Below are 65,090 nucleotides of genomic sequence, written 5' to 3'. Positions count from 1 at the left end.
TGAGTAATCTTTTTAGTTCACAAGACTCAAATTATTAAAAACAAAATTATAAAACATTCATTTTCATTTTCCCTACCTCTGAACTGTTGATTTGATGCACTGCTCGATTGCTACTAGCAGTTCATCTCATTTCACGCCGTTGTTTTCCACTCAATTTCAAGCTAAAACGAATGAATCCTTCAAAATACACTTCACAACACATAGAGCACATCACAATTTCACTTTAAATATGATCATATTTGAAAAACTAACGCGATTTCCTATAGTTTGATATAGGTTTACTTCGAACAACGTCTAAATTATTTTTGTCCGTATTCCAAACTATTTACATGGCTTGCAGCATCAGCAAGGGTTGCGACCTAGATTTTTATTTCAAAAATGCTTGAATGAACTTTTACTGTGAAATTCAACTCTTATGTTTTAAAAAAGGTATATCGAAGAGATAAGCTATGACAAACATAAAATTAAACTGATAAGTTAGGAAACTTCGCAAAACTGGAATTTTGTATATATTTCAACTCAAACACAAAACATTGAAGAATTCGGCATCACTGCAATCATATCGTTACGTATACACACAAGTAATAGTGTATTTTATGTTGGAAACAGTATTATTGATATAGGTACTGGCATAGGATTAACTTTTTTTTGAATGTTATTGAAATAGGTGCATGGAGTGATGATGTTTTGCTTTCTCGTATACTAAGTATACGTAAAGGCTATAATTTCACTCAAAACCAAACTTTTGATAAGCTCGGAGACCCATAGTGTTATCCAATCGACTCAGCTCGACAGTGAGGTGATGTCTGTTTGTGTGTATGATGTATGTGTGTGTGTGTGTATGTGTGTATGTGTACAAATTTGTAGACACACTTTTGGAACTTAGCATTACCCGATTTACTCGCAACAAGTTGCATTCGACGAGAATGCGGTCCCATTTTGCTATGAAATTGGCCTGATTAGACATTGCATTTCGGAATTATTGAAAATCATTGTTTTTCCCAAGGTCCCCCTGGAAAAAATTTCAAAACCGAAAAAAAATTTTTTTCAAGAATGGTGAAATGCATAGTAATTAATGCAAAACATGCAAAATGATAGAAAATATGCCATCTATCCCCTAAAGTGCTTTTTGACCTTTCCTATGTGATTTTTCAGTACATTTTACGATGCACAGAAAGCATCATCGCCGCTATTGGATTAATCTGGGTTTTAGCTAAATACTTCTATAATGTGATAACAATTTCATTTCTGAAGTTACCAAAGTGTTATCAATTAAAAATGACGTGGCCGAGCATATATTCTCATGTTTCTTGATTGGGTGAGGAATAAATGATTTCATATGCGCATTGCTTATTATTATTGATATAGAACAGATACCCTATTTTAATGAAAATTTGGTTTCACTTTTCTGCAAGTTGAATTTTTGAGATAATAAAATGATTTTCAAAATGAATTTTGAAGGATGCATTAAACTGTTGTATATTATTTAGCATGTTTATATTTTGTGAAAATGGAATTGAACTCACAATAGTACGTATTTTAATAGAAATTTTGTTTCTCTGCTCTGCAATGCTGAATTTCGGCTTCTTACTTTGGAAATGTAACTTGAATTTCATAGACTGGGCAGAATACAATAGTCAGTGAATTTTATTCAGCATGTACATTTGTTAAAAAACGAATTATATTCGTAAAAGTATCGTATATATAAAACACTTCGCTGAATTTTGTTTGGCACTTACGTTTGTTTTGAATTTATTTCAGTATTTCTCACGTGCTTATTAAAAATCCTCGTTTGCATTCAGCAAGGCTCAGTTTATGAAACTATTTGTTGTATGGCTCAAATGGCTGGAGCGAAATGCGATGACAATAGCTCCCGTCGGTGCGTGTGCACGCCACGGAGATCTGACACGAAAGGCCGAGTCATGGCTAGCTGATCACCGATTGACACGCTCAGCTGGTAATGCATGATCACACGCCGATAGTAACCTCAAATGCCACAATTGTCTAAATGAGAAACCGAAATTCAGCTTTGCAGAACAGAGATCCCAAATTTCCATGAAAATACGTAGTTTTTCATATGAAATGTACGTGCTAAATAAAATCAAACAACTCATATCCATTTTTGGTCAGTTTTATAAATTCGTTCTTTCATTATCGCAGAGCAAAAAAAAGATAAGATATTTTAATGATACTTTACCGATTTTGGTGCAAATCATAACCTGTTTTCTTTGAAAATACTAATGCCAAAGGGATATTTTGAATTATTTTTTTCATTTTAAATGAAATCATAGCCACTCGAAAATAACTCTGTTTTAGAAAAAAACAAACTTATCCAAGCTGAGTCATATCTCGGAAGTACGATGCTGACATCCCAGACACTCCTTCGCCAGGCATGCGACTCTCAAATAACATCTAACCATAATTTATCGCATTTTCGCCACTAAAGCCGTCATATCAATCGCGGTAAGCAATATCCGAAGGATTATCCCCAAATTGGAGCCACACCAGGATTGATCGACTGAATGATTACAAATGACACACTCTCGTTGTCGGTATAGACCCGCGTATGCAAACGATTGCTACTAATCCTCCTGAATGACTCACTCGTCTGGCACACGCAGGAGCGAAGTTTATCCAGCACCGACCTCCTCCACCGCCCCGTGTGGCATTAAAGGTGAGATATGCTTCCATCGCAGCGCTTTGTGTCGCATAATTTCCAATCTATTCTTAACCACTTCGCCGAGCAAACGGTCAACAGCGCGCAAACAGTCCATCCGTCTTGGATGATTTGGGAAGACAAAAGCAAACAAGCCATCCGTTGACGGTCGCTGGGGAAAAAATGCGCGATTTTGACAAGCCCCATCAGTTTAGAAATAAAAGTTTCAAGTCGCAATATCCGCATCATCTTCCATCAATCGAGATTGAGAAGCTGCTGCGCACGGGAACTACCCCGGTAGTCATCCAGCAAAGCGCTGCTACGATTCGCACCGCCATGCGCCAGAGACTGCGCTGGGAACCTCGGCCGGCACATTAATTTCCAATCTCAAAACGCAAAACAGAGAAAAAAGTTTCGAAATGTCATAAAAAATCGATAAAACTCGTGAAATTTGAGCGCCCTGGCGGTACCGGTGATGTGACGGGCGTTTTAGTTAACTTTTGCAAGCGCGCGACCGACCTCAACTTTGGCACCAGCCAGCAGGCGCGGCCGATTACAAACGATGACAACAGCCACGGCAGGGTTGAGAGTTGGTGCGCCACCGCTGCTGGTGGCACTAATGATGTCAACCCTCTGGTGATGAGTCGTGTTGTCTTGTCTACCTTTGCTTTGCTCAACCCAGCGACGACGGCTACAGTCTCCGGAGTAAGCAGATGACTTAGTAGAATGTTACCTAAAGTTTATGAAAATATCCTTACTTACTCTTGAGGAGTACTTAAGGATAAAATTGAAATAACTGAAACCGGATTCGGATTAGACTCTACCTGTCACTTGATGCCTCACCTAAACTGCCGCTAACGCTAGTCAGGCACATCTGTATATGTATGGAGGCCCATATCAGATGTGCTCGACTGTAATAGCAACGTAAACTAAAGCAGGCCATTATCACCGCTAATGTAACGAACGTCCATAAATCGTACCTATATTTTTGCCAAATTTAAAACCAACCACTTTTTTTTTTCGTCACATTTCATTTCTCACAAATTCGGATAAATTACGTACTTTTGGTATGCATCTCCCCTGCATCCATCTGTTGATTTAAACGAAAACTTAGTAACTCGAATTTCAATTCATTTTTTAAAATCATGGCTTCTTTGTCCGAAGAGGCTTATTAAAAAAACAGTATTATGCATCTGAGATAAAATAGAATACTGTGGCTTCCTGCTGGTTGCTTCTCAGGTAATCGCAACGGTCACTAAACACAACAGAGTCAATGAAAATCACCCACCATGTACTTGCCATGATAAACACTCCCATGTCTCAGTGACTCGTTGCCTCTCACTAATCATCGAACACTGCTGTCATTTCGAAAAGCACGTGATTTGTTTTTAGCGGAAAATTCGGCTATCTTTTAACAAAGCGCTATTGCTTTTCTCACCGAAGAATAGACTACCGTGCAAATTTTTAAAGTACCAAACAAATGCTCACACGTCCAATTCTATAGTAATTGAAGCACAATCCAAAACATCATTCTTGCACATTATCTCAAACAGCTCTTTCTTGCAGTGGAGACGTCATCCATATATGGAGAAACTGGTGGACAATATTTTTGCATGGAGTCGAACACGGTACAAAATTTGCAATATCTCGACGTTTACCTTTGCAGTCGAGCCTGCGAGTGTAAGAACGCGCATACTAAGAAAAAGATAAGCGCGACAATATCTCTAAAACACCCACTACACGAAAGTATAGGCTTTCCTAAAAGATAGGGCAAAATGCCCGATAGTGGACCCCTAGTAGCGAAATTTTGCTCTTTTTGTCATAAGGAATAGACATTTTCAACATATTAATTCTGCTTGACATCTAATCAAGTTCTGCATCTCCTCTTTACGATACATAGCACTCAAATACACGACGTTATTCGTTGAAAATCACATTTTAAAGTCTGACTGAATTCGCCCTATAGTGATACCAGGTCCATAATAGAATTTCTTCCTATAGTCGACACTTCATTGGATTTTATGTTCCGTTTCGGACGTTCTTCTTCCCTATTATGGACCCCAAAAAATTCCTATAATGAACACTCGTGTTTTTTATAGAGTGTAAAAATCATTTATTTTTATTTCACGCATTTCCAATCATGTAATCAAATCATATGACTGTAAGGTTCTCCGATGGAATTTTATAGCAAAATGTTTACATTGTGCTGTAATACTACAAAATGGCTGGAGGGTCCACTTGGGCACTTTACCCTATTTTTGCATCTCGAGATAAATAGAATACTGCGACTTCCTGCTGGTTGCTTCTCAGGTAATCCCAACGGTCACTAAACACGACAGAGTTGATGAAAATCTTACCCACATATGCACTTGTCATGATAAACACTCTCCATGTACTCAGTGACTCGGTTGCATCTGACTAATAAATCAACACTGCTGTCATTTTGAAAAAAACACGTGGTTTTTTTTGAGCCAAAATTCTGCCTATCTTTTAACGGCGGCTATCTTGACGTTTACCTTCTGCAGTCGAGCCTGCAGGCGTAAGACTCCAGGCATTCTAAAAAGATAAGCGCGACAATAGTTACCAGATAAAGATTGTCGCTGTCCGGAACATCTTTGCTGGCGAGGATAGGGATCTAAATGTCAATGAAGGAAAAATACATAAGATTTGACAGTTTTGTACCACATGTTTCGAACAGTAGAACAAAGGGAACCGAAGCGATTATCTTTATCTGGTAACTAAAATATTTTTGCCTTCCTCTTCACGTAAATGCATTTTTAAAATGTTTATCATTTTGTTCTCACGTTATGAAAAGGAGATCATATACTTTTCGTGGTGGGTGTTTCAAAGGTATTGATTTTTGAAAATAATATTTCCTCTTGAGAACCGTGTGATAAAAATAAAACATTGATAACAAAAGTATGTACTTGATATGTATTTAAATTTTAATAAAAAACTAAAAGTGTCTTAAAATCCATCGTTCAACTGTTGTTCATAATTATTATGCTAAGACATAATTATTATGCTAAGTAAAAATTTCAGCTCACTTGGATTAGGTGTTGCTTCGAAGAATTAATTTAGTGTTTTGATATGATCTTGCTCTTGAAGAAGCATGACTCTGGATGGGGTGAATGAAATCCATTAAAACTAGATATGGAATATATAGATGAGCGAAGATAAATCCTCTGTCTCCAAACGAACTGTCAAACGTGTCTCCAAACGAGCATGACGTCACGATTTCAATGGAAACGTTAAGGGCTGTGACGTCATATGCGCAGTGCACGGGCAAAAAATCGACTCAGCCATGCTTTCGCTCATCTATAGATTCTACTATCTATAATTAAAACTACATCTAAATGAAACCTATTAAGAGCCAGTGTGGACTCCCACCCTTGGCGAAACTTTTATTGACTTCCTTACTTTCTTGGGTATCTTTGTAGAAAAGATAAAAAGTAAAAGATTAGTCAAGGGCCACAACTTTATAGAAATCCTTTTCTAGAATACGATTTCAAACAGCGCAAATAAAAAGTTCAATTAGTGCGTATTTATGACAACAAACCAGGTCGGTGACTGGGTCGCTTCTGACCAGTTGCATCAAGAAGAACCCTACTTTGGAGTGGAAACAAGACCATCGGAATCGCCATTAGACCTATTGATGAACAAACTCAACTGTAGAGGTGGCGTAGTCTATGATTTGAAAGAACTACTTTAATTAAATTCAACTTTGAAGTGAATTTGTAGAAGGTATTAAGCTGATTGGAAAAGTCGAATCAATAAAAAATCGAACTTATTCGGATCAAGATATATAAATTTCTAAAATGGGTCTGTCGTGCTTTGTTGATTTGGTTGGACAAATAAATTTCCACTATGAAGTTAATCAGTTGCCATCATTACAGAATACGGGCCAATTTTCATATTAATCATGCCGTTAGGTCAGTCCGTCATTTCAAAAATCATCATCGTTTAAAGCTTTGCATTGCCTTTCTTTTGCGTTTTAGACCGAATTTGTAAGGAGGTCGGAAGCTACCATTCGTTTGTCCAGTCTAACGGTTCAAATAATCCAGATTAATCCACCTAGCGGTGATGGCGCCTTTCTCGGCAAAAGGTAATAAATGTAAAAAGGTAATAAATGTACTTACACCTCTCGATGATGTACAAGAAAAAAAAACAGTTACACTGTCTAATGTTATGATAGAAAATTTACACTAGTAGACGACAGATGGAGCTGCCAAAGTTTATCGAATTTCCTATGTTCGAATTTTGACTTTCGGACAACTTCATAGTATTATGAAACTGAACGAAGAGCATACCTACGCCTAAATGCGTACACTGAGCATCTTTATAGTACGATGAAACTCTTAATGGGAGAAATATTCATAGATGCAAGGCATTTTCATAACACATTATTGTTCTAAGTGATATTCTCATCACTATTTTAATATTATCTATTTTTGCAATTTTCAATTATTATGAAATTCAATAGTGATCAACAGCGTTAATCTCTGTCGGATGTAAATTGTTGCAAGAAAATCGGTTAAGATTTCTATGTGAAATTTGCTAATGTTTTATGCATTTGTGCACACACACATACACACACACGCACACACGGACAGACAGACATTTGTTCAGCTCTGAGCTGAGTCGATGGTATATAACTATGGGTCTCGAGACTTCTAAAAGTTCGAATTTGGGTGAAATGATAGCCTTTCGGTACAACAGTTGTACGAGAAGGCAAAGAAGGATAAACTTATGGTCACTCTGACGGAATAAGTTTAAAGTGCTCGCGTTTTCGGGACACCAATCGACTCAGAGGCGCGCACAGCTGTCATTTTGTTGATTTAGCTTTGCTGCGTCGCAGCATGCGTAAAAATAAAAATGACGGTTGTGCGTCTCATGTCGAGTGGTGTGCCCCGAAACACTGGCTGCTATGAATTTCGTCAGGAGAATGAATAAGGAGTGAATATAAACTTTTATTTGCGCTATTGAGCGGCATATGACAAGCAAAACACTGGCACACTTGGAATCGACTGGATTACCTTTGCTTTTCATATCGTCATCAAATATTTTGGTTGGAATCTGAAATGTTGAGGCAGGTCCCCGTAACGCTGGGTAAACACCTTTGCGTGGTTGTTACGTTCTACACGGTCACATTGTCAACTATGTACTATGAAAGAGTTTATTCGTAACAGTCTTGTGTTTGACCCTTCAATCTTTCCATTAGCATTTACTGCAAAATAATTATCTTGAAATCGAAAAAGATAGAAAAAACAGTTATTTTCAGTTTTTGTTCAATAGGTACCTCAAACAGCATAATCATACTCCCTATCGTCACACTTCATCACAAAATCAAGACTCCCCTTAAAAAAACTATGTCAATTATGGACGTTCCTATAATCCATTTAACGTTCGTCAGCTGCAATCGTTGTTTTAATTGCTATATAGAATCTCTTATTTTCGGAAACGTAACTTCAACACACATAACAAACAAGAACAACAATCTAATCACTGTTATTATAAAGAACATAGGTTAGTTTAGAACTGTAAATCTAAACCCATGAGAACGCAACCACCTTTGCTTGAGAGGACAAAATGTGTATTAAAGTAATTTTACAAAGCCATGCTTCAGATAGAAATGAAATGAATATTTTGTATCAGAATTCATAAATTAGTAATTTAAAATCAATATCCAATAACCAACGAACAGAAAAAAAGGATCTGAATGAATTTCGTGACTAGAAAGAAAAAAATCGAAGTCCAAGCCTGAGATTAACGAAGTTAAGGAACCATTAGAATAACCAATTAATACGAAAGTAAACAAATAGTAGTAATTCAGGTACCATGCCATACCCATCTAGCTTTGGAACAAGAACGAATGCTTTAAATTAATTGTTTGCCACTTCTCTCTTTTAGTTTAGATTAAGCGCTTCATTGTGTAGCATTTGATTTATGAAATTCAATAAAAATGTATGTGTAGCTGACATAGAGAAAGTTTTGTAGGACCCAAGTGGTGCCAAGCTCTTATTGTTATTTATTAAACGTGAAAAGCTCTAAAACAAATGTTCCTATTAAAATGTAATACGTAAGTCAAGATGAAACCAGATAGGCTCCAGATGGTACCTAATGTAATTTATTTATAGTAAACATTGTTTTCTTGTTAATACGACCAGTGATGCATTGAACATTCTTTATCCACCTTTGTTTTCTTCTCTCCATGTCAATTTCTTCTAGTGAAGGAAACAAATTTCCAACTACAAAAATTCAATTACAGAAATGTGTGATCTATCAGAAGTGAGACCAGGAAGAGCTTGAACCAATTTCTGTAGAAGTTTTTTATAAGGAGCTATTATTATCGTATTTACTCTACTCCTCTTCTGTATTTCTGCGTAGAATTAGTCTTTAGAGTGGTTCTCGAAGAAGGCCACAAAATGTACGATCCAAAATGAAACAAGTCTAATAAAAGCTCTCCGTGCTAAACACATGTTCGGAGAAAGTTCAAAAGTACCACACTGCGTTTTGATTACAGTTCACCAATGGTCCCTACAATAAGTGTTTTATAAGTTCTAAGTTGCTGCCATGTGATGACTAATTCGTCGTCCACAAAATCTTTCACTATCTTGAATAGGATCAGATTAAACAATCAGTCTGTGCAATTTATAAATTGAAGACGGTATTCAGTAAGTAATAAATAATATTGCTGCGATTGGTTTTTACTTTATTTGGTGAGTTTTAATTTTATAAAAGCACAATCATCGTTTTTATGAAGAAAATCTATCAACTACATCAAGCCTAAATTCCCATTTGCAATCTCTATTCCCTATGTCTTTTTATGTTTCAACTGCTTGTGTTTGGATTTTCAAACTTCATAAGATCTCTCTCTAAGTGAAACATGCAGTCAAGTCAAGCATATTTTACAAACGGTTTTGATCTGGAGACCCGATCAAGAATGCAACGAACGAAAGGGCCTTGCTCAGATACCTTCGAGCATTGTATGGCCAATTCTGAGATGATGGGTTCGATTCTCGGTCCGGTTTAGGATGTTTTCGTGGGAAACATTCTCGACGCCCTGGAGCATAGTGTATCGTTTGTCACGTTATGATTCAAGTCAAGTGTTTGAATTTAAAAAAAAATGCAATTTGAGTGGTAATATTAATAGTATTTACTCATAAAGATTCAAGGATCCAACTGTTTTGATAATTCGTGTGACTAACCGTCAACTTTTCCACGTGCCTTTCCCTCGAATTATTTTCTCGAAAACATTTCCAGGCTCAAATAGGGTATTTCTTTTCATGTTGCCTCAAACCTTTTACATTCGAGGACCACGGGCAGTCTCCTCGACGGTCTAACACACTGAAAAAAAAAAAGGCAGTAGTGCTCGATCTGATGCAGATACTTCCGGAACCAATCTTTCTTCGTACTGTCCACTCCTAATTAGGGACGTTCCGATCTTCAAATATCGATATTTGATTCGATGCGATAATCGAATCAAAGTATCGATATCACCTATATTGAATGAAAATATCGATATATCGGAAAATCATATGATATTTCAAAATGAGAATATTTAGAATACATTTATTGTGGTTATTAATTTCTATCGTATAGTATAACCCTTCACAATAATTATTAGAAATGACTCTCTCAATAATTGATCAATTTGTTTCTAGAGTGTACCAGTCCAAAAATCATCGGCGGCGTCGTACGTGATAGTTTTAACTATTTCACTATTTCCGTTAGCTCGTATTTCTCCTCAGGTTATTCTAATTCTTGACAACCTAAATTCTCTTAAAAAATTCACGGAAGTATTTTAAGTTTAAATTTAATTTTCATTCAAAAAATCAGAATTTTCACAAGAAAATGCATTAAAATATTCTTAACTAAAAACTCGCTAGGACTTTCACGGAAATTATCTTTTTGTTTCACATGGAATTTCCTTGAATTTCCAGGAAATTCTCTTCGAAGTTACGGGCATTCTTCAAAATTTACGCAAAAAGTTTCAGAAAAAAATAAAATTTTCATCGAAAACCATAGAAATATTTTAAGAAAATTCTCTTTAACTCCTACGGGGCATTATTTTAGAGAAATTTTCATATGTTTCCAATTCTTCTAAATTCCCATTTCTACAAATCGTAGTGATTTAATTTAAATTCCTAAAGTTAATTTATCTAATTTATTATTGAAACACGTCAAATATATGATTGAGTTTGCATAAGGTTAAGGACCAGCAGAGAGATGTTGCACAACTGCGCGTCAGACAAGTGTCGATTCTAAAACTATTTGTGATAGCAGCGCACACCTCTACCACCCGCGCTACCAAGAAAAATCATCTGAATCATAAAAATTCGACATTTCATATCAATTTGAATTATTTTCTTCCACAAAACACAATGCAATTGTTATTTTGTGTTACTATATCCTGATTCAATATATCGAATCGAAAGCAGACATATCGATATGACCGATATATCCACTTTCCACTCGCCAAATGCGGATGCTATAAATTTTTGCATGACTGCTTCCAAACACTGAACTGAAATTTTCATCCAAGCAAGTGATGACATCTTCGTTAAGGCAGCTCAAAGTCTGTTATTTTCTTCAACAACTTGCAGAGGAAATCGTTTGTTTTTGTTAAATACTTCTGCTCCCTTATACTAATATTAATTTTATTTCAGATAATTAATAACCGTCTATAATTCTCTGGAACGAGGCTGATTGTCCATTTGAAATTTGGTTTGACCTTTCAATGAATGTAATGGAAGTGATTGATAGCAAGGGATGTGGTAAGCCGGGCTTTACTGAACTTCGATGTGGCAAATTTGTACTCTGGATCTCACTCTGGGAACACCTTTCAACGGAATCTGAAATGATGCGCATTCTGCTCCTACGTGGCTGGGGTGCATTCTCAATTCCATTCATATATTCATCATAACATCGCTCAGTTTCACTTTTAAGTTTTCTTCAATGACTAGGAATATGGTTGTCAATAAAGCGTTAGGGATCTACTGTACGCGTACGAACTTTTCTATTGGGCTATATTTTTACGTTTAAATGCTCGTTGGTACGGATATAAATTTGCCTTTCGTTAACGTTAAAATAGACAATTCGAACGAATTCGAATGACTGGAATGCTGTTTCGTCCAATCATGATACGGATGATAGTATATTCAAACATATTTTGCTAACAGTTAGAAAATGTTCGAGAGATTTTATGTGCTCAAAACAGCAGAACTTCTTCAAAATTATGTTAATGGGTTCATTATATCACAGATAACAGTATGTGCTGGAATCGATCATTTCAAACATCCAGAATCGTTTCAAATGTTTAGAACATTAGGAATATTGGTAATCATTTGGAGATGTAACGATCGTTGTGTAAAACGCACCTCAAATATATCATCAATCTGGCTGTGTTTGTCGTTTGCTAAGCAGTTAGAGGTATACTTCTGGAATCAGTTCAGCAGAAGGCAGTATAGTAGGTCTAGCCAAATATATATCTGTGGATACATTTTGCTAGATTCGGAACAGAAGTATGTTAAGCCTATTAATGAATTATTTTGGATCAGGTTTGAAGGTCTTCTCGTGTCATTTACGGAAACAATAAAATAAATGTTTCAGGAATACGATTATTTTCAGTTGTAAATGTTTCGAATAATTATTAAATATAATTTGCTATCCATCAAAAGTGAATAGCCAAAAGACCGACAGTATATCGATGGAATTGGTAGTAGAAAGGAGAATGCGCTACGATGCCTTTCGAGCATGAACTAAGCTGAACCATTTCTTTCTCCTCTTCACCGGATAGAAAAGCTCGCACGTATCACCAACCATAGAATTAAAAACATCGAAGCATAACATTTATTTGAATGACCGTATTTTACAATAAAAACATATTAGTAAAAACTTAAAATAATTAATTAATTCGTATTAAATCGTAAAGATGAACAAATTTTCTTCAGAATTTTTCCTGTTGACAAAAAATAATAAACTTTAGACTGTCATTGGTAACCAAGAACATCGTTGCTTGCTTAGATGAAAATTCCGTTCAGTGTCAGGAAGCAGTTACTGTCAAAGATTTTATAGCAACCGCATTATGGCTAGCTTGGAAAGCTGGATCGAACATACACCATACACCACACATAAATACCCTTGTACGGCGAATGGTATCTGATTTTATCCACTATACGTGGGAAAAATCTCACTCACATAAGGTTAAATTCAAAAAAAATAGATAACGCCACCTTATACTCAATGATTTCGAAACAATGAAATAATTATTTTTATGACTCTTCTTATGGTATTTGTCAAGTTGGATGCGATCCAATGACCTTAAATAAACCGTAAACTGCCAGCTGTTTTAAATAGTGTTGCTCTGGAATGGCAAAGTACGTCTTACCTTCATCGTTGCTTGGATGAAAAGAGGCAGAGTGTTCTTCGGGCGCTCCACCAGGCCTGCTGCGTGACGTTGTGTATGAATGTTTGGGAGAAACATGATTCAAACAGACCTTTGCACGATTCGATTATTCTGCTAGATAGCTCTCACGACCCACATCCCCTTCACAAAAAAAAACTCAGAGCGAGCGTCTTTTGTTTATGCAATTGTAATTTTTTATTGGAGTTGTAATATTAAACGCGAGTCAATTAGGTATTATGCATTTACTGGCGCAAGAGCTTGATGTAGTCTTTAAATTTCCTGACTTTCTCTTTGTCTATCTATTAAATTGAGTTGCGTTTACCTCATCAGCCTTGGCTCACTTCACATGGTTCCTCCGATTACAATTTGCTTGGTCTGGAATTTTGATAAGTTTAACGCTTTCATCCCATATTACAACATTTTATTCTTATTTATTTAGATTTGATAACATATTTAAACGCTTAACTTAGTTCAAACAATGGCTAGACATTCTACTGATATGCATTTTCTTCTTCTTCTTCTTCTTCGAAAATGGCTTTACATATGAAACTGAAACGGCCTGCTATTCAGCTCAATATTCTATAAGCCTTTCCAGTTATTAATTAAGCACCTGTCCGCCACATGAATATGTTTCTTTTTGGCAAACAATGCTCACTATGTCCAGGAGAGAAGAATCCCCGAGGCACTGTCTGGATGGGACCGAATATCTAAATCATAATCTCCGGATCATCAATCCTACGCCTTTGTCAAGTCCAACCGTGACATTGAAACCTCATCAACAACCAAACGGTTTCACCATATCGTCTTTATGCGGTCGTCTCGATCCGCTACCTTTGTTATTTCACGCGGTCGTCCCAGTCAACCATTTTATGAAATATTATAATCGTGGTCGTCCCGATCCACTCATATAATTAACCATAAGTACTTAACGCGGTCGTCCGATCCGCTACTACATTCCTTCGCGGTCTCTCGATCCGCTGCTATCCTCCGTCGCGGTCGTCTCGATCCTGCGTTTTCGAGACCAACCCAAACTTCCAAGTCCTGATTATTTTTTGATTGGTTCAAAAATTTACTTTCACGTTCCTACTAGGTATTCTTTCCATTCCTATTAAAATTCATAATCATTGTCACTATATGATCAAGCACCACACGCACTTCCAGCCACTTGCTTCATTACGTTTCAACCACCATAAAGTTTAAACAAAAAGTACCTCCGAACAAAACACTAGGCTGGTTTACCCAGAAGAAAAAATAAATAAATAGAGAAAATTTCAATCCACTCTGGCAGGATCGCCATTTGTAAATCGGCTCGAAACTGCCAGCCGTTTATAAATAGTGTTGCTCTGGAATGGCAAAGTACACTCTTCACCGCTGCTTGGATACAAAAGAGGCAGTGTGTCTTCGGCACCCTCACCGGCCCTGCTGCGAGATGTGTGTATGAATGTTTGGTGAAACATGATTCAAACAGACCTTTGCACGATTTCGATTATTCTGCTGAATGGCTCACGACCCACACACCTTCTAAAGGAAAACTTGTTCAATTGGATCAAAAAGGTTATCAAAATCAAGCTTCGTCTGTCAGTTGAGCCAAGTCGCAAGGAACCTAAAAATACATTCCATTTGCTTTGTAAAACCATAAAGCTTGCGGTGTCACACGACCAGTTTTGACTCAATTTGGGACCATTCCGTAAGTCCCATAGATTGAAACAGATGGTAATTAAAGCAAAACGCAGGAACGCTGAAAATATCAATCCCATCGTTGCATTGAAAATCATGAGACACTAATATGTTGAATAGGGTAACGGTGCCAATAGTGGAGTAATAGTAGATAAACAAAAGAAAATAGTTTTAAAAATTGATAATTATAGAAATTTAAAGTTTTAATACAGCCAATAGATAAACTAATAAATTTGCTAACAAAATGAGATTGGTGTCATTTACATCAACAACAATCAAATATCACTTGCACCACTAAAGGGTACTGTTTCTCTTAGTGGGTAAAAAAAATAATTTTTTATAGTGATGCTATCCATTGATTTCTTATATTTCTCGCCACTATTGGTACAGTTTTTGGGGCCTCCTTAGCCGTGCGGTAAGATCGGCTACAAAGAACCATGCTGAGGTGGCTGGATTCGATTCCTGTGCTGGTCTAAACAATTTTCGGATTGAAATTGTCTCGACTTCCCTGGAGCATAGAATTATCATCGTGTTAGCCTCGTGATATTCGAATGCAAAATGGTAACCTTAGAAACCTCGCAGTTAATAACTGTGGATTAAAATGAACACTAAGCTGCGAGGGCGCAATGTCCCAGTGGGGATGTAATGCCAACGAAGAAGAAGAAGAAGAAGATTGGTACAGTTGCACCTATAGGTGCAAGGAGTCAATTTGTCAAGAAAAATCATCGTTTTCAATAGTTTTCGGGCAAAATCTGGGATAAGTTGTTTGACAGGATTATGAAGCACGACGATCACTGAAACCTTCGTAAACTGTATAATTATGAAAATCTCATTAAAACCTCACTATCTTCTATCTATCTTTTATCTTCTTCTTCTATCTATCTATCTATATAAAAATGAGTTGAATTTCCTTTGAGGCAATGCTAACGCGACAGGATGTGATTTGCAAGATTTCCTCTTCTCTCTTCTGTGTTTTATATTCAAAAAGTTAGTAAGTTTTAAGGGAAAGTTGAAAAAATTGCGAAAATACAATATTGGGGCAGTGAGGAAACCCAATACGATCGCGCGAAAAATGATCTAGAGTGCGGCGTCGCAATCAACGCAGAAAATGACGTTTCGAACGTTAAACGTTGAACGGAGAACGAGGAAAATGTTTGGAAAAGCAGGATAATCATGAAAATGCAACGGTGTGGTGTGTTATGGGGAAAACAGCAATGCGTAACTTCCGGATGCTTCCAATTATTGGCCTGTGCAAGTATGAGATTAGATAAGTATGTTTTTTTCCTAATTGAAAGCTCAAACAATTTTTGCATGAGCGTTCGGCAATGCTTACTGCTTGGGTGAATATTTGCCGTTTAGCTAGACTTAGACACACATTTCCATATTTTTTGTAGTGTGTAGTTGTGATTTGATAGTTTTTTCTCCTCAAACACTCGACAGTCATATTGTTGCAGCAGCGCCATTTCTTCGTTGCACTTTGCATAATGGGTAAAATGATGCAATTTATTTGGACGGCGTATAAATTGATCAAAGTGCATGTTATAGAATAGATTAACTGAAAATTCAAGTTCGGCGATCATATAATCTGGTATCGTTGGTGAAAACGATATGCGAGCCATTTTATGGCTTTAAGTGTTTCTTATTCCTTACGCAGGAATCTTTGGGGAACGCGTTCCGAGTTATAGTACATTCACGACAGAACAAATTAGCGGATGGTCATAAAAGTCCAAATAGTTCGTGTACAGCCAGAGTGTCTTCTGCGATTGCAATAACCGCGGCTCTTATGGTATGCTGTTCTCTTCCAAAGTGATACAATACGCCCCTCTGGAATTTTTGAATATCTTCAATTAGCGGAGCAAACCTTCGAGGAAAATTGTCAATTTTGAGATTTTATTATTGCCAAATCACCATTAGATTTAAATATATTTCCATTAGTGGAGGATTCATATATTTTTTGTAGATGATTCATTCACACCGAGAAGATTCGCCTGTTCTGCTAAAACTGAACGATTATTCCTTACCATTTTCAAAATATCTACTATTGAGATGTACAGGAATGTAACACGAACCTGTAATTTTTTTTTATTATTTGAAAGCAAAAATTTGGAAGAATTAAAAAAACGCCCTTTTGTCATGATACTTTTTCCAACTACGGAATCACGTTCTTCAAGCATTATCGTTTTTGGTTCAGGAATCACTCCAACAGTTGTATTAAGAAATGGACACGTCTTTGAAAATTTCTTCGATGAGACGTCTATTTTTTGTAAATTGACTACTTGGGCGGAATCGACGTGAGGCACAAATTCATTCATGAATGTTTCAACAGTATGTGAAACAAAAGTATTTATGTGGTCAATTACTGATTTTCAGAAACTCATCATCTTTTTGCCTTTCTCGTATACTAAGTATTTATGTGGTCAATTACTGATTTTCAGAAACTCATCATCTTTTTGCCTTTCTCGTATACTAAGTATACGGTAAAGGCTATATGATCGCTCCAAAAACAAACTTTTTATAGAAGGTCCGGGGACCCATAGTTTTACATACCAATCGACTCAGTTCGATGAATTTAGGTGTTGTCTGTGTGTGCGTGTGTGTGTGTATGTGTGTGTGTGTGCGCACAAAACGACGCTAAAAATGTCACTCATTTTTCGGACACTTATCCTCAACCGATTTGCTCGCAACAAATTGCATTCGACGCAGAATTCTTTCTCATTGTTTCCTATTGAAAATTGGCCAGGTCGGACTATGGAATCAAAAGTTATGGCCAAAATACAAATTTATACGCAAAAATCTCGTAAAAATGTCACTCATTTTCGGGCACTTATCCTCAACCGATTTGCTTGCAACAAATTGCATTCGACGCAGAATCCTGTCCCATTGTTTCCTATTGAAAATTGGCCAGGTCGGACTATGGAATCGGAAGTTATGGCCAAAATACAAATTTATACGCAAAAATCGCGTAAAAAATGTCACTCATTTTTTGGGCACTTATCCTAAACCGATTTGCTCGCAACAAATTGCATTCGACGCAGAATCCTTTCCCATTGTTTCCTAATGAAAATTGGCCAGGTCGGACTATGGGATCGAAAGTAATGGCCAAAATACAAATTTATACGTAAAATTCGCGTAAAAAATGTCACTCATTTTTCGGACACCTATCTTGAACCGATTTGCTCGCAACAAATTGCATTCGACGCAGAATCCTTTCCCATTGTTTCCTATTGAAAATTGGCCAGGTCGGACTATGGGATCGGAAGTTATGGCCAAAATACAAATTTATACGTAAAAATCGCGAAAGAAATGTCACTTATTTTTCAGGCACTTATCCTCAACCGATTTGCTCGCAACAAGTTGCATTCGACCCAGAATGCTGTCGAATTGTTTCTTATTGAAAATTGGCCAGGTCGGACTATGGGATCGGAGGTTATGGCCAAAATACAAATTTATACGCAAAAATCGCGTAAAAAATGTCACTCATTTTTCGAGCACTTATCCTCAACCGATTTGGTCGCAACAAATTGCATTCGACGCAGAATCCTTTCCCATTGTTTTCTATTGAAAATTGGTCAGGTAGGACTATGGAATCGGAAGTTATGGCCAAAATACAAATTTATACGCAAAAATCGCGTAAAAAATGTCACTCATTTTTCGGGCACTTATCCTCAACCGATTTACTCGCAACAAATTGCATTCGACGCAGAATCCTTTCCCATTGTTTTCTATTGAAAATTGGTCAGGTAGGACTATGGAATCGGAAGTTATGGCCAAAATACAAATTTATACGCAAAAATCGCGTAAAAAATGTCACTCATTTTTTGGGCACTTATCCTCAACCGATTTGCTCGCAACAAATTGCATTCGACGCAGAATCCTTTCCCATTGTTTTCTATTGAAAATTGGCCAGGTCGGACTATGGGATCGAGAGTAATGGCCAAAATACAAATTCATACGAAAAAATCGCGTAAAAATGTCACTCATTTTTCGGGCACTTATCCTCAACCGATTTGCTCGCAACAAATTGCATTCGACGCAAAATCCTGTCCCATTGTTTCCTATTTGAAATTGGCCAGGTCGGACTATGAGATCGAGAGTTATGGCCAAAATACAAATTCATACGAAAAAATCGCGTAAAAATGTCACTCATTTTTCGGGCACTTATCGTAAACCTATTTGGTCGCAACAAATTGCATTCGACGCAGAATCCTGTCTCATTGTTTTCTATTTGAAATTGGCCAGGTCGGACTATGGAATCGGAAGTTATGGCCAAAATACAAATTTATACGCAAAAATCGCGTAAAAAATGTCACTCATTTTTTGGGCACTTATCCTCAACCGATTTGTTCGCAACAAATTGCATTCGACGCAGAATCCTTTCCCATTGTTTTCTATTGAAAATTGGTCAGGTAGGACTATGGAATCGGAAGTTATGGCCAAAATACAAATTCATACAAAAAAATCGCGTAGAAAATGTCACTCATTTTTCGGGCACGTATTCTCAACTGATTTACTCGCAACAAGTTGCACACGCTTAAAATGACTTACATATTTTTGTGTTCCGTTCACACAAAACGGGCCTCTCCTGGAACAACTCATATTATGAGTAACTACGATGTTACTCATTTTTGTGTAACCGATGGCCGATGATTTTCGGTGAGTTCATTTTACACAGCGAGAGAGCAGTCGGAAATCGAACCTAACCTCAATTGTTAATGTTAAAGTAAGCCAATTTTTCCATACTTATTCGGAGGCTTCTCCAATCGTTTCGATCAACAAAACAAAAGTGCGATGATTGTATTCGCACTTTTTTGTTTCGCCATCAAAACAAAGGAAAAACCTCCGAAAAGTACGATTTCTTACAGCACATTCTGCACGTTCGCCATCATAGCGACCCGAAGGGACTTTGACAGTTCGAGGCAAACTCACTTACACATATCATGCACATGTGAGACAGTACATAGCGACTGCTTATGTTTCACACAAAATTTTCACTCATAGTGAGAGTTGGCCAAGGCGTCGCCGTGATGTGTGAAAGCTATTCATGCGATGTGTACTTGACTTTGAGCGTGCATTCGACGCAGAATCCTATCTCATTGTTTCCTATTTGAAATTGGCTAGATCGGACTATGGGATCGAAAGTTATGGCCAAAATACAAATTCATACAAAAAAAATCGCGTAAAATATGTCACTCATTTTTCGAGCACTTATCCTCAACCACAATAAGTTGCATTCGACGCAGAATCTTGTCCCGTTGTTTCCTATTGAAAATTGGCCATATCGGACTATGGGATCGAAAATTATACCATTTTTTATGAGAAAATCGCTAAAAAAAATGTCACTCATTTTCAGGCACTTTTCATTAACCGATTTGCTCGCATTAAATTGCATTCGACGCAGAATGTCTCATTGTTTCTTATTGAAAATTGGCCAGTCTAGCTCACTTTTAGCACTTAGACTTCATCTATTCCCCAAGCAACACACGTTCAACAAATCTGGTTGCAGTAACCATATTGTGACTGAATCCGGTCATATATAAGTTACTGTGATTGATGTGCAATATGTGTGCTTCTCATGTCGCTCGCAACAGATTGCATTCGACGCAGAATCTTTTCCCATTGTTTCCTATAGAAACTTGGCCGGATCGTACAATTGGGTCAAAAGTTATGGCGAAAATACTATTTTTAAAACTACAAAATAAAATGCCATTTTTTGCTCTTATGCTCATCCGATTTGTTTGCAACAAATTGCGTTTGGCGAGATTTTTTTTTATGCATGTAAACAAATATGAAAAATGAGACCAATCCACATATTAGTGTTATTTTAGATTTTTCCAAACCTTTTGAACGAACGAGAAAGGCACCATCACCGCTAGGTGATTTGTGGATTAATCTGGGTTTTTACTTTCGTGTCTGTCATTGGCCCTTAACCGGCACACGGAGATTGATGAAAACTGGCGAATGCCATTCGCAGGGTCATCTTTAGACTAAGGCTCACATGAACTATTACGAACAATTATTGAACATCTATTTTAAGCGCTCCAATGCTCTTAAATTGAACAAACTCATCTTCCCTGGACTGCGACGATTTGTTTTTAGGTGGAATGTTCATGATCGAAGAATGTTTCGAGACAATGTGTTGCCGTTTTCAAATCAGTTTTCAAATTTGCGATAGCTCTGCATTCATGAAAAGTTTACGAGATTCTTTTCAAAATCTCGTTTATTTTTATGGACATTCAAATACCGTCTTTCTTAATCCATCGACATATCCATCTACTAGACGCTTGCAAAAGAAACATTTTAGGACGTCAGCCATCTTCCTCGCCCGAAAATCTGGGGTAACAAAAAAAAGTTTTCTTTGTGTACTCACTCACCGAAAAACTGCTCGAGGCTGTCACGTTTTTTTGCAAATCTTTTTCCTTGGACTTTTAAAACACGTTGTTATGCGAATTTCAAAGATGGAAATCCGCGGAAGAAAACTAAAGTGCAGTGATGTTATAGTGTTTGTGTGACGAAGGAGCTTTTGGATTCGAATCTGGACTGAACTAACAATCCGTATTATATTCGGAATGAATTAAGAGAAAACCGGTGAGGATGTTCCATTTAGATAGCATATACAATATACATAGACCGCAGTTCCCTTATTCCGTTTGGCGCGGAGTAGCGCCTGATATCGTTCATACTATAACAAAATGTGTTTGTGATTCATTTCACTACGACCAAGGAAATTCTGCAATCTCTTCATTTCACTGTTGCCCCGAAATACAGACAGTTCTATAAAACAATTTAGCTGTTACTCAGAAAGATGATAAGATTTGACAGCGTTTCCTGTAAATTTCATATCTCTTTTCTTAATTCCTCATGCATTTTCATACGTTTTCGTTTTGCCTTTCTCGTATACAAAGTATACGTAAAGGCTATATGTTCGCTCCAAAAACGAACTTTTTTTAGGAGGCCCGGAGACCCATAGTGTTATATACCAATCGATTCAGCTCGACGAATTGGAGTGATGTCTGTGTGTGTGTATGTGTGTGTGTATGTGTGTGTGTGCGCAAAAAGTTTAGCTCACTTTTTAAGTACTTATCCTCAACCGATTTGCTCTCAACAAGTTTCATTCGACGCAGAATCCTATCTCATTGTTTCCTATTGAAAATTGACCCAATCGGACTATGGGCTTAGAAGTTATGGCCAAAATACTTTTTTCTCATAAAAAAGCACATTAAAAAGTCTAGCTCACTTTTTGGGCACTTATCCTCAACCGATTTGCTCTCAACAAGTTTCATTCGACGCAGAACCCTATCTCATTGTTTCCTTGACCCAATCGGACTATGGGCTTAGAAGTTATGGCCAAAATACTTTTTTTGCCTTTCTCGTACAACAAAGTTGTACCGAAAGGCTATCATTTCACTACGAAAACGAACTTTTCATAGAAGCCTCGGAGACCCTTAGTGTTATATACCAATCGACTCAGCTTGACGAGCTGAGCAAATGTCTGTCTGTCCGTGCGTATGTATGTGTGTGTATGTGTGTGTGTATGTATGTGTGTGCACAAAAGCTAAGAAAAACATTAGCCAACTTTTTATATAGTAATCATTAACCGATTTTCTCGCAACAAGTTTCATTCGACAGGGGGCAAAGCCTAGTAGATCACTATTGAATTTGATAACGATCGACCGTTGCGTTTAAAAGTTATAAAGAAAATTGTACATCTAACCATATTAGCATCATGTAAGGTTGGTGTCTTTGCTAAATGCGAGAAAGGCAGTATCACCACTTGGTGAATTAAGTTGGGTTTTTCATATAAAAGCACATTAAAAAGTCTAGCTCACTTTTTGGGCATTTATCCTCAACCGATTTGCTCTCAACAAGTTTCATTCGACGCAGAATCCTATCCCATTGTTTCCTATTGAAAATTTACCCAATCGGACTATGGGCTTAGAAGTTATGGCGTAAATACTTTTTGCCTTTCTCGTATACAAAGTATACGTAAAGGCTATATGTTCGCTCCAAAAACGAACTTTTTATAGGAGGCCCGGAGACCCATAGTGTCATATACCAATCGATTCAGCTCGACGAATTGGAGTGATGTCTGTGTGTGTGTGTGTGTATGTGTGTGTGTGCGCAAAAAGTTTAGCTCACTTTTTATCTCATTGTTTCCTTGACTATGGGCTTAGAAGTTATGGCCAGAATACTTTTTTTTTCATATAAAAGCACATTAAAAAGTCTAGCTCACTTTTTGGGCATTTATCCTCAACCGATTTGCTCTCAACAAGTTTCAATCGACGCAGAACCCTATCTCATTGTTTCCTTGACCCAATCGGACTATGAGCTCAGAAGTTATGGTCAAAATACTGTTTGCCTTTCTCGTATACAAAGTATACATAAAGGCTATATGTTCGCTCCAAAAACGAACTTTTTATAGGAGGCCCGGAGACCCATAGTGTTATATACCGATCGACTCAGCTCGACGAATTGAAGTGATGTCTGTGTGTGTATGTGTGTGCGCAAAATAATCTCACTGATTTTTCAGGCACTTATCCTTAACCATTTCATTTCTTAGGCACTTATCCTCAACAGATTTGCTCGCATCAAGTTGCATTCGACGCGTCCCATTGTTTCGTATAAAAAACCGGCCCAATCGGACTGTGGGCTTCGGAGTTATGGCCAGTTTTTACAAGAAAAATTCTTACTATCTATTTAGGCACTTACTCTCGGCCGATTTGCTCGCAACATTCGACGCAGAATAATGTTCCATTGTTTCACATTGAAAATTGGCCGGATCGGACTATTGGCTCAGAAGTTATTGCCAAAATACTTTTTTTCATACCAAAAGTACGAAGTACTGTGAGTGAGTACGAAAGTACTTACTCGCAAGAAACGAGAAAGGCACTATCACCGTTAGGTGGATTAATCTGGGTTTTTTTATAGCTTTTTGTATAGAATGGCTGGAATGGTTTTGGATAAATTCTAAAAATATATAAGGGGGGAAGGGGTTTTAATTTATTTTTGCTCTTTATCGTTTCAGAGAGCGAGCAAAGGCGCTTAAACCTAGGCTAATTAGCCAGGGCAAGGCTAATACCTTCACCCCATCCGAGGGAAATCATCAGCCAGGATAACGGAGTGATATAAATTTCTTAGCAAAGACACTTCCAACGTTTTTTCACCAAAGTTATATCATTTGCTTATAATGATACTCCTAAACCTCAAACCCTACCAACCATCCAACTCCTTGACATCTATGAGGGCGTCGGTGAGTCGCTGGCCTCTTGTTAAGTAGATGTCATATCATCATTTCCTTCCCGGTGAAGATGGGCGTGGCCAGCAATGGTAGCTTTCATGCTTTATCATTTGGACCCCCAATTGGATTGCCATTAAATCCCAAATGGAAATCCATAAGCAATTGGGGTGAAAGTGTTAAAGAATATACATGACAGCTATCAGTATGCAATCTACGAAATACTCCGTTACAACGCAACGCAACGCACTTACCGAAAAACTGCTCGAAACCTCGAATTTATTACCACTTCCAATGCCGGTTCCATTCAGAAACTTGCACAAAAACCAAATAAATTGATAATGAAATACACACCAAGTACCTATAAGTCAAAAACTTTCTTTCAAATCACATAACTGCAGAAAAAACGATGATTAAAGATTTGACGTTTTGCGTTTGACAGATTGCCGTTTGAAGGACGGCTGTGCAGAACATTCAGTAATCAAGACAGTTTAGCTGAGTTTCAGTAAGTGATATATTGGGGGTCTAGCAACAATCCGAATAGCGACACCCGGACTAGCAACACTATTTTACTGCAGACATTTTATATAACATTTGGAAAGAGTCTATGGCAAAGCTTATGACAACGTAAACTTTTACATGAACGATTTCAAACATTTTTATCAAACAATAGACAAGTATTATAGATTTTTTTATTATTTTTTGATGATATATGTAATGAAGCAATGGAGTTTGGTCAGACCTATCGAACTGTACTGTAATCTCTATATATAAAAATGAGTTTGTTTTTTCTTTGAGGCATTATAAATGATCTTCAGTAAAATGTCCTGATACCACGCGCCTCACATATTATTGATTTTCTTTTATTCAATAGACAAATGTCAATTACGTATTGAGTTTCTAACTAAATGAATTCAGCCACAAGCATTTGTCTCATTCCAACATTATTCTTGCCCGTCACTAAAAGTTGAAAAAAATGCTTGATCTTTCAAAATAATAATCCGATATCTGAAAAATGTATTCACTCTGCTTGTAATCTTATATATAAAAATGAAATGGTCTGTGTTCGTATCCGCATAACTCGAAAACGGCTGGATGGATTTTTTTCATTTCTTCAGCAGAAACATTCGTTATAGTTTCCGACAGGTTTATATGATATTTCCTCATGCGAAAATTATTAATAAAGTTGAGTAAATCGTGAAAAACTAAAATAAAGATTCGTATGGAAATTTCGCATGGACAGTGCATAACGCGCATTTTCGCCTACTATGCAGGACAACGTCTGCAGGGTCGACTAGTTACTAGACAAATAAAAATCAGCAAAAATCTTTCCACTCACATGATACCCTTTCAGAAATGAAATCCAAGATAAATTTTGAACGGTATTATATCTCAGATCGCTTCATGTTTGAATACATTGCACGAGAAGATGTAATTGAAACTTATCGAACTTGGCACACAATCAAACCTAATCGTTCAATATTGAAATCCATACTTCATAACCCGCATCCGGCGGTAGTCCTTGAAAACTTATATCTCTTATATCAACCAACGGTCTCGCAGCCTCGCAAGGAAACCCCACCACGTTCAAGCATGCACCACAGTCCAGCACTCGCTCATGTCCTGCCCGATGGGATGTGTATTGCAAAAGCGTCAAACCATAACCATCTTGGCTGACTGCGCCCGTTGCACTGCTGTTTGCCAAAACTTTTCTGTTTACGGTTGGTTTTATTTTCCCTCCAATTCTGGCGCGGACTGAAAGTTTCAAGTGCATCGCCATCGATGTCGTCGCCGGAATTTGTTCCAGGCGATTTGAACTTTGCCTTATTTATACACATTACACATTGAGGTACAACGGGGCTGGTTGAAACACTTTGGGCTATTTATAGTTTTGTTCAGCATTTATTGAGGTGATACAATTCACAATCATCTACCAACTTATTAAACTGATTTTTGATTCATTGGTCCAGGTGGCAAAATCGCCTCAGTGCACCTTACACCGCATTGTCTTTTCCGACACCACTTCCTTCCGCAACCGATCCAAGCAATCATTGCAATATTCCTTTTGTCAACTTGCGGATCTTTCCGGGGACAGAATTTTGAGTCTCGTCCAAATTTTACAAAATCTCTAATTGATGGTAAGTGTTGCCAAAACCCATGAATGTGTAATCAAAAGATTACTAACTCAGCCACCACCTTTGACAGGACAGAATAAGTCTCACGGATTTGAGGCGACAATTTTTCGGACCAACGCTAGACGAAAGCATTCTATATGGGGTGGATGGTTTGATAGCTAATATCGGGCATGATGATGACGAACATAGAAAGGTGGATCGAACGTCCGCCAGAAAGGATTCTAAAGATGTATGTAACAATTTGTATAGTAAATAAGTTTGTTCCGACTCACATTTCTGATTGATTTTTTTAAATATATTTAATCTATTTAATCCATTACCGCTTAGCGTATGAAGGTTCATAAGCAAAAGGGGGTAATTTGAAAAAGCTGTTTTCTGCCATTTTTTTCTATTTCTGGTACAGTATCTGTTGATGTGCGAAATTTCATACGTCTGATATCTCAGCTGCCAAGCAAAACTATCGCGTTCACATTTTCAATAGGAAGCAATAGGACACGAATCGATACATCGTCGAATGCAAATTGGGGATCATCCATAAAATACGTATCGCTTAGAGGGGGATGGAGTTTCCTGAAGTGTGACGATCCATACAAAAAGTGTGTTATAGGGGTAAGGGGGGTTCAAAATTACCAATTTCTGCGATACGCAATTAATGGATCTTTCCTTGTTGCAAGAAAATCGGTTAAGAACTAGTTTTTTTTTCTGCGCATAAACGTTGCAGATACTCACGCACAAAACACTCAGATATACATCACCTTTTTCATTCGAGCGAAGTTGATTGGTATATAAATGTCGGCCGTCCGGGCCTCGTATTAGAAATTCGATTTTGTAGTAAACTTATAAGCCTTCCGGTACACCCTGGTATAGAGATGGTTCATATCATTTAGTCAAAGTTTGACTCATTCGCCAATAACTCTTCCGAAGTGATTTTCTTAATATATTGTTTGGTGGACTTTATCTCGAAGGTTTTTTCTACAATTTAGATTAATAGTTATTTGCTTCAAATATAATATACACAACGTAAAGGCGCTGAAACCATTCTATATACTAAATGATTCTAAATTTCTATCTTTCAGAATAATTCAGTGTAACTAGCACTTTGACTCCGTGCATAATAGAATTTAAACAAAGAAATTTTCAGCAAAGTTGAAGCAAAATACAGATGTAAAGGGTGTACGGAATCAAATTGCATCACTTTCAAAAGTTGATAACATTTTGCCTCCTGGGCTGATTTTAACGAAATTTTGTGGAAGACGTCTTCAGCATGTGTTATTCACACTGCGTGAATTTCATTACGAAATTTCCAGTAGTTTCGAAAATACAGCCGAAGGAATAGGACGTGTGCAAATAAATCTTGCGCATTCACCTCCATATTCCACATCTCATAAAAATATGTTAGTAATCCAATTATGTGCCTCTGACCCCAAAATCACCAGAATTGCGGCCGATCGAAAGATACTGGTCTGGAATGGAAACACGAGCTTCGGAAGCCTCCGAAATTGATCATTACGGAACAAAAAATGTTGATTTAGCCTTTCGCTTCATCATTTCGTATTGGTTTCTAACTCCAACGTCAACATTTTCGATTATCCGACTAATACAAGTAAACTTTCCAAAAACATTCTGTTTTGTCGCTTCTATAGTAAAAAACCAAAATCAAAAAAAAAAAAAATAGGAAAAGCGCTGAAATCTAATTTTGGACTGATATTTGTCAGATTTTGGGAGAGCATCAATCTCATTGTTCAGGCCGGTTCACAGTGCAGCACTTTTTTGGTGTTTTGTTTTCGATTTTTGTAATAGTTAGAGGCGTCAAAAAATATGGTTTCTTTGGGAAAGTTGACTTTAATTAAGTTAAATAATCGACTGAGGCAATAAAATTAGTTAATTTTTTTGTTGAGATAGATTTCAGGATGAAAAATGATAGTTACCCGAGCAGCACAAGTCAGGCAAAACTGGTTGCAGCAACTGGATAGCTACTAAATCTGGTCACATATGAGTTGCAGTAACCTATGTGGAATATGTGTGCTGCTAGGGTAAGGACATGTCAAAATGACAAAATGACAAAATCTTATGAGCTCATTTAAGAAAAAAGCTTCAGCATTTGGATGTATTTAAGAATTACAGTGAAACAGTTATACGTAGTCAAAGGTTTCATATTGTATTTCAGACCCTAAAAATTTCATGACAATCGGTTGATAGACTAATTTTTGGCGAGTAGTTCAAAGTGATGCAATTTGATTCCGTACACCCTTTACCATAGATCCCAGCTTAAAATTCAGTACAAGTAATGACTGTTGATACATTAGTTAAAATCTGACTAAATAATTGAACCATCCCTGCCTTGGTAAAAAAAAACACAAAACAAATTAAAATTATTTTATCAGGACTCAAATCATCTAGTAATCAAAACTCCATCTGAAGACATAAAAACCATTCTGAATAAAGATGGAAAACGTAACTCGACCAGTACCTCGAAAAGCGATGGTTCTGGAAATACTTCGCTATCCCATTCGATCCCTTCTGAAAAACAGAGAAAAAAATCCACTGATTCAGATTCTAAACATAGTAAATCAGCAGAACGTCAAATTAAGCAGAACGGTGAAAAACGGGCATCAGTTAGTTCATCAGAAGATGCAAAATCTCCAGGAAAAGTTTCATCAATGGAGGAAGATCATCAATCTGATCTACAGAAACATAAATCTACAGGAAACGCCGATGAAAAGGCATCGATTGCATCGACCCGAGGAGGTTCATCAAAAGGATCGATCGACGAAAAAAGAATTTTAGGTAAGCTGGGGAAGAGGGTGTTATTGTTCTGTGTACTTTCTACATATATACATTCCTTAATGTCACCACTAAACATAGTATTTAGTTAAAACACATTACAGTCAAACCTCCATGAGTCGATATTGAAGGGACCATCGACTCATGGAAATATCGAGATGAGGAATGTAAAATCTTTGATTAGCTGTTTGAAGGGACCATCATAGTAACCCAGGAAATATTTTTTAATATGCAATAATTTGCTTCCATGAGTCGATATCGAGTCATAGAACATCGACTCATGGATGTTTGACTTTATATGGCATATGCTTTCATTACCTCGTTTATATTATATAGTATCTAATGATTTAATTGTCTTATAATCACTTTACAGATGGCCATAACAAATCAAACATACTGACAGAAGTCGTTGAAAGTTTTGGAGAATGCACAGAAAAGGAGGAAGCAACGAGTTTAATTTCCAATAAAACAGATTTGTAGCAATGAAATATAAAATAGCTTATTTTTACAAACAAGCTTAACACTTCCTCATTTATTACCAGTGAGGTACTTCTTGATACTTGATGGGCTACAGCTTGTAGGCTCTCGGCTGCTCTGAAGGAGAATTTGATAGGACATTGTTAAGCACAGGGTCGTAAGCTAACTAGCACCTTAACAGGAGCTTCTATTGCTCCGTCACGTCACGGAAGGAGAAAGCCCACCGATTCAGATGACGAAAGAGGTGAAAAGTTTGGAAACGGTCGTTTTTCCAAGGTGGACCACACAGACCGAGGCTTGGATACCCGTTTTGGGCACGAATTGAACCAGAAATTGAATAGATCACCAAAAAGGGAGTGCGTCCGTAAATGAAATTCTACTCCGCAATAATTAGATTAACATGATTTGTTTTATTCGGCCATTAGGCCTTTCTATGACGAGAGAGACAAAGGGAAGGTGTACTTGCGCATTGTTGTTGATCTACGTTGGCTAGCATGCTGCTCGATGAGGAGGGCCCTCCGACGGAAACCAGGTTGTCGAGGTCACTCACGGACCGATCGATGAGACGTTGGTGCTGGACGAAAGCGAGACCGATTCGGGGTTGAACGACGGCGTGTCGTGAGGTGGTTTAGCGAAGGGTTCTTAACGTGTTCGGCTGCACAAAAGGATGGTTGGCACGACGCGGGGAGACCACAATGAACGACCGCTAGGTCATCGAACTTTGATTCAGCGGCTGCTCCGGTCGCTTTCAATCGTGAGGAGATTGCCGTATCAAGCCGGATCAATGGCTTCGTGCCAGTCGATGTCATCACCAAGTCGTTTCAAGCATGCGGCCTCTTCCAGGTTCTCTACTAAATATCATCTTCGCTTGAAGTTCTTCCGGTATAAGAACAACGTGTCCAGCCCACCGTAGTCTGCCGTGTTGTATAAGCTTAATAATATCCAGCCCTTTATACACCTGGTACAACTCGTGACAACTGTTTACGGCCGAGTATTGTCCGCAGCACCTTAAGCTCAAACACTCCTAAAGCTCTCCGATCAACATCCTTTAACGTCCATGTTTCATGGTCATATAAAGCCACCGGAAGAATCAAAGTAATAGACAGCGCGAATTTTGTCTTCGTTTGCAGACTACGGGACTTAAGCTGGCTATGAAGTCCGTAATAAGCCCTATTTGCAGCTGCAATACACCTTTTCAACTCGCGGGTAACATCATTATCGCACGTCACTACTTCTTCTTCTTCTTCTTCTTATTGGCATTACATCCCCACACTGGGACAGAGCCGCCTCGCAGGGAAGCCCAGGGAAGTCGAGACAATTTCCAATCCGAAAATTGCCTAGACCGGCACCGGGAATCGAACCCATCCACCCTCAGCATGGTCTTGCTTTGTAGCCGCGCGTTTTACCGCACGTCACTAATGTTCCACGATACACAAATTCTGCTACCACTTCAGATTTTTCACCATCCAGTACCATTTCGCTACCACCACCACTAATGAACCCACGTTGATTGCCAGCGACCATGTACTTTGTTTTGCTGATATTGATCGTGAGTCCAATCTCCGCTGTCTCCCTCTTAAAAGGTACAAAAGCCTCTTCCACGGCAAGGCGATCAATCCCGATAATATCGATATCGTCCGCAAATCTATTTACTTATTTATTTATTGTCGTCAATCATAATTGTAGACCTATTTACATTTGTATTCTTAACTATTCTAAATAACATTAAATAATGTTGATACTGTTTAAACTTATTGTAAAGTGTCATTAGCTTATAATACGAGAGAAGATCTGTTTCAGCTGTGTTTTGGACATCGATAAGTCAATAGTGTCACAATGTTTATTATAAGTGATCATCATTTGATTCATTGGGCCATATTTTGCATAGTTTGTTCGATGATAATTTACGGAGAATATTTGGCGATGTCGTAAAGATCGTGATGGAACATAAAGTTTTGATAATAGCTCCGTTGAGTCAATTCTGTTTGAAACAATATTGTTTATAAAAGTTACCATTGCTAAATCTCGACGCACTTTCAGTGAATGAATATTGATGAGCTTACAACGAGCTACATATGGTGGCAATGGAAATTCGGTCCACCCTAACTTTCGTAGTGCATATAATAAAAATTGTTTTTGAACTGACTCAATTCTGTTGGCATGAATAGCTGAAAATGGGGACCAAACTATGCTGCAATATTCTAAGATTGGCCTAACATAAGCTGTATATAGTATTTTTTGGGTATATAGGTCCTGAAAATTGTAACATAATCACTTGTCATAAGACGAGTTAATACCATCCCATTGAATTCCACCACTTAATTGTATCTTGACAGATACGTATTTCGACCTCAAAGGTAAGGCCGTCTTCAGTGTCTCGTACTTGACTCGACTTGAAGAAAATGATCGCAGATTACACTATTTATACTATGCGTAGGTATAATAATTTATCTAGGTACTTATCTTACTACGGTGCTTATTTCTACTCGCTTGATGCGCTTAATGCTTAGGTATAAACTTGAAGAGCCAGGAGCTACCATTTCCTTGATCTTTATTCAACAATCGCGTTTGTACCTGTCGGTAGATTTCCAAGCTCTCAGCAACATCAAGTTTCCACGGAGAAGAGACATTTCTTAAAATTTTAATGTTTGATGTCGTAATTGAATGATTTTCCTGATATACATGTTCAGCTACCTTAGACCTAAACTCATAATTTAATCCCTTATCAGATTCCCTCTTAGCCTTACTTACTTCTGCAATATGTTCTTTGAACCTTACATCTAACGATCTTTTTGTTTGACCTACATATACTTTATCACACTGTGAACAATTAATTTGATAAACCCCGGCCTTATTTAACATTTCTACTCTATCCTTTGTGGAGCCCAACAGTGTCTTCAGTTGATTGCTTCTGCTGGAGAATACTAAATCGATGCCGAATTTCCTCAGTCGATGGCGTAGCTGGTGGGTGATGTGTCGATCATAGGGGACCGATACCCTCTTCAGCGGTTCATCAATCGGTGTCAGTGTTGTCAGTTCGTTTTTCCGTAGGTTCCTCTGCTTCTTGTTGATGATTGCTTGTATTGTTCTTTCCTTGTATCCGTTGATCCTCGCTGTTTCCAAGATGTGTTGTAGCTCCTTCGTTTTTCCTTCTTCGCTCAGGGGAATCGTCTGCATCCTGTGGATCATGTGATGAAAAGCTGCCATTTTATGCTGATACGAATGATTTGATGTGTATGGGATGACTCTCATGGTGTTGGTGGGCTTCCTGTAGATTTCGAAGTCTAATGTTGCATTTGTTCCCTTGATAACCAGTAGATCCAAGAAAGGTAATTTACCTTCCTTTTCCTCCTCGTGGGTGAATTTGATGTCTTTATGTCTTATATGTAACATAATCGTTTTATAAAACCTAACATGTTGTTGGATTTGCTTTGATCGATGAAAGTGAGTTTTGAATCCAATATTACTCCCAAATCTCTTACTCTATTGCTTCTTACTACGTTCTGATCATCAAAACTAATATTTGCGCTGAGTATGTTTCGTTTTCTGCTGAAGATTATTAAGTTGCATTTTTTTATATTCAACTGTAGAAGACTTTTTTTACACCATGTATGGAATACCAATATTTCATCTTTGAATGTATCGATATCCTCGACAGTTTTGATTTTTAGGAAAAGTTTCATGTCATCTGCATAAATTAAGACATTCAATTTATGAGGCACAAGTCATTTACAAATAAAATAAAAAATTAATGGACCTAAATGAGATCCTTGAGGAACTCCAGAAGAGGCTTGTATTGGGGTTAATAATTTTCCTTTGTATCTTACAATTTGAACACGACTTGTTAGATACGATTCAAGCCAATGAAGAAGTTTTGGTTGAATTCCCATCTTCTGCAGTTTGAACAAAAGCATGGGTAAATCAACGCGAACAAAAGCTTTGCTAAAATATGTGTACAAGGCTTCTACATGGTGACCACTATTCATTGCATCCAAAGAATAATTCTCGCTTAACTTTTCAAAAGGTCCTAAGTAACATTTTTTTCATGAATTAATTTGAATACAGCAATCAATAGCTTTCGTGTTGTTGTATTGATTGCGCTATTCAAATTAATTCATGAAAAAAATGTTACTTAGGTCTTTTTGAAAAGTTAAGCGAGAATTAACGAATTCTGTTAGATTTGTGGCTGTCGAACGACCTTTAAGGTCACTCCTGACGGAATCCAAATTTATAAGTGCTCGCGTTTTCGGGGGCACACCACTCGATACGGAGGTAACGAACGACTGTTATTTTTATTATTTCACGCATGCTGCGACGCAGCAAAGCTAAATCAACAAAAATGACAGTTGTGCGCCGCCTCTGAATCGAGTGGTGTGCCCCCGGAAACGCGAGCACTTTGGAACTTGGATTCCGTCAGGAGTGACCTTAAAGAAACCGTGTTGCTTAGATGTGATTCGATTTTTAATTTGAACAAATATTTTTTCATAAACAATTGCTTCGAACAATTTCGGTATGCAAGATATAAGAACAATACCATGATAATTACGAACATTGGATTTTATACCAGGTTTAAAAATTGGAACTAAAAATATTTTTTTTCCATATTAACGGAAAACATCCTGATTCCAGTGACATGTTGAAAATCCAGAATAATGGAGCAGTAAGTTCAATTGCTAGAGTCTTAATAAACACTGGAGGTATTCCATCGGGTCCGGAGCTCTTAGACCCATCTAGATGTTTCAGGGCATCACAGATGGTTGACGCAAACGTCATTTGAAAACTCAGGATAAAAATCGAAAAAGTCGTGATCTCGATCATCTTCTGAGTGGGTAGTGTATACTTCTTTAAAGAAATCGGCAAACAAATTACATATTTCCTCTGGACCATTACCTGTTCTACCATCTAAATAAAGTTTCGATGGAAAATTGGCTGATTTTAATTTAGTGTTCACATAGCTGAAAAAATGTTTTGGACTAGTCTTGATTTCACGTTCAGTTTTTATATTATATTCATTGTATGCGATATTTATAGCACAGTTCAGTTGATCACAAATATTAAGATACTCCTCTAAATAATGTTGAAGATTATGCTTCTTGTAGTATTTATGTGCTTTCTGCTTGCGATTTTTAAGATTTCTAATATCTCTTGTAAACCAAATTGGATTTTTCGATACAGCATGACTTCTCCGTCTTTTAACCGGCACCTTCTTCCATTATTATATTGTGCAAAGTGTTATAAAACTTTTCTGTCGCTTTATCAACATTTTGTTCGTTCCTTATAGCAGTTTGCCAATCTATATTCTTCAGTTTATGCTTTATATTTCCGTAGTTGGCTGATTGATAATCGAAGATTTCTTCAAACTCACATTCGATTGGTATATCATTAACGTGTACAAACAAAGAGAATTCAATTGCTGTGTGGAATACTTCATTTCGCCAAAGAGGAGCTAGTGATTCATTTACACAAAATCTTCATAACAGTTAGTCAGCAGTAGATCTAGATAACACTTTTGGATATTCTTCACATGATTGATTTGATTTAATCCTAAGTTAGCAATTTTATCAAATACAAAATGCAATAGCTCATTTTCCCCTATGACTGGAAGTAAAATGCTCTCATTGTCACAGTCCGGTATGAAATCTACATTTCTTTGGTTAAAATCACCATATATATGCACTTTTACTTCAGGAGGTAAACCAGATAAAACATTCTCGGCGATACCAAAAAATTTATCATAAATATCTCTGCGAGCATTATTTGGAGGAATACAAACTGAAGCATATGCGATCTTGTGATAATGGTACCGCTTCTTTGCACACCAGCTCTGCGAATCGCTCCCTCGAGCGCTATATAGAAAAGTAGATTCGAGATTGCATCACCCTACTTCAATCAATCTAAGGTAACAAATATTTTCTGGTTTTTGTCGGGTATAACCGATAAAAATCAACAAACCAGAAAATATGAAGCTTTACGGTGACCGAAACCCTACCAAATAAAGTAACAAATGATGTCGACATTTCATCCGCAACCCTTACACTTGATTTCGATCCGTCCAACGTTATACGAATCAGCCGTATCAGTTTTGCCGGAAAATCATGTTCTAGCATAATTTGCCATAATTCACTACGTTTCACTGAATCGTACGCCGCCTTCAAATCAATAAACAGATGATGTGTCTGCAAGTTTTATTCCCGGAATGTATCAAGGATTTGTCTCAGGGTAAACATTTGATCTGTCGTCGATCGGCGGTCACGAAAACCTGCTTGGTATTCGCCGATGAAGGACTCTTAATCGCGATCTCAATCTGTTGAACAGAATACGGGACATAATTTTGTACGTCGAATTAAGGAGGGTTATTCCTCGGTAATTGGCTCACTCCAGTCTGTGCCCTTTCTTAAAGAGAGGGCAAATAAGGCCGTCCAACCAGCTAGCAGGCTTTTCATCGTCTTCCCATATATTAGACATTATATAGTGCAGAACTTCATAAAGCTGCTCACTCACATGTTTGAGAAGTTCATCCGGGAGCTGGTCCTTCCCCGCAGCCTTATTGTCTTTCAGCTCTTTAACAGCTTTTTTAACCTCATCAGGTGTACTCCACAGCTTGTCCATCGTCGCTAATATTTATTCTGCTCACCAATGCACCGTCACTTCCACTATTCAACAAAATCTCGAAGTGTTGCTTCCACCTGTCAGCCACTTCGGTTTTATCTGTCAGCAAATTCCCTTGTTGGTCGTTGCACATGACGGGAGATGGCGCTGTCTTTCTTCGCACGCTCGATAGTCTCATAAAACCTCCGCATGTCATTCCAATGAGCTAGACTTTACTAAGGTGGCGCAGATCAGCGTTGCGTGCCACTAGTTGTCTCTTTTATTCTCCCGCTGATCTTATGCAATGCAAATAGTGACGTCATAGGAGCTACTGATGGCCATGCCTCTGGCAGCAGCGAAGTTTACTAGCCATAGGCCGTTGTCATTTGTAGCATAGTGAAGGCTTTCCCTACCAATTATATGACGGAAAAAGTCCTCTCTCCATTGGCTTTATCAAGACATTAATAAAAATGTGTCCTTCGCGTCGTCGGATTTATCGTTGGTCGGTGCGTAAACGTTGATTAGGCTGTAATTGAAGAATTTGCACCGTATCCTAAACACACAAATTCTTTCGCTAATGGGTTTCCACTCGCTTCATCTGCTTGCCCATCACTACGAAACCAACTCCATGCTCTGCTTTTCCGCCGCCGCTGTGATAGATGTTTTACTTGAATCCAGTGTTGGTCCTTGTGGGGTACGAGTAAATTACATTCGGCGTGTATTTGAAGATATACCCCTTAGTATGTAAGCAGATGAATTAACATGGATTTATTCATCCGTTCAATGATTGCATTATGCACGATTCATCGACGGTGGTCGATCAGCGCATAGCAAGCCATGACTCTTCCTCTTCTTAAAACTGATGGTGGCACGCGACGGCTCCAGAATATTTCTTATCCTGCTGGCATCGGCGGATTCCACAGTCCTGGGCAAGATGAATACACCACTAGGTGTTCCAATCTGCCAAATTCACAATTCAGCCATCTTGGATTTTAGTATGGGAGAGCCAGCCGGTTTGTTTATGTTTTGCACCGAAATTTTTCACCCCCGCCTTCTCATCGTCCATAAATTGGGCAGACTGCAACACCTAGCTGTGTATTCATCTTGGTACTGGGGTCCACGGACTTCTTGAATAGCGGTCACGTTCACTCCAACCTTCTGCAGTTTACGAGCCAGAAGGCTCACTCGTCCAGGTTCATTTAGGGTCTGGGCATTCCAAGTACCGAGTTTCCAATCATAGTCCTTATTTCGTTGCCGGGTCGGTTCCCAAATATAACGTTCTCTTTTTCTTCTATCTCCAATTCAGTGTTGGTAAAAACTCAAAATCTCAAAACTCATGGATGATTCAAATCAAGAGATTCTCCATTTTTTGTGGTATTATGAGATGCTTCAGTAAGCTACCTTACCGGAATCGCGTTGCCTACATCGCGCTGGTGGGACTGCCACCTTAGATATAGCTTACGCGATACAGCATTTCGTTAATCAGCCGCTGGGTACCAGGCAGACGCTGTTTGAGCCGCACCTCCTGGTGAACAGACGCTCGAGGCGTACCTTCTCACTCTAGCTGATGGCAGAGGGACAACAGTACCCAGGCTGCACTACCAGCTAAGTACACAACCCTTAGCTGGCGGTCTTTTGTCATCGGACGACCCGTGAGATAGGGACCAGAGCTCTGTTGGGCGCTCTTTCCTTGATGTCAACCCACCATTTTGCAGCCCAAGGGTTTACTAAAACGTTAATATCTCAGTCCCGTATAATATTTTTTCAATCTGCTTTCACAAAAACTTTTCCTTATAAAAATACTTTTTGGGTAGTAGTTGACAATGCACGGGAAAAAATTATTTTACGAACACGAGGTGATTTTCCGCGAAAATTATCTAAAAGCAGTCCTTTTTGAGATTGTTGACCCTCCGTAGTTCGTTGGTTGCGAAAGACTAAACCGATTGAATTTGATTCGCCGGACACCACACTACAGTCTATCACCACTAGACAAGTTCTTTTCGTCTTATGACAGTGAAGTTCTTTCTAGTTGCACTTTCCACTTATTTTGCGATGTGTAGTTTAAAACATTTTTTATTGTTTATGCAAAACCAATCTACTTTTATTGAGCTCGCGTGAAGGTTCTTAACGAAACGTATGTATTTCAACCGAGATCGTTTGGCTACTAACTATATTGATCAAAAACACCTAACTATACATGTTGTTTTTAGGACCTATACACCTAACGTTCGTGTTTATATGTGTGTTGTGCGCAATTCGATGTTATCAATGTTATCAGTATCGTATGCATGATTTAGGAGCGTTCAAGTATAATGTTTTAAGTTTGATCCGTATAACAGATTTCATTTTACCTATTTATTCTTAATTTTAAGTTTTGATTCATTGTGTTTGTCTTATATTTTGTACTTAGGATTAATTAATTTAGTAGTTAAATTTTCTGGGATAATAGTGAACAGAGATATTTAAATGGTTCTAGAGGTCATATCATAGCATAATACCAACCATATTACCATGTAGGATATTAATCATTATGGTCCACATAAAAATCAAAAAATATTTATCGATAAAAAAGTGATTTGAATGTGGCGAATATAGTCAATATATGACAATAAGTGCAAAAAACAGCTTTTTTTTTCAAAAATGGCTCTCGAAACCTTTAAACTATTTTTTTAGAATTTTGGGTTGTTCTACGGAAATGCTCCATGATCCGATTATCTTTCGTATAAGGCATGAGCACCATGGCTTCTCGAAAATAGTGTTTTTTGGGACACCCTACTGGGAATGTGCCAGGAAGATTCAAGTTCGTGTTTACCGACAAGTTTGCAAAAAGGCAATGATTGGTCAAGCGATTTGCAGTTGTAACTTGAATCCTAAGTTTACATCGCAGAATGTCTAAAAAGCGTGTATTTATTGCCGTTCATCCGCAAGCATAGGGGCAAAGTCATGTTTTGGCCGAATTTGACCAGCTCCCACTACTCCAAAGTCAGTTTGGAGTGGTATGCTGGTAACAAGTTCGATTTTTTCCACACACTAATGAATCCTCCGAATTGCTTCCGACTAATCGAAAAATAATGAGAATTTTGTTTTCATGAAGCCCATATTTTTTTTAATTTAACATATATATTGAATGAACTAGTTCCAAATTTTTTTGGTTGTTGCTTGTGAATTAAATTTTTGGTGTCACGTTGAAGTTCATTCCGTAAAGTGTCTCCCGAACAAATATGTATGGGAAAATGAAATTCGACTAAACTTTTTTGGGAAAGATTAGAAAATATCTGGTATTATGTATTAAAATCTATTTTTTGTCTACTTTCCGGTGGTTAGTGTGGTGCCCATTTATAGAAATCAAGAAGTCTATTTTTCGATCTTTGAACCAGAATGAAATATACTCTGAAGATAACATAAATCTAAAACTAGCTACTTTGAAGTAAGATCCTCCATCATCCAGGACATACGAATGGAAACTTGGTGAGAGAATTCCATTATATATATTTAGCAAATTATATTGAAACTATATGATTATATACAATAAACCAAAAAAAAAAACAACACAACCATCAGGGCACCCGATTGAAGCGATTTGGATAGGAAGAGTGGAATCGCCAACTTCCTATTGTTAACATCTCGTGGATAAAGGGCGGGCTCTTCTCCCCATCTATTGGGTCAATCTGGGAAACGAGGGCTAGATTATAATATTGTATGTACGAACTTTCTTCTGGAAGGAGATTCTCTATAATCCTCCCGTGGATTCGCATAAGTGTCTCTGCTTATGGAACCACCCCACCCATTTTTTGGCCCTTCATACAGGAGTCTGATGAAATACAAACAGTAGTATAATCATGATCAAATCGTTTGTCAGATATGGCCAGTGCTATCGGCAGGTGCCTTGCTACAATAGACGCATAGCTGCGTCAAAGCGGGAAACTGACTGGTGCAATGTTAGAACGAGGACGCTGTCTTTGTTCTAGATCCTAGGGCCTGGGCTTGCGGAAGCCTTTGGATAACATAAAGTATGTCGGATAACCATTTTAACCTTAAAAATGAATTTAACGTTTCAAAATTACTCTGCGGTGAAGTTTTGAACGCAATCTCAGGTGTTGTCCGGGATTTGTATGAGGGCTCGCCACTGTGCAGCGACTTCGACAAAACCACGGAGCAATCATGGACATTGGGTTAAATGTTCGAGATGCGCAGATTCCATGTCCGTTTCCACTCTGCGGGCGCTGATGGGCTCCTTCGAGAGGAAGGTTCGAGATTTTATTCAAATTGGAGAAAAGTACATTGCAGTACTACGTTAGTTCAGTGGACGATGGAAGTCAACCGGCCCCCACCTTGAGGGAAGTTAAGGATGCCATCCAATAGCTAAAGATCAATAAATCAGCTGGTAAGGATGGTATCGGAGCTGAGCTCATCAAGATGGGCCCGGAAAAGCTGGCCACTTGCCTGCACAAATTAATAGTCAGAATCTGGGAAACTGAACAGCTACCGGAGGAGTGGAAGGAAGGGGTTATATGCCCCATCTTCAAGAAAAGCGACAAGCTGGAGTGTGAGAACTTTCGAGCGATCACCATCCTTAATGCCGCCTACAAAGTGATATCCCAGATCATCTTCCGTCGTCTGTCACCATTAGTGAATGAGTTCGTGGGAAGTTATCAAGCCGGCTTCGTTGACGGCCGCTCGACAACGGACCAGATCTTTACTGTACGGCAAATCCTTCAAAAATGCCGTGAACACCAGGTCCCAACGCACCATCTGTTCGTTGATTTCAAGGCGGCATACGACAGTATAGACCGCGTAGAGCTATGGAAAATTATGGACTAGAACAACTTTCCTAGGAAGCTTACCAGACTGATCAAAGCAACAATGGATGGCGTGCAAAACTGTGTGAAGATTTCGGGCGAACACTCCAATCCGTTCGAATCGCGCCGGGGACTAAGACAAGGTGATGGACTTTCGTGCCTGTTGTTCAACATTGCGCTAGAAGGTGTCATGCGGAGAGCCGGGTGTAACAGCCGGGGTACGATTTTCAACTGATCCAGTCAATTTATTTGTTTCACGGATGACATGGACATTGTAGGCCGAACATTTGCAAAGGTGGTAGAACTGTACACCCGCCTGAAACGTGAAGCAGCAAAAATTGGACTAGTGGGGAATGCGTCAAAGACAAAGTACATGCTTGTGGGCGGAACCGAGCGCGACAGGGCCCGCCTGGGAAGCAGTGTTGCGATAGACGGGGATACCTTCGAGGTGGTCGAGGAATTCGTCTACCTCGGATCCTTGCTAACGGCTGATAACAATGTCAGTCGTGAAATACGAAGGCGCATCATTTGTGGAAGTCGGGCCTACTACGGGCTTCAGAAGAAAGTGCGGCCACCGCACCAAATGTGTCATGTACAAGACGTTAATAAGACCGGTAGTCCTCTACGGACATAAAACATGAACAATGCTCGAGGAGGACTTGCAAGCACTCGGAGTATTCGAGAGACGGGTACTTAGGACCATCTTGGGCGGTGTGCAAGAAGACGGTGTGTGACGACGAAGAACGAACCATGAGCTCGCCCAGCTCTACGGCGAACCCCGTATCCAGAAGGTAGCTAAAGCCGGAAGGGTACGATGGGCAGGGCATGTTGCAAGAATGCCGGATATCAACCCTGCAAAGATGGTGTTCACTTTCGATGCGGCAGAGACGACGTGGAGCGCAGCGAGCGAAATGGGCAGACCAGGTGTAAAACGACTTGGCGAGCGTGGGGCGTATTCGAGGATGGAGAGATGCGGCCTCGAACCGTGTATTGTGGCGTCAAATTGTTGATTCAGTGTTCTCTGTTTAGATGTAGACTAAATAAATGAAAATGAACATTGCAGAAAAGTAATTATCTAATGCTGTAACTTTACAATTTCAATTAAAGCACTGTTTTGATGAAAGTACTTATTGAATCACGAATAATTCGGAATTACAACCTTTTTGTGCGTACCAATTTTGTATCTTTTTAGCGATTATATTTCATTTCAACTTAAGGCGGCTACGCAGCCTTTGAAGATTGAAACAAGATTTATATTTGTCCGGAAAAATGAATCTGCAAAGATTACGTAGCCTTTTTAAGTTGAAATAGCAATATGGGAACATTATTTAATCACGTAACGTTTAGATAATATAATGGCGGTTGCGAAATTCTCAAATGTTTCAAATAAAAAGTGTGTCATAAGGAGGAGCGGGAGCATGAGCATGAGCATGAGCAGGATAACCGTACAATTCGTAGTTGCTACTCCGTGATTGACTAGAACTTGCGAAATTGCACAGGGAACCAATTGAATGGAGCTTGGGTTTTAGCTATCATTCTCAATGTGCAAATTTCGGAAATTCAATGCATTTTACTAAGTCAATTACGGCGCCGGCCACGTCCTTACGGTCATCAAGGGAAGGAAGGATTATTAGTTCAACTCTCGTTGCTACTAGAGACCGAGTATACCTCTGCATCTCCACGATAGTCTTAGGATAGGATATTGTGTTAGTATGAAGGGATATATTATCTGGATTCACTTTGGTAAGTGATGCGATCTATGGGGTAGGAATATATGAATGAGAATTAGAAGTACTAGAGTAATGAGAAAGTATTAAAGTGAATTCTAATGGGATTCATTTTTTGCAATTAGAATTTGAATGCTATTGGATTCTAATACCACGCACACGTCTACCACACCATCGCTACCCGCACATCAACCTCACACATTCTTACTTGTATGAGGCCTGCACGAGCGTAGCGACCGTATATAGCATTCGTATGCGGGTACAAATGAATACCAATCTATTTTTACATTTTATTTACTGCTACTAAGTAACAGGCAGCTTTTTATAACAATTCTATATTTAGAATCATACTTGCTAGCAATTAGAATTTTGTTTGCAAAGAGATTGAGTTAAATGATTAATGAAATTATCTAATAGGAAATTAGAAAGGGCCAGGGATCAAACCCTTAATCTCCTGCTTATGAGGCAGAAGCAGTGACACAAGGCCACCAAGCACCTTGAATAAAAAGTGTGTCATAAGGAGGAGCAGGAGTTGAAATAGTCAAGTTTTATATGCCCAGGGTTCTGCCAAATCGAATCGAGCGCCAACAAAAAGTACTAATTTTTCTACTCATTCTTTCGATTAGCAGATTTAATTGATCACAAATCATATCGGATGTCCCTCAACCTAATAACTGTGGATATGAAATGATGTCCATTTTATTTTTGCGAACAAAATACCACAAGTTAGTCAAAAAGCCGCTTGGTGCGATTTGGCTGAACCCCGACCATATACAGTGACCGGCATAATAAAAAGCCCACTAGCCGTTTTTCATACAAAATGGTCAACTTTGGAGATCTAGATCTCAGATATAACATGCTTGAATTTTACCACACCTGAGTTTCGACCATATTGATTCATAGGGTAAAAAATTATTGCGGTAATACCAAAATAATTTTTTTGGCAAATTTTTTTTTAAGTATCTTAAATTTTCTTTTTTTTTAAGTAAGGTACACTGGGGGAAGTGGAAAAAGGGGGTAAGTGTAAAAATCGACTCGAAAAATTTCAATTGTACAGACTTCACAGTTTTTACCACACCATAACATTGTGCAAAACTATGGTTCATTGTTCACACTAACACTATGTTAAAATCTGTGTTATACTTACACTAACATAGTTTACGCTGGAGCTGTCATTTTAGGTTTCGCGAGAAGTTAATTTTTGCATTCATAAAATCAATTCTTACTTGCACAAATTGTTCCTTTTCCGGTAATTTTGCACCACAGGTGATCATTATAATACAATTAAACTAATCACATTCAATTTGTAGTGGTTTGTACCATGAAACCAAATAATTTAAAGATTTTACACTTACCCCTGGTATCAAACACTGCGGGGGAAGTGGAAAATGTTCTGATCACGCAAATTTTTCCTTCCCTCCAGGGTTTATTTTGATAGCTGTGAATCTTAATATGTTCCTTCTTTGTTATCATTGTGATTTGAGTGGTGATTGGACTAATATTCATAAGAAAACGCCTGATTAATCCACCTATCGGTATTGATGCCTTTCACATGTTTTACATATGAAAAAAATGTGCGAGAAAGATAAAAATAGCACTGATAGGTAAATATATTCCATAATACATATTCATTTATATTCATAACAAGTTTCGCCGTTGAATGCAATTTGTTGCGAACAAATCTTCCTACCCGAAATGTGCATGAAAATAGGTGATAATTTTGTACGTATATTGCGCACACACATACATACAAACACGCACACACAGACATCATATCAATTCGTAAACTGAGTCGATAAGTTTATAACAATGTAAGTCTCATTCTCCCTCAAAAAAATCATCTTCGGGGCAAACATACAGATTGTACGTACACTTAGTGTTCGAGAAGGCACAACCAGCCCTCCCCTATCTATTTCAAGAATTCCTTGGGGACCTATTCCTTTAATCCAATGAAATTATTCAACAAAAGATACTCAGAGCAATTCCCGTCTTGATTTTAATCACATATCACTACTCATCACAATTGGAGGTCAAGATAACTTGGGTTTTCCACTTACCCCATTCCGCTAGGGTAAGTGGAAAAATAACTCCCAAATTTCAAATATAATTTTATAAATTTCAAGCGGCTAAAATGGGATGAATTACCGCACAGTTGGTGCAAAATGGACTGTTTTTGGGAGCCCATAATGATTGAATGCATTTAGATCATTTAAATTGGTTTTACAATAAGTTGAACATGAACTATCGATTTTTCCTTTTCCACTTCCCCCAGTGTACCTTATCTTAAAAGGCCGAAGTCGAGTCAAGTACGATACACTGAAGACGGCCTTACTGTTGAGGTCGAAATACGTATCTGTCAAGATACAATTAAGTGGTGAAATTCAATGGGATTGTATAAACTCGTCTTATGACAGGTGAAAACATTCCACTAAAAAGCTCAAAATAATTTTCTTATTCTATAGGTTGTAAACTAATTACTTATTCGGCAAAAACGCGTATTTTGGCAATACAAAAAAGTTTGCGGAATATACTTGTACACTAAGAGTTGTAGATTTCAAGATATTATAAATTTTTTTTTTCCAAAAAAATCGTTTTGGTATTACCGCGATAATTTTTTACCCTATGAATCAATATGGTCGAATCTTAGGTGTGGTAAAATTCAAGTTATATCTGAGCTCTGGGTAAATTTTCAGCAAAATTGGTTCACACGCAATCGAGATCTAGATCTCCGAAGTTGACAATTTTGTATGAGAAACGGCAAGTGGGCTTTTTATTATGCAGGTCACTGTATACTACTAGTAGTACTAGAACTTGCGCGATCTTGCTCGGTTTTTTTTTTGTTTTTTAGAGTCCTAACTGTCAATCGATAAGTTGATTGCAGCGTCGCACTCTATATCGATTTTAGTCCAAGCTTGATGGTTTCCTTAAGAACCATCTTATGAACCTTCTCCAGCCCCAAAAAGCGCTGCATAACATTTTTCACGCCGTTCTATCTATTTAAAATCAAGTATTCCCCAAACAATAATGAACAGAACGCTCATTACCGAACATCTGTGCAATAAGTAGTTATCATGCTTTCACTTTATTACTTTTTACGCCACCCTCATTATTGATTGGAACGCATTCACAGCAGCTGATCGAAGATTTGTTAAACAAACAAGACTGTTTGTTCCATCCGTCTAGCTAGATAGAGAGTGCGGCAGTCGCGACCGTATGTCGTCTAAGACCTTCACCAAGAGTTTATTATGATGGAGGGGCCAAATCGACGACGCGCACTGAGGCTGTAATAGTTGCCCAACATCAGCACAAAAAAATCCCCCGCCGCCGTGCCAAACCGTGAACCCCAAAACGCTACCACAATTCCACAAAGAAAAGAGTTCTGGTGGGGGTTGCCGGGAGGTAGGTACCTACGCTGATCGAAAATGGTTATTGGATGCTTCCACAATCGAATGGAAACGACGAGCAACTCCTTGTCGCTCATCGTCGCTGGTCTGTCAAGGCGAAGGATGTTGTTGTTTGTTTGGGTATGTATCCATAATATCGTGGAGTATGTAGTTTGGAGAAGAACCAGCCAGTCAGCCAGCCAGCAGTCTGGAGCCAGTCTGATGATGACTAGCCAGTCCTGAGGGCGCGAATCTCATCTAAATCAATCACACGGCAGTGAGTCTCGACCTTGGTGGAGATGTAGGGGAGAACCGATGATAAGAACGCCACGGCGCGACAGCTTCGACGGTACTACGTATTACGTAAACAATTCCATTCAATCTTATCGTTATGGGATAAAATTGTTCAATATTGTTTGCATTGTTTTTCGAAAAAATGGAACACAATTTGATACAGAACTATAAGAACCTATACATCATTATTTGCTCCATTGTTAAAGTATACACATTGAGAGCCATTGATTGAATAACAAAACTAGTTAAGTAAGATAGGTGTGAGTATAATTGTTAGTTCCACAGATTTCTCGTTGAAATGTCCGAAAGGCATTGAGTTCTAGCGATAAAATGATGCACCATGATGGTCGCCTTATTGGGATATCCGAATAAACCATTTGGTCAACGCTTACCTACCTATACCTGTGATGGTACAAAACTCCGTGTTGTCTGGAGCAAAACCGAATGTAATGTCTTGTTCCAGGGCGCTCGTGTTTGGGCTACCTGTCTTCCTGCTGCACGCCGGCGGCACGCGCATATTCCTCGATTGATCCTCTTCCAGGTTCTATGCTAAACATTAGAGCCCTATAAGAAGAGTAACGTCAAGTGTTACGTTTGACAGGTCTCCTGCTCGTTTGGAATGCGCATTTGTATGAAACTGACATGCGATTCTGTTCCAATTCTGACACTTGACGACACTGTTATTATAGTCACTGTACTAAACATGACTTTGACTGGTCTTTACTGGTATGTACTTTATCTTCGACGCATTCACCACCAGAGCTCATTCACGCTGCAGCGCTTATGGGACAGATCTCGGCGAGTTTTACCAAACTACCAAAAAATAGGAACTGAAAAGGGTGCCACCCTTCAAAGTGGCCTGCGATCATATGATACTCAAACATGTTATGAAAATATACAATTTTCATGATTTCATAAGTAGTTATTGCTTCTATTGCTGCCTTGAAACTTAGTGTTCAGTAAGCACTTCCACAGTTATTAACTTTGAGATTTCCCAGGCAAGTTACCATTTTTGCATTCGGTTAACAAGAATCTAAAAAAAGAGAATAAACTGAGCAAGTAAGAAGCACAATTGATTCGTTCGATGACGAAGCACTGTGCATTAGAACGGCATTCACAATTTAAAAAAAAAAACACCCACCCTGTATAAGATTTACACGAGTTTGCTTATAGCAAAAATTAAATTCTATTCATCTCGAGTCAACTTTTAATATTATCACCCCGATAGCACAGCGTGGAACCGTCCGGTAGGGTCACGAAAACGACCTCGGTGGCCATATCCGGAGGCAGGTCCGCTGCGGTGATTGTTCCATCCACAGAGCCACCCTTCAGCCGCTGCACGTCCACCACTCGCAGGTCCGTCTGGAGAACGTCGTACGTTTTTGCGCCATCGTCGAACTCGTTCACTTTGACGAAGGCCCATCTGGATCGTATCTGTTTGGGCCGCCGGGCGCTCGAGGAGTTTTTCGCAGGCGGTGACGACAGGGACCGCTGCCGGGAGTGGCGCGACAATCTGGGGGTGTGGCGTCCACGTGTCGGTGGCGTTGAAGGACTGGTTTTTGTCTCGTAGATAAAACTGTTGGCCAGCTCTTTTTTCAGCTTCTCGAGAACTGCGGTGGAAGAAAGGGAAAGTTCGATGAAGTGTTCTGTATGATTAAGTTTGTATTGCGAAGGGTTGAAGGAATACTTTTACTACTTCCGTTAGAGGAGGGTTTGGTTTTGCTGCTCTGCTCGGACGATGAGAAAAGTTTGTCGGTGCGGGATAGTTTCGAGGGCTCCTTCAAGGACGGTGATGAATTTATTGCACTATGAGGGAAATTGAATAGAGTTGAATAATAATGTATTCAATGATTTATTCCTATTTGTGTATATAGCTAAGCAATCAATAACTCATGCAAATCTATGAAAAAATAAATAAATTAACAAACGTAGGACTGCAAACATGAGCAATACTGTAAAGTGCTGTACAAAATCATGAAATACACCAGGAAGTTATACCAAAACCACAGTGAAGATTTACAGTGGTTTCATACTTTTTTACTACTTTAAACTTTTAAATAAAAAATGTTGAAGAGAGGAGATTGAGAGCTTTTTTATAATCTCCACCTTCAAGCTAACTCCAGTCTACTCCGAAGAGTGGTTTAATTGTCTATAAAAGCTTGCAAATGTGATATCAAGCTAATACCAGTCACCGAATTTCATGGAAAATATCAGAGAAGGCATATTTTGCCCGTTCTAATATCTAATTTTTGATTACCCAATCAATTATACAAGAAAGGTGCCAACACCAATAAGGCAATTAATGTTTTCATTTTTCATTAAGAACCTATAAATGATCATAATAAAAGAGAACTCACTTTTTATTTTTCGGAACATTTTCTTCTTTAGATGATTCTTCACAGCTCTTCGATTTCGCTGAAAGGGCGGACTCAAACTCTTCTGTGTTACTGGATAGTGAGCTCCGTTTCTGTTCTTTCATTTTTTCACTTGAAAGCACTTGATAATCCTGAAGCTGTTTACTGCTAGGTGAAGTTTTAGCAATGGCATTTTCATCAGCCCAACAATGGCATTCTGATGTAGAAACTTTTCTTTTCGGTCGAACTTGATCCGATGACAAAGAACTTTTTCTTTCAGATTTAATATTTAGTATTGATGGCTTTCCTTTCTGTTCATTTGAATTTGAAAGCTGACATAAATTGTATTAAATTATAACATTGATAGGTTGAACACTGCACAAAAGAGAAGAGTGCAACATACGTAAAACACTCACTTTCCTCCTGTATCTATTTTGCTTCTTTGAAATTGCACTCTCCGTCGGGGAATGCGCTAGTTCATTTAGGTCTCGACAAGACTGATAAAGATTGAAATCACTAACCACGCTGTCACTGCGTTCTCTACTTGTCTGTGAATATGTCGGATCAGTGTCGAAATGTTGTCTCCAACTGAAAAAATCCCTCAAGCATTCAACCCCGTAGAGCAAACTTTCATCCAAAGTTGGTCCGAAGAACTGACGCCTCAAATCCGTGAGACTAATTTGATCCTGGCAATTGAAGGCAGTCTAGTAATAACCATTTTGTATATTCAACTGTAACACTTACCATCTGAATGAATTTGGAATGAAAAATTCGACTTTATAATGCCAAAATAAAACTCTACAAAAATAGTGACAGTAAAAGAGTTGCTTACTTGGATAACATTTATTTAAGTTTTATTTTAAGCCTCCATTTTCTGCGAACTAAGAAAAACTATAAGATGGTAGGTACTACGAAACTGCTACCAAAGACCTAGGATAGGATGTGACAATAGAATTGCAACTGCCTTGTTGTTTCCTCAGTCGATTGCTTCGACGAAGTGGTGGCCAGTGCTTCCAAATATTTTTTATGCAAAATCCGCCGTATAGTATATGTGAAAAAAATCATGTTTTCTCGTTCCCTTCTTCCATAATTCGTAATAAAGGATGCTACGTACTATCAGAAAAAAAATTACAGGGAGATGTAAGAGTTTTACAGTGAAATGTGTAAAAAGTTGGTCAATAATGCTTCCAATCGAGTGTTTTAAATCAGCATAGCTATTAAGAATCATGCATACATCATTTGCAGCCTAGCATAAGTTAATTTTACCCAAAAAAAATGAGAAAATAAACTTTTGAATTGTATCATAACATTCAATTTAATTATCCAGCAACACGGCCAAGGTAACAACAAGCTGCCCTTTTGAAAATGTGATACCGCCGATCGAAGTAATCGATTGTCATTTTCACCCAATCAGCAACCGGTACGATTTTGACAGAAAATCGGTACGATTTTTAATGACTAATTGGCACATCCTATCCTAGCCAAAGACTACGGTCAACACTTTTATGCCCAGGGAAGTCGAGGCAATTTCCAAACCGAAAATTGCCCAGACCGGCACTGGGAATGGAAACCAGCAACCATCATAAGCCAAACACAATTGATACGTTTGCGTGCGTTTTGACAGTTTCTCCATGGGAAAACTGTCAAAACGCACGCAAACGTATCCATTGTGTTCGGCCCATCAGCATGGTCTTGCTGCATAGCCGCGCATCTTACCGCTTGGCCCCGCGGTGATTAGTTGGCGCTGAACTCGTTTAGGTCTGGGGAGCCTTAAATTAGAGTTTGGAAGGAATTTGAGTCTTCCATCCATCTGCATGTTAAAGCTATGTTTTTTCAATAAATTAAATATTGGATTACCCCAAAGTACGTCTTCACTGCATTGCATCAAGTCGTTAATTATTATAAATATATTTTAAGGATGAAGTCAACGCGAAGGAAAGTCAACGCGACCGCACAATACGACGCGACGCGACAGTGCAATTTGACACTTCATTGATAATAACATCAATTTGTTCGAGAATCCGATAATGAAAGAATACGGACTGATTTTACGGCAACGACTCTTAGCGAATAGAAACGAATAGAAACATGGAACGTTTTAACCCTAGCCCAGCAGGGTAAATTGGCACAACTTGCCAATGAAGCACGCCGCATGAAGCTTGAGATCCTGGGACTGAGTGAAGTCCGTTGGCCAAACTTTGGTGAACACAGAACGCCGTCGGCACAAGTTCTGCTATACTCTGGTTTTCGAGGTGAACGCGCTCCCAGGCATCGCGGAGTTGGCTTCCTGCTAAGTGCTAAGGCACACTCTACGCTTATGAAGTGGGAACTTTTAAGTGAAAGGATAATCGTTGCCAATGTTATGCACCAACCGATGCTGCCGATCTGCACGACAAAGATAATTTCTACAGTCAACTCAATGCCGTCGTAGATAGAATTCCGAAGGGTGATATCAAGATCTGTTTGGGCGACTTCAATGCGAAGATCGGATCCGATAACTCTCGGAGAAATGAGCGGCAACGGAGAGCTGTTCGCAGAATTTTGTGGTAATAACGACATGGTGATCAGGGGGATCGCTCTTCCCTCATCGACCGGTTCACAAGGTCACGTGGGTCTCCCGTGACGGCTTTACCGAAAATCAAATCGACCTCATCTGCATCAGCCGAAAATGGAAACGGAGCCTTCTTGATGTACGGAATAAACGTAGTGCCGTTATGGCGTCTGATCATCACCTCCTCATCGGCGAAATACGCATGCGCATTGCGCGGATTCGTCGGCGGGAGGAAAGAGTTGGACGACGATTCAACACACGCCGACTGGATGATGCCACGGTGAAACGGTCCTTCGTTGAAGAACTGGAGACGCGTGCTGCAAATATTCCGGAAGGTGGCAGCGTGGAAGACCAATGGACCGCCATCAAGAATGCCTTCATCGCCACCAGCGAGAACAATCTGGGCGAACTGCGCACCCAGAGAAAACAATGGATCACCGATGAAACCTGGAGGAAGATAGAGAAGCGAAGAGAAGCCAAAGCCGCGATAGAGCGATCAAAAACCAGAGGAGCCAAAGTCGTAGCCCGTCAACGATACGCGGCTCTTGAGAAGGAAGTAAAACACTCATGCCGACGGGACAAGCGAGCGTGGGCAGACTCTCTGACTTGCAGAGAGGCAGACTTGTTATTGTTGCAGATTGAGACGAGTTTGAGCGGTATTGAGATTGATTTCAAGAAAAGTTTCATCGAATAAACAATTTGTTTTACTTTCGCGAGTAGAAGTAATCTAGTTTATGTTTCGTGTTTCGCATATTTGTATTGTACCTTTATTTTAGTGATAATACTTATTTAAACACGGTTAGTGGTTAGACAAATATATTCCAAATTGTTATCAAATGCGAAGTCATATACAGGCTTCAACATTTTGCGCTGCGGCAAGTGCTGGAAGCGTTTGCTAACCAAAGTTACAGCGTTGATAAATCGTCTGGAAAAGTATTTGCATATCTCTCATTATAGGATCCCTACACGGACAGATAAATCAACCCAAACTTTGAGTTCAATATACGCACTATTGAGAATATCGCAGAAAAAATTTACCCAAATTTGGGTAGTTTTCCCTTTTTTTCCCATGATTGCTATCAAAACTAGAGCAAGATGCAAACACCTCACCGAGGTTGCTCAGCCCAATAACCCAAATTTGAGTAAATTCAATATTCTCTATTTTGGGTTGATCAAGGTCCGCTTTGGATAAATTAAACTCAGCTTTGGGTAAATTGTTTACATGGGATTAGAGGCAAACTACCTAGTGCCAGAAAAGTCATTTTACTCAAATTTGGGTTATTGGCCCAAACCACGGTTTTGAGTGCAAACAACCCACTTTTGGGTAGTTTTGGTTTTCAGTGTAGTTGCGACGAACGATCAAGACTTGACTTAGTCTAGAAATCTCGATCGGGTCACAACAACTTCAACTAAAAATATTTTTGCTTCTGTTCTGTCTTTTGGTGAAGTTCGCCATTCAATTTGTAACAGAAGCAAAGTCAATGTCCAATAAATATACAAGTAGGGGAACTGTTCCGTTTTCCATCTCACTGTACATATATTCATCTATCTCACCGCAAAACAGAGAAATACAGCACCAATCTTGTCGCTTCTTTTTGCTAACATTCGTGCTCACTGCTGAAAAAAATCACACAAATAAATAACAAATCAAATAGCTTTTCATTGCTTTGTTTTTCATGGGATGGAAATGGGAGCTATGGGATGAAGTGCCGAACCGTTTCCCTACTTAGTGTCAATATTCTCAATTACGTTGTAAATAATTAATACAATGCAGTGGCGTAGCTACCTAGAAAAATTTTCTCGAAAAAAAAATTCTTCTGAAAATTTCGTCTCTAGGGGGGTTTTATGCCCAAAACCACCCCCGTGGCTACGCCACTGATACAATGCATCAAATAATTGATTACGTACAATAAATAAATTCAGTAAGAACTTTATTTAAATGCATATTATAAATTGATGGAAAATAATTCAGATTCAGCAGATTCAACAAACAAAAGTTTTATAGACTGTATTTATAGTGGCCATTCACAAATTTAAGTCAAAACAGGTCCTGTGACACCTCAAACATGTATTTTAACCATGATTTCACAAACCCATGATGGCAATGATATTTTCAGGGTCCCTGTGCCACTCGGGTTCAACCCGGTCACAACGACCGCAATTCAATTCTTCGGAATCTGACAGCAGTTTTAATTTTTGAAATCCTTTAAAAACACACGTCTGTGTGGTAAAGGTTAAAATTGAATCAAAATATGTCGTGTGACAAACGTCACGATTTCATAATAAACATTGGTTATAATATTTTTAGGATCCCTGGGCATTTTGGATCCAATCCAGCCACATCGGCCACAATCCATGGAAGAGGGGCTACGGCCATTTCCAAAATCAATTGAACATGAGTTTCTAACATAGGGGAAGGGGGGCAATATGCCCCAGCTAAGCAAACACTGCTTTATTGTCTTATTTGTAACGCTATTCATGGGTATTTTTACATTATGCAACAGTTAAACAAGATAGCTAGATGATGCCATTCAAAAATTGTCAAAAATCTCAATCTTATTGATAATATTCACGTGTCAAAAAAGTGGTGATATTCTGTTGCCGGAAAACTCATGAGGCAAAACGCCTTTTGGCTGGCTGCTCCTAGGGAACAAAGTACCACGCGTGGGCGAATCAGCATTCTGGTATGGATAGTGCGTGGAGACGCAAGTACATTGTAGGTTAGAGCCACTAGGGCGTTTTGCCTCGCCAAAATGTTAGATGTTTCTTCAAAATGTGGAAATTTCCGGTTTTTCCTACCTTCCCTTTTCGCCTAACCTACATAATTGTAGATCTAGTTTTGTTACGGCCATCTTAATGACGGTAAATATGAGGGAAACCACAAAAGGCGTTTTGCGCCGGGGGAGGGGGGGCGTTTTGGGGCCTCTTCCCCTTCTAGTAGAACCTGCCCGATCTTGCTCAGGTTTGTATTTTTCGAGATTTAACTGTTAACAGATAAGCATATTTCAGCGCTGCACTTTAGATCGACTTCAGTGCAAGTATGATTGTTTTCCCCATAACACACCACACCGTTGCATTTTCATGATTATCCTGCTTTTCCAGCAACATTTTCCGCTTCTCCGTTCAACGTTTAACGTTCGAAACGTCATTTTCTGCGTTGATTGCGACGCCGCACTCTAGATCATTTTTTGCGCGATCGTATTGGGTTTCCTCACTACTCGCCCCAATATTGTATTTTCGCAATTTTTTCAACTTTCCCCTTAAAACTTACTAACTTTTTGAATATAAAAACACAGAAGAGAGAAGAGGAAATCTTGCAAATCGGCCATCCCGTTCGTTAGTTACATTGCCTCAAAGGAAATGTCAACTCATTTTTATATAGATAGATAGATAGAAGAAGAAGATAGAAGATAAGATAGATAAGAAGATAGTGAGGTTTTAATGAGATTTTTCATAATTATACAGTTTACGAAGGTTTCAGTTGATGCGTCGTGCTTCATATATCCTGTCAAATACAACTTATCCCACGATTTTGCCCGAAAAACTATTGAAAACGATGATTTTTCTTGACAAAATTGACTCCCTTGCACCTATAGTGGTGCAACTGTACCAATCTTCTTCTTCTTCTTCTTCGTTGGCATTACATCCCCCACTGGGACATTGCCGCCTCGCAGCTTAGTGTTCATTAAGCACTTCCACAGTTATTAACTGCGAGGTTTCTAAGCCAAGGTTACCATTTTTGCATTCGAATATCACGAGGCTAACACGATGATACTTCTATGCCCAGGGAAGTCGAGACAATTTCCAATCCGAAAATTGTCTAGACCAGCACCGGGAATCGAACCCAGCCACCCTCAGCATGGTCTTGCTTTGTAGCCGCGGATCTTACCGCACGGCTAAGGAGGCCCCAAAAACTGTACCAATAGTGGCGAGAAATATAAGAAATCAATGGATAGCATCACTATGGGAACCAAAATTATTTTTTTACCGCCACTAAGAGAAACAGTGTACCCTTTAGTGGTGCAAGTGATATTTGATTGTTGTTGATGTTAAATGACACCAATCTCATTTTTGTTAGCAAATTTATTAGTTTATCTATTGGCTAAGGTATTAAAACTTTAAATTTCTCATAATTATCAATTTTTAAAAAATATTTTCTTTTGTTGATCTACTAATACCTCCACTATTGGCACCGTTACCCTATTCAACATATTTTAGGTCTTCATGATTTTACAATGCAACGATGGGATTGATATTTTCAGCGTTCCTGCGTTACTTGGGTTTAATTCGGTCACATCTGTTTCAATCTGAAGGACTTACGGAATGGTCCCAAATTGAGTCAAAACTGGTCGTGTGACACCGCAAGCTTTATGATTTTACAAAGCAATGATGGGAATGATATTTTTTAGGGTTCCTTGGCGACTTGGGCTCAATCCGACTAGACGAAGCTTGATTTTGATAACCTTTTTGATCCAATTGAACAAGTTTTCCTTTAGAAGGTGTGTGGGTCGTGAGAGCTATCTAGCAGAATAATCGAATACGTGTGCAAAGGTCTGTTTGAATCATGTTTCTACCAAACATTCATACACAACATCTCGCAGCAGGCCTGGTGGAGGCGCCCGAAGAACACTCTGCCTCTTTTGTATCCAAGCAGCGGTGAAGGTAAGACGTGTACTTTGCCATTCCAGAGCAACACTATTTATAAACGGCTGGCAGTTTACGAGCCGATTTACACAAATGGCGATCCTGCCAGAAGGTAATTGAAATTTTTTCTCTATTTATTTATTTTTTCTTCTATGGGTAAACCAGCTGCTTAGTGTTTTGTTCGGGAGGTACTTTTTTGTTTAAACTTTATGGTGGTTGTGGAAACGTAATGAAGCAAGTGGTTGTAAGTGCGGTGTGGTGCTTGATCATATAGTGACAATGATTATGAATTTGAATAGGAATGGAAAGAATACCTAGTAGGAACGTGAAAGTAAATTTTTGAACTAACTAAAAAAATAATCAGGACTTGGAAGTTTGGGTTGGTCTGAAAACGGCAGCGGATCGAGACGACCGCGACGGAGGATAGGCAGCGGATCGAGACGACCGCGACGGAATGTAGGTAGCGGATCGGGACGACCGCGTTAAGTACTTATGGTTAATTGTATGTGGTAGTGGATCGGGACGACCACGATTATAATATTTCATAAAATGGCTTGGAAGCGGATCGGGACGACCGCGTGAAATAAACAAGGTAGCGGATCGAGACGACCGCGCATAAAAGACGATATGGTGAACAACTCGTTTGGTTAAGATGAGGTTTCAATGTCTACGGTTGGACTTGCAAGCAAAGGCGTAGGATTGACGATCCGGAGATTATGATTTAGATTTTCGGTCCCATCCAGGATGTTTTCGCCTCGGAAAGATTCTTCACTCCCTGGACATAGTGCAGCCATTGTATTTGCCACAAAAGAAACATATTCATGCAGTGGCGGACAGGAAAGCTTTCAATTAATAACTGAGGAAAGGCTTATAGAATATTGAGTTGAATAGCAGGCCGTTCCAGTTTGCATATATGTAAAGCCATTTTCGAAGAAGAAGAAGAAGAAAATGCATATCAGTAGAATGTCTAGTCATTGTTTGAACTAAGTTAAAGCCGTTTAACATATGTTATCAAATCTAAAATCCTAAAATAAGAATAAAATGTTTGTAATATGGGATGAAAGCGTTAAACTTATCAAAATTCCAGACCAAGCAAATTTTCAATCGGAGGAACCACTGTGAAGTGAGCCAAGGCTGATGAGGTAAACGCAACCTGATTTAATAGATAGTGACAAAGAGAAAGTCAGGAAATTTAAAGACTACATCAACGCTCTTGCGCCAGGAAATGCATAATACCTAATTGACTCGCTTTGTTTAATATTACAACTCGCTAATACAATATTACAATTGCTAAACAAAAAGACGTCAGCTTCGAGTTTTTTTTTTGTGTAGAAGGGGGATGTGTGGGTCGTGAGAGCTATCTAGCAGAATAATCGAATACGTGTGCAAAGGTCTGTTTGAATCATGTTTCTCCCAAACATTCATACACAACATCACGCAGCAGGCCTGGTGGAGGCGCCCGAAGAACACTCTGCCTCTTTTTCATCCAAGCAACGATGAAGGTAAGACGTGTACTTTGCCATTCCAGAGCAACACTATTTAAAAACGGCTGGCAGTTTACGAGCCGATTTACACAGAAGGTTTCACGGATCGCATCCAACTTGACCAAATACCATAAGAAGAGTCACAAAAAATAATTTATTTCATTGTTTCATGAAATCATTGAGTATAAGGTGGCGTTCATTCTATTTTGTTTTGAATTTAACCCTTATGTGAGTGACGATTTTTCCCACCGTATAAGGGTGACGGGGTACCCAGATACCCATTCGCCGTACAATGGGTATTTATGTGTTTGTGGGTGTTTGTATGTGTGTATGTTCGTGTATCCAGCTTTCCAAGCTAGCCATAATGGCGGTTGCTATAAAATCTTTGACAGTAACTGCTTCCCGACACTGAACTGGAATTTTCATCTAAGCAAGCAACGATGTTCTTGGTTACCAATGACAGTCTAAAGTTTATTATTTTTTGTCAACAGGGAAAAATTCCTGAAGAAAATTTGTTCATCTTTACGATTTAATACGAATTAATTAATTATTTAAAGTTTTTACTAATATGTTATTTTATTTCAGGCAAAATACGGTCATTCAAATAAATGTTATAAGCTTCAATATGTTTTTTAATTGCTATGTACGGTTGGTGATACGTGCGAGCTTTTCTATCCGGTGAAGAGGAGAAAGAAATGGTTCAAGCTAGTTCATGCTCGGAAGGCATCGTAGCGCATTCTCCTTTTCTACTACCAATTCCATCGATATACTATCGTCCTTTTGGCTATTCACTTTTTAATGGATTGCAAGTTATATTTTATTATTATTCGGCGAAACATTTACAACTGAAAATTATCGTATTTCTCGAAACTATTTATTTTATTGTTTCCGTAAATGACACGAGCAAGACCTTCGAAACCTGATCCAAAAATAATTCATTAATATGTAGCTTAACATACTTCTGTTCCGAAACTAGCAAAATGTATCCACAGATATTAGATATTTGGGCTAGACCTACTATACTGCCTTCTACTGAACTGATTGCAGAAGTATACCTCTAACTGCTTAGCAAACGACAAACACAGCCAGATTGATGATAATATTTGAGGTGCGTTTTACACAACGATCGTTACATCTCTCCAAATGATTACCAATTGCATTCCTAATGTTCTAAACATTTGAAACGATTCTGGATGTTTGAAATGATCGGATTCCAGCACATATCGGTTATCTGTGATATAATGAACCCATTAACATAATTTTGAAGAAGTTCTGCTGAATTTTTGAGCACATAAAATCTCTCGAACATTTTTCTAACTGTTAAGCAAAAATATGTTTGAATATACTATCATCCGTATCATGATTGGACGAACACAACATTCCAGTCATTCGAATTCGTTCGAATTGTCCATTTTTCACGTTAACGACAAGGCAAATTTATATCCGTACCAACGAGCATTTAAACGTAAAAAAATAATACGCCCAATAGAAAAAGTTCGTACGCGTTACCAGTAGAACCCTAACGCTTTATTGACACCCTTATTAGTCATTGAAGAAAACTTAAAAATGTGAAACTGAGCCGATGTTAAGGATGAATATATGAATGGAATTGAGAATGCACCTCAGCCACGTAGGAGCAGAATGCGCATCATTTCAGATTCCGTTGAATAGGTGTTGCTCCAGAGTGAGATCCAGAGTACAAATTTGGGCCACATCGAAGTTCAGTAAAGCCCGGCTTACCACATCCCTTGCTATCTGAGCATCACTTCCATTACATTCATTGAAAGTGTCAAACCAAATTTACAATGTGGACAATCAGTTCCTCGTTCCAGAGAATTCATAATGACGGTTATTAATTATCTGAAATAAAATTAATATTAGAAAATATACAGGGAGCAGAAGTATTTTAACAAAAAAACCAAACGATTTCCTCTGCAAGTTGTTGACAGAAAATAACAGACTTTGAGCTGCCATTGGTAACGAAAGATGTCATCACTTGCTTGGATGAAAATTTCAGTTCAGTGTTTGGAAGCAGTTAATGTCAAAAAATTTATAGCATCCGCCATTATGGCAAGAGTGGAAAGCTGGATATATCGGTCATATCGATATGTCTGCTTTCGATATCGATATATTGAATCAGGACATAGTAACACAAAAATAACAATTGCATTGTGTTTTGTGGAAGAAAATAATTCAAATTGGATATGAAATGTCGAATTTTTTATGATTCAGATGATTTTTCTTGGTAGCGCGGGTGGTATGAGGTGTGCGCTGCTATCACAAATAGTTTTAGCAAATCGACACTTTGCATTGACGCGCAGTTGTGCAACATCTGTCTCTGCTGGTCCTTGAATCCTTATGCAAACTCAATCATATATTTGACGTGTTTCAATAATAAATTAGATAAATTAACTTTAGGAATTTAAATTAAATCACTACGATTTGTAGAAATGGGAATTTAGAAGAATTGGAAAATATGAAAATTTCCTTAAAAATAATGCCCCGTAGGAGTTAAAGAGAATTTTCTTAAAATATTTCTATGGGTTTTCGGATGAAAATTTTATTTTTTTCTTATGAAACTTTTTGCGTAAATTTTGAAGAATGCCCGTAAATCTCGAAGAGAATTTCCTGCCGAAATTCAAGGAAATTCCATGTGAAACAAAAAGATAATTTCCCGTGAAAGTCCTAGCGAGTTTTCTCTTTAGTTAAGAATATTTTAATGCATTTTCTTGTGAAAATTCTGATTTTTTTTTGAATGAAAATTAAATTTAAACTTTAAAATACTTCCGTGGAATTTTTAAGAGAGAATTCTAGGTTGTCAAGAATTAGAATAACCTGAGGAGAAATACGAGCTAACGGAAATAGTGAAAATAGTTAAAACTATCACGTACGACGCCGCCGATGATTTTTGGACTGGTACACTCTAGAAACAAATTGGATCAATTATTGGAAAAGTCATTTCTAATAATTATTGTGAATGGGGTTATACGGTTATACGATAGAAATTGAATAACCACAATAAATGTATTCTAAATATTCTCATTTTTGAAATATCATATGATTTTCCGATATATCGATATTTTCATTCCAATATATCGGTGATATCGATACTTTGATTCGATTATCGCATCGAATCAAATATCGATATTTTGAAGTATCGGAACGTCCCTAATTAGGAGTGGGACAGTACGAAGAAAGATTGGTTCCGGAAGTATCTGCATCAGATCGAGCACTACTTCGCCGTTTCTTTTTTTTTTCAGTGTGTTAGACCGTCGAGGAGACGCTGCCCGTGGTCCTCGAATGTCAACGGTTTGAGGCAACATGAAAAGAAATACCCTATTTGAGCCTGGAAAATGTTTTCGAGAAAATAATTCGAGGGAAAGGCACGTGGAATGTAGTTGACGGGTTAGTCACACGAATTATACAAAAACAGTTGGATCCTTGAATCTTTATGAGTAAATACTATTAATATTACTGCACTCAAATTGCATTTTTTTTTTAAATTCGCACAATACTTGACTTGAATCATAACGTGACAAACGATACACTATGCCCAGGGCGTCGAGAATGTTTCCCACCCGAAAACATCCTAAACCGGACCGAGAATCGAACTCATCATCTCAGAATTGGCCATACAATGCTCGCAAGGCTATCTGGAGCAAGGCCCTTTCGTTCGTTGCATTCTGATCGGGTCTCCAGATCAAAACCTATGTTTGTAAAATATGCTTGACTTGACTGCATGTTTCACTTAGGAGAGGAGAGTCTTATGAAGTTTGAAAATCCAAACACAAGCAGTTGAAACATAAAAAGACATAGGGGAATAGAGATTGCAAATGGGAAATTTAGGCTTGATGTAGTTGATAGATTTTTCTTCATAAAAACGATGATTGTGCTTTCTTTTATAAAATTAAAAACTCACCAAATAAAGTAAAAAACCAATCGCAGCAATATTATTTATTACTTACTGAATACCGTCTTCAATTTATAAATTGCACAGACTGATTGTTTAACTTGATCCTATTCAAGATAGTGAAAGATTTTGTGGACGATCGAATTAGTCATCACATGGCAGCAACTTAGAACCTTATAAAACACTTATTGTAGGGACCATTGGTGAACTGTAATCAAAACGCAGTGTGGTACTTTTGAACTTTCTCCGAACATGTGTTTACGCACGGAGAGCTTTTATTAGACTTGTTTCATTTTGGATCGGTACATTTTGTGGCCTTCTTCGAGAACCACTCTAAAGACTAATTCTACTGCAGAAAATACAGAAGAGGAGTAGAGTAAATACGATAATAATAGCTCCTTATAAAAAAAATCTTCTACAGAAATTGGTTCAAGCTCTTCCTGGTCTACACTTCTGATAGATCACACATTTCTGTAATTCGAAGTTGTTTGTAGTTGGAAATTGGTTTCCTTCACCAGAAGAAATTGACATGGGAAGAAAAACAAAGGTGGATAAAGAATGTCTAATGCATCACTGGTCGTATGGCTAACAAGAAAACAATGTTTACTATAAATAAATTACATTAGGTACCATCTGGAGCCTATCTGGTTTCATCTTGACTTACGTATTACATTTTAATAGGAACATTTGTTTTAGAGCTTTTCTACGTTTAATAAATAACAATAAGAGCTTCGGGCACCACTTGGGTCCTACAAAACTTTCTCTATGTCAGCTACACATACATTTTTTTTATTGAATTTCATAAATCAAATGCTACACAATGAAGCGCTTAATCTTAACTAAAAAAGAGAGAAGTGGCAAACAATTAATTTAAAGCATTCGTTTCGTTTCCAACAGCTAGATGGGTATGGCATGGTACCCCGAATTACCACTATTTGTTTACTTTCGTATTAATTGGTTATTCTAATGGCTTCCTTAACTTCGTTAATCTCAGGCTTGGGACTTCGATTTTTTTTCTTTCTTCATAGTCACGAAATTCATTCAGATCCTTTTCGTTTCGTTCGTTGGTTATTGGATATTGATTTTAAATTACTAATTTATGAATTCTGATACAAAAATATTCATTTCCATTTCTATCTGAAGCATGGCTTTGTAAAATTACTCTTAATACACATTTTTGTCCTCTCAAGCAAAGGTGGTTGCGTTCTCATGGGTTTAGATTTTACAGTTCTAAACTAACCTATGTTCTTTATAATAACAGTGATTAGATTGTTGTTCTTGTTTGTTATGTGTGTTTGCAGTTACGTTTTCCGATAAATAAGAGATTCTACTATAGCAATTAAAACAACGATTACAGCTGACGAACGTTAAATGGATTATAGGGAACGTCCAAAATTGACACAGTTTTTTTTTGGGAAGGGGGAGTCTGCGATTTTGTGATGAAGTGTGACGATAGGGAGTAAGGGATTTATGCTGTTTGAGGTACCTATTGAACAAAAACTGAAAATGACTGTTTTTTCTATCTTTTTCTTCGATTTCAAAAATAATTATTTTGCAGTAAATGCTAATGGAACAGATTGAAGGGGTCAAACACAAGACTGTTACGAATAAACTCTTTCATAGTACATAGTTGACAATGTGACCGTGGTAGATCGTAACACACCACGCAAAGGTGTTTACCCAGCGTTACGGGGACCTGCCTCAACATTTCAGATTCCAACCAAAAATATTTGATGACGATAATTGAAAAGCAAAGGTAACTAGCTCGATTCCAATGTGTGCCAGCGTCTTTTTCCTTGTCATATGCCATTCAATAGCGCAAATAAAAGTTTATATCTACTCCTTATTCACTTAAGGTCATTCCTGACGAAATCCAAGGTTAAAAGTGCTCGCCTTTTTGGGGGCACACCACTCGATACGGAAGCAACGCACAACTGTCATTTTTATTATTCCACGCATGCTGCGACGCAGCAAAGCTAAATCAACAAAAATGACAGTTGTGCGCCGCCTCTGAGTCGATTGGTGTGTCCCCGAAAACGCGAGCACTTTTAAACTTGGATTCCGTCAGGAGTGACCATAAGTTTATCCTACTCCTTTTTGCCTTTCTCGTACAACTAAGTTGTACCGAAAGGCTATCATTTCACTCCAAATTCGAACTTTTGATAGAAGTCTCGGAGACCCATAGTGTTATATACCATTCGACTCAGCTCGAAGAGCTGAACAAATGTCTGTCTGTCCGTGTGTGCGTGTGTGTGTGTATGTGTGTGCGTGTGTGTGCGCACAAAATGCCATAAAAAACATTAGCCAAATTTTCACATAGAAACTCTTAACCGATTTTCTTGCAACAATTTACATCCGACAGAGATTAAAACGCTGTTGATCACTATTGAATTTCATAATAATTGAAAATTGCAAAAAATAGATAATATTAAAATAGTGATGAGACATAGTCACTTAGAACAATAATGTGTTATGAAAAATGCCTTGCATCTATGAATATTTCTCCCATTAAGAGTTTCATCGTACTATAAAGATGCTCGTGTTGCACGCATTTAGGCGTAGGTATGCTCTTCGTTCAGTTTCATAATACTATGAAGTTGTCCGAAAGTCAAAATTCGAACATAGGAAATTCGATAAACTTTTGGCAGCTCCATCTGTCGTCTACTAGTGTAAATTTTCTATCATAACATTAGACAGTGTAACTGTTTTGCTTTTCTTGTACATCATCGAGAGGTGTAAGCTACATTTATTACCTTTTTACATTTATTACCTTTTTGCCCGAGAAAGGCGCCATCACCGCTAGGTGGATTAATCTGGGTTTTATTATTTGGTAACCGTTTAGACTGGACAAAACGAATGCGTAGCTTCCCGACCTCCTTACAAATTCGGTCTAAAACGCAAAAGAAAGGCAATGGCAAAGCTTTAAACGATGATGATTATTTGAAATGACGGCACTGACCTAACGGTATGATTAATATAAAAATCGGCTTCGGGAAATTTCAGTAATGATGGCAACTGATTAACTTCATAGTGGAAATTTATTTGTCCAACTAAATCAACAAAGTACCGACAGACCCATTTTAGAAATTTATATATCTTGATCCGAATAAGTCCGGATTTTTTTTATTGATTCGACTTTGTCCAATCGCTATTAATACCTTCTACAAATTCACTTCAAAGTTGAATTTAATTAAAGTAGTTCTTTCAAATCATAGACTACGCCACTCTACAGTTGGAGTTTGCTTCATCAATAGGTCTAATGGCGATTCCGATGGTCTTTGTTTCCACTCCAAAGTAGGGTTCTTCTTGATGCAACTAGGTCAGAAGCGACCCAGTCACCGACCTGGTTTGTTGTCATAAATACGCACTAATTGATTTAGTCTTTTTTATTTGCGCTGTTTGAAATCGTAAATTTCTAGAAAAGGGATTTCTATAAACGTTGTGGCCCTTGACTAATCTTTACTTTTTATCTTTTCATACAAGATACCCATGAAAGTAAGGAACGTCCAATAAAAGTTTCGCCAAGGGCGCTGGGAGTCCACGCTACGGCTCTGGTCATAGGTTTCATTTAGATGTTGTTTTAATTATAGATAGTAGAATCTATAGATGAGCGAAAGCATGGCTGAGTCGATTTTTTTGCCCGTGCACTCGCGCATATGACGTCACAGCCCTTAACGTTTCCATTGAAATCGTGACGTCATGCTCGTTTGGAGACACGTTTGACAGTTCGTTTGGAGACAGAGGATTTATCTTCGCTCATCTATATATTCCACTATCTATAGTTTTAATGGATTTCATTCACCCCATCCAGAGTCATGCTTCTTCAAGAGCAAGATCATATCAAAACACTAAATTAATTCGTTCGAAGCACACACCTAATCCAAGTGAGCTGAAATTTTTACTTAGCATAATAATTATGTCTTAGCATAATAATTATGAACAACAGTTGAACGATGGATTTTAAGACACTTAGTTTTTTTTTTATTA

General features: G+C 38.3%; 3 protein-coding genes across 3 annotated transcripts; 1 reads left to right on the top strand and 2 right to left on the bottom strand.

The window, feature by feature from the left end:
* The first annotated feature begins 25,993 nt into the window (after positions 1-25,993).
* On the top strand, positions 25,994-29,408 carry LOC134216370 (uncharacterized). The gene is made up of 4 exons (XM_062695273.1): positions 25,994-26,111; positions 26,179-26,337; positions 28,493-28,895; positions 29,266-29,408. The coding sequence occupies exons 1-4, from the start codon at positions 26,109-26,111 to the stop codon at positions 29,370-29,372; spliced, it is 672 nt and encodes a 223-aa protein (XP_062551257.1). The 5' UTR covers positions 25,994-26,108; the 3' UTR covers positions 29,373-29,408.
* A 2,276-nt stretch (positions 29,409-31,684) lies between these two features.
* Positions 31,685-32,732, bottom strand: LOC134216369 (uncharacterized). Its single transcript, XM_062695272.1, has 2 exons — positions 32,708-32,732; positions 31,685-32,637 (listed from the first exon to the last, which is right to left on the bottom strand). The coding sequence occupies exon 2, from the start codon at positions 32,619-32,621 to the stop codon at positions 31,869-31,871; it is 753 nt and encodes a 250-aa protein (XP_062551256.1). The 5' UTR covers positions 32,622-32,637; positions 32,708-32,732; the 3' UTR covers positions 31,685-31,868.
* Positions 32,733-47,344: 14,612 nt separating this feature from the next.
* LOC134216368 (uncharacterized) lies at positions 47,345-49,387 on the bottom strand. Its single transcript, XM_062695271.1, has 5 exons — positions 49,259-49,387; positions 48,931-49,200; positions 48,518-48,846; positions 47,848-47,966; positions 47,345-47,770 (listed from the first exon to the last, which is right to left on the bottom strand). Exons 1-5 carry the CDS (start codon positions 49,259-49,261, stop codon positions 47,361-47,363), a joined length of 1,131 nt encoding a protein of 376 aa, XP_062551255.1. The 5' UTR covers positions 49,262-49,387; the 3' UTR covers positions 47,345-47,360.
* Between the last annotated feature and the right edge of the window lie 15,703 nt (positions 49,388-65,090).

The sequence above is a fragment of the Armigeres subalbatus genome, chromosome 2 (assembly GCF_024139115.2).
Source record: "Armigeres subalbatus isolate Guangzhou_Male chromosome 2, GZ_Asu_2, whole genome shotgun sequence".
In the NCBI taxonomy this organism is placed as follows: domain Eukaryota; kingdom Metazoa; phylum Arthropoda; class Insecta; order Diptera; family Culicidae; genus Armigeres; species Armigeres subalbatus.
Note: the sequence above shows the minus strand (reverse complement) of the source record. Positions and strands in the feature narration are given on the sequence as shown.

What these genes read in the sequence shown, in the direction of transcription:
- LOC134216369 (XM_062695272.1), bottom strand. Translation starts at nt 32,621, where the DNA reads ATGAGAGTCATCCCATACACATCAAATCATTCGTATCAGCATAAAATG.
- LOC134216368 (XM_062695271.1), bottom strand. An exon ending in AAAATAGATACAGGAGGAAA is followed by an intron (nt 48,847 to 48,930) that starts GTGAGTGTTTTA and finishes AATTTATGTCAG; the next exon opens with CTTTCAAATTCAAATGAACA. An exon ending in CTCTAACGGAAGTAGTAAAA is followed by an intron (nt 47,771 to 47,847) that starts GTATTCCTTCAA and finishes CTTCCACCGCAG; the next exon opens with TTCTCGAGAAGCTGAAAAAA.
- LOC134216370 (XM_062695273.1), top strand. An exon ending in CCAGAAAGGATTCTAAAGAT is followed by an intron (nt 26,338 to 28,492) that starts GTATGTAACAAT and finishes TTATTTTATCAG; the next exon opens with GACTCAAATCATCTAGTAAT. An exon ending in CGACGAAAAAAGAATTTTAG is followed by an intron (nt 28,896 to 29,265) that starts GTAAGCTGGGGA and finishes ATCACTTTACAG; the next exon opens with ATGGCCATAACAAATCAAAC.